The sequence below is a fragment of the Parambassis ranga genome, chromosome 13, assembly GCF_900634625.1.
Source record: "Parambassis ranga chromosome 13, fParRan2.1, whole genome shotgun sequence".
NCBI lineage: Eukaryota > Metazoa > Chordata > Actinopteri > Ambassidae > Parambassis > Parambassis ranga.
In genome coordinates this window covers 7,864,309-7,936,397 of record NC_041033.1, presented here as the reverse complement: position 1 = coordinate 7,936,397, position 72,089 = coordinate 7,864,309, and the positions used below count along the sequence as shown (strand labels likewise).

The window sequence follows — 72,089 nt, the reverse complement described above, 5'->3', positions numbered from 1 at the left end:
CTTGTTGGTTGGCGTATGCCAGAGCAAATATGCTAGCTAAGACAAGCCGTCAGTATAAAGTTAGCCAATACATTGTGTGTCTTTATCTGAATTCACAGTCCTAACCTTTGTGTCCGTTTATATTGTAAGTCTCTTTAGTACCGAGTTCGATTAAAAACAAACATGAGAATCCTTCTTTTAGCATTTAAAGTGACCATTAGGGACGCAGCACACTGCAGACTTGTCCGTTTGACTCGGGCCTAATTTTAGCTTTGTCGTGCGTCAGTCGACATGGGCTTACTGGAGGCGGTTAAAGTGGCACGAGCGGCAATCGGATGATCGGTTGAATTTCTGACATGTTTGATATTTTTGTTGCCCTTCGTAAGAGTAAAGCACTGTTTAAGTAGATATACGGCCCGAAGTCTCTTTTCCTTTATTGCGCATGCGTTGGCCGAATACGCGATGTCTCTGAGCCTCCATGAAGTTGCTACAGACGATAACACACATGGCGGCGCCCATACGTTGTTGGACAGAGCACAGCCATGGAGAGAGATATATTTATACTCTATCGCTTTAGGACAGAGGTGATGCAGCAGCATGCAACACAAATTCTGACTGACTTTTTCTTTGAAACAGCAACAGTACCGGGTTAGACATGTTTCATTTCGGGTTCAGTGTGATCACCTGAAGTCGCAGCCGACAATCGCACCATACAGCCGTACAGTGTGAGCACAGCAATCGTGACTGCAGTCAAGTGAGCCGTCATTTTCCAAAAGCCGCACCGAAGATTTAAGGTGCGCGACTACGTCCGTGAGTTTTGACTTGACATCGCATCGATTTATTCATACTGTGTGAGTTGGTATTAAACACAAACATCCTGTAGCGGGTGCTATTTGCCTCAGGTCGGGAAAAAGGGGAGGGTAAGTCGACCCGCATATATAGGGCTCCTTGTACGGGGGAACAAAGGTGTCGGGGTTTGGTTCCGCCCGGTGGAGTAAGGCAGGTGCACACCTTGCTCCACACTGGCGTGCAGGGAGGCCATACAGGTATGCGGGTTGGCTGTAGCCTACCTTTTTGTTTTAAAGTATTTGACGGGTGGTTGATTGACTTTGTTTTATACATTACAGATGGATGTTCAGGCAAAGAAGTAGACGGTATTCACAAGTAGTTTGGTCACGCAGATGCCATGTATTTTAAGGATTATTAATTATATTGCAGGTATTTTAAGCATGATTTAATAAAGTGTAAAGAGGTTTTAAAAGAAAGTATTTGTTTTGTTGCAGAGCGTCGGGTTGATGGGCATCGCTGCTCTTGCCATAGCATGCAAATTGTCGGTTTCTTTTCTTTGTCTAGTCCGCCCGGCAAGTGAGCCGGTGTGTGGCACAAAAGAACTGGGAGGTGCCTTTGGGGCGGACTAGTTTTTCTTTCTTTCTTAATTTGTTTATTGTTATTTCGTTTTTTTGTTTTCCCCTTAATCCGTACCTACCCTACTTCCATACGACCTGCCAGGCGTGTGCAGTGAAACACGGTTGCAGTGTCTAAATACTCACGTGTGCAGTGAAACACAATTGCAGTGCCTGACTCACGTGTGTGGTGGAATCACAGTTGCAGTGTTCATAAAGTGTGGGGTGGACTTTTCTTTCATTCCGGGCGGCCATTCTTTGGAAGTGGGGTAGTGGAGGTGGGCAAATTTATGTTGTTTGATTGCATTAATAAATTGATTTGATTAGTCCCACCTTCTCATCATTTCTTCAGCTGGTCTCATAGCCACATAACATTTGGCGTTGTTGGCAGGATCAGCTTGATAGTGGTGGTACATTTTGGGGGAACAGATTTTTTTTTGTGTGTTTGTGTGAAAGGCAAGAGCAGCGGTGGGCCAGGAGTAAGCGTCTGGGAGAGTCCCGAAGCTAGCGGCCTTTTCCCAAAATCTATTTGAGGCGTAACACTATTGTTTACTTTCTGTGGTTAATGCGTTAATGGTATGTAAATAAAATAATCAATCAAATAAACACTAACAACAAATTTTATTTAACGTTATCGTTAAATAGATTTTATTTGCGGGTCTCTGTGTCTTTAGAGGAGAATGAATCGCTGCCGTATGCATTTAAGTTAAAAGTGACTGCAAACAGACCGGCTTCTCTTAACAATAACAAATCAATAGGTTTCACTGCTGTGCGTTTGTACCGAATCACATGACGCATGACGACAACAGTGACGCGTCGAAAATATGGCAGCGCCCTATAGCCGAAGTACCAATTTTCATCTATTAGATTAGATTAAATTTTTTATGTTTACATATTTTTGGCATATGTTTCTTGGCAAATTATATATACAAAGTTAGACTGTTTCATTGCCTAAACATTTTATCTTTAATATTATTTTTATTATATAAATATTATAAATAATTATAAATAATATTGTATTATTATTATCCCCGAATTTCCCCTTGAGGATGAATAAAGTAATTTTGATTCTGATTCTAATTATTCTAGATCAGACTTGATGGATGAATTTGTCAAAACAAAATTAAATGAATGGCAGCTGGACACCCTGTTGGATACATTCAAAGGTAAGCTAATATTTAATATTTAGTTAACATTGCTAAAACGTCTATCAAGATGCAAGCACATGTTATGAGGGTTTTCATTGTAAATAGCCTTTCCTGAAGAGCTACACCAATACTACAGTAAACTAACTAACTTTTTAGATTTAAACAGAAGGTGTTTTTTTAATTTTTTCTTCAGCTGATGTGCTTGGTTTTATGACCAACTAAGCCGAAGTTGACTTCATTTATCTGTGGCATATTTTGTGTGTGGACTCAAAACTACAACTGTCTGTTTTTGTCTGTTTAATTTTCAGAGCAGGAAGTGGATGAGGAGAGTTTCCTTTTGCTGGATGATGCTGCCATGCAGCATCTTATTCCAAAAATTGGTCAACGTCTCAAATTTCAAAAACATCACAAGGAGCTTGTGAGTAAAGTGCTTTTGTTTTTGTAAGTTTGGTAAAGATTAAAGGTAAGTTCTCTAATGTCATTCACATGCTTTCGCTGCAGACAGGCAATCCCTGGTCATGCAAAAGGACTGTTTGTTCATTTAAGGGCAGTTCATGGTGTTAATACCGCTTCGTCCTTTTTTCAATGCTGCGAAGATGGCTGCAGACGGACATTCAGATATATTCGGTCATTCAGACGACATCTTCTTCAACATTCTGTCCAAGAAAGTGCCCAAAGTACTGGACAGCATTTAATTGGTACCACAACAATGTCTGTACAGTGTTTCTCAGGTCCCATTGATAGAGAGTTAGCAAATGCAGACACATCTGAGGCTCCTACACAACAGGGCAGAAACGAAGATGATTTCTGGGACGAGTTGCAGCCAGAGACTGTAACACAGCGGGTAGCTCTGTTTTTAGCAGCTCTTAAGGCCAAGGCAGCACAGACATATAGTACAGTCAATTTTGTTGTTGCACAGACATCCTGCTTGATTTCAGACATTGTGGGTTCACTTCAGAGAAAGTCTTTGTCTCTCTTTGCGAAATTCGGCCATCGGGATGACCCAGAGGTGCAAGAACTTGCCCGTGATTTTGATAAGGCAGTGTGCCCCTTTAAAGGTTTGGATTCAGACTTCAAACAAATGCAGTATTTTGCAAAGTCAGGATACTTTATCCAGCCTGTAGAGCAGGCTCTGCCTGGAGTCTCATATGTGCAGAGAAGGGACTCTGCTACTGGGACACTTAGACAGGTTGCTGTTCAGGATGTGTTTTTTCGTGTCCCACTGAAAACTCTGCTAACTCAACTGCTTGAGATCCCTGGCATTTTGGAGGCCATCTTCACCTGGCAGAAAAGAGAAAATGGAGTACTCATAGACTTCTATGATGGGAAGTATTGCAAGCAGCATTGTCTCTTTTCCAGCAATGTGTCTGTTCCACTTCTTTTGTACAACGATGACTGTGAAATAGTTAACCCACTAGGCTCAAAGGTTGTGGTACACAAGTTGGGGTTCCTTTACTTCACTATCAAGAGTCTGCCTCCAGAGTTTCTATCAAAACTCTCATCACACTTTCTCATAGCAGTTTACAGAACAGATGATGCAAAAACCTATGGGATTGATAGTGTTCTACAGTCAATTGTAGAGGAGCTGAAAGATCTTGAGATCACTGGCATCTCCCTCAACACACCTCTTTTCAAGGGTGAAATGAGGTTTTCTGTTGCACAGGTGTGTGGGGACAATCTTGGCCTAAATGCCATTCTAGGTTTTACTGAGAGCTTCTCAAGTAATTTCTTCTGTCGCATGTGCAAGGCACACAAGAACATCACAAGGACACAGACAAAAGAGGATCTTGCCATGATAAGAAATGAAACAAACCATGCTGAAGATGTTTGTCATGGTAATGTGTCTGAGACTGGTGTTAAAAGAGACAGCATCCTAAACAGTCTGTCCTACTTTCATGTCACAGACAACAAAGTTGCAGACATAATGCATGACTTGTTGGAAGGGGTGGGGCCATATGAGTTGAAGCTGGTAATCTCTTCACTGATTGAGGACAAACACTTGACCCTTGAAAAACTCAACTTCCGGATCACAAGTTTTGATTATGGCTTTCCTGATCTGAAGAATAAGCCATCCTTGATTGGGAAGAATGAACTTAAAAATCCCGAAGGAGCAATGCATCAGTCTGCAGCGCAAACATGGTGTCTCCTCAGATGGTTGCCATGTATGATTGGGGACCTCATTCCTGAAGAAAACAAGCACTGGGAGCTCTTGCTTCTCCTTCTGGAATGTATGGAGTTGATTTTCTCTTCTTCCATTACACCAGAGGCTGTAGTTTACTTGGCTGCACTGATTGATGAGCATCACTCTCTGTTCCTTGAGCTGTACCCCAGATTGCATCTTCGCCCGAAGCACCACCTCATGGTGCACTATCCAAATGCAATCCTACACTTGGGACCACTTGTTCAGTTCTGGTCGATGCGATTTGAAGCCAAACATGGTTTCTTTAAACGCATCAGCCATGTCACCTGTAACTTTAAGAATATTTGTAAGACTATGGCATTTCGGCATCAGATGATGCTATGCTACTCACTCCTCTCTGGTTCTGTGTTTAAAAATGAAACAGAGGTTGGTCCAGGCCAGAGTGTTTTGCTTGCCGTAATGGATGGCTTTTGTGATGTACAAAATGGTCTTGAGGATATTCCACCCTTTACAGAGATCTTTGTGCCAGCTTGGGTAAAAGTAAATGGTACACACTACAAACCTGGAACCACAGTATTTCTGTCTTACACTGCTGATGGCGAGCCCCAGTTTGGTAGAGTGAAAAGCCTTCTCATGTTGGGTGACAGAGTGAAGCTTGTCATCCAAAAATGGGATACAGTAGGATTTGAGAAGCATTTCTTTGCCTACGGTGTAACAGCAACCACTGATGTGTTTGCTGTTGATCAAGGTTCCCTCCTTGACTATCACACTCTCCATGCAGTGAAGTCCTTCAGGGATAATGATGACTGTTTATATGTTTCACTTAGATACAGAATCTTTTAAGACGCTGTTCATTTCATCTGACATTCACAATGTTATGATCAGGTGTTGAATTATATGTATTGTGTTAAATGTTTGTTTTAAGTGCATGATGAGTTTTTGAATCCCTCCTTACTATAGCTCCAAGCTGCCTGTTCGACAAAGGATCAATGTTTATCAGAAAAGAATGTTGAAACGGTGGCATCGACAACTCTGCTTACTGTGGTGCTTCATCCAGAATTTGTATGTTTGAATTTTCTAAGCACCTAGATAACAGTGCAATGCGTAAAAATCTTTAAGTAATTTGTTTATATCCAATATAGGCGATTCGCCAAATGTTGGGAGGTAGCCTTGAAGGGAGATCTATATTAAGCACTTTGGATGAGAAGCAATCAATTACATCCAAAGAGAGGAAGCTTCTTGTGAGACTTCTGGTATCCCACCTTATTGAAAAACATGGCGAAATGTAAGCAAGTTTTGCAAGGAGAAAAAATAAAATTTTAATGCAGTTGATTTATATAATGGCATCGTAACCTTTCTACCCATTTTTAAATGCTATCCTCTACAGGCCACCCTCAGACACTAAGATAGCACTTGCCATGGCGTTGATTTATGAATTTCCATGTCTTAAGGATGACACAGGCAGCAGCTATGTAAGTTCACCCAGATATTTAGTAATCAGTATATTTTATCCCACCAATAAAGTAAATGCATAAATTAAAAATGTGCGTTTTTGAACTGTTTACAAATGTGTTTAGTTGTACATCCTTACTCAAGGAAAAGGCTGTAATTGTTTCAGTTAAGAGTTGAGTGAGTTATGTAGATGTCACAAACTGTCAAATTATTTTGTTCTTAAAAAAAAATTGCGTGCCATGGAAGGACAGCAAGGAAGTGAAATGAGTAATAGTCAATTTGGCAATGTGGCAACTGTGTTCCATTAATGTGGTTTTTAACACAAACACATTTTTTGTTAATTGCTTCATTACCTATTATTGGGTTTACACTTAAAGCTGAATTGGATCTTATGTCACAGGGAGCATGGTACACACCTGGCCGAAAACACAGACCTGCTACAGGTTTTTTGGAGGAGCGCTTGAGAAATGTCAGAAAGCGTATGAGGAGCCTGATTCGCCCGCGCCAACAGGAACCACAAGAGGACCATGCTGTCCTTACACCAGGTAAGGTATCATATTTTCATTATTTGTTCATTTACATGATTTTTTTCCAGTATTTTTCTGTTGCAGGGTAGTTGTTTGAGGGACTATAGATACTGCTGAGGTTGTATGATACATTTAGCAGCCGTTCTTTAGCAATGGGATGGTAATTTTATACTCATGTTTTTGTTCTCTTGCCAATCAACATCTAATTGTGACAACCACTTTCACAAACAAGTTCACACTCTTTACTGCCTTTACTATTGTTCAACAGATTCACTTTCATCTCCCCAAAATATTCGAGAGATGGTTGCCTGGCTGAAAGCTAACAAATATCCAGTCTCTGAAGTGGAGGCCAAGATGAAGGAAACCTCCATACACAGAAGCAAATGGATTAGATGTAACGGCTCCAAAACCATCAGTGAAATCCTGAGGGAGTTTCCCAGGCTGACAGACAATCCTGGCATGGTAATTTAAAAAAGTTTGTTTTATTATGTACTTATTGAACTCTCAGTGCTATCGTAATTAATTTGTTCTTTTTTTTATTTATCAGATATCGCAAGACTTTCAGCAACTTCATCCTGAGGCAGCAGGACAAATGTTTGAGAAGTGGCCTGCAATTGCAGACAAAATCTTAAAATATGCCCAACGAGAGGGAAAAATAAATGTTGTGCCAGATGATGTCACACCTGGTAAGATATTTGTATTATCCATGTATCCATCTTGTGAAACATGTTCTTATTATAATTAATTATTATCCATATTCCATCCACAATATATTTTCCATAATTGATCATAATGGAAATCACAAACAGCACTAGTAAACGGGGCACTATGTATTGTGTATTTGATAAAGGTGAGAGAGCTTTAAAGGCCTTACCAAACCTGCTTCCCCCATCACTCTTCAAAAGAGGTGGAAAAATTGTGAGACCCACGACAGCGGAGTCTCAAAGGGCATTTGTTAACATGCAGCCTGTAAGTTTATCTTTCACATATTTCTTTTAATAAATGTGAGGATTTTTACTTCTTAAAATGCTTGACAGTAAGTATCAGAAACTACACATCTAATGATAAATATAAACTAAGTTGAACACTGATGATAACTAGAAAGGCTTTCACAACATTTATCCTATATATGATATCAATAACTCAATGTTGATATGAATATAAATTTCTGTTTTATTATGACACTAACCTTCTGATATGTTATTTAACAGGTTGGAACCAATATAGTGGAGTACCTGACAAATGTGGATAACACCTTTCCACACGTTCTGTCGCTGGGACATGAGAGAGTGTCTCAAACATTTCTGGTTGTGGAAGGCCATGCCATTGAGACTGACTCGCTGCTTGAAGCTGTGGACCTGTGCTTTAAGTCTTTTTATGTTTTTGACACGAATTACCCAAAGGAGTGCCAACCCACATGGGAGTTTTTGCAGCACTGCATTTATGAAATAAATGGACAAGAATCTTCAGCTGTCAAATTTTTGAGGACAGCCATTGCCCATACCTAGAGTGTGGATTATCTCTGAAGACTGTTTGGTTTGTTTGGTTTCCACTGACATTTACCTGTGTTTTGTTACATAGAAATGTGTTGTCAGAATCTGAATTTTGACTAATAAACAGTTCCAAAGTAAATTAATCTACTGTATCAAGTTAGGATGAGTACCCACTAGGTTGGAGCAAACAAATTGGTAATAGGTAACATTGATTTAGAAATATGGTTAATTTGACTGACTAGGTTGGGTCAAAAATAACCCACTCTATAGGTAACATTTACCCAGCAATATATTAAGTTGACCCATAAGGTTGGGTCAAAAAACAACCCACTCTATAGGTAAAATTTACCCAGCAATATATTAAGTTGACCCATAAGGTTGGGTCAAAAAACAACCCACTCTATAGGTAAAATTTACCCAGCAATATATTAAGTTGACCCATAAGGTTGGGTCAAAAAACAACCCAGATTATATGTAACATTGATCCAGCAATATGGTTAATTTGACTCACTAGATTGGGTCAAAAAATAACCCAGCAGTCTGGGTTAAAAAGGTAGAACCCAGCAGTTGGGCCAAAATAACCCAGCGTGTGTTCTGTCCCATAGTGACCCAGCAGTGGGGTTAAGGTTGGGTTATTTTTTAACCCAGCAGTTCTTTGAGTGTGTGATTTTAAAACTTCATTCAGACACAAAACTTTGGCTAGATTGTACTGTATTACAGAGCAGCAGCGCACACAGCTGATAAGGAGTTAAAAAAAAACATGATCCGTATAGGGGGCTGCGGAAGCCGACTAAAAGTGAAAAGGGAGCCTCCGGCGCAAGGAAATTACCAGCGCCCGCGTGACCTTTGAGCAAGGTAATCAATCAAGTGATCAACAGGGATATTTATCACCGCTTTGTCCAAGCAAACAAATAATTGATGTAAAGAGAGGATTAAAAAAGAGAAATAATAATATAATAAAAACAATAATAATAATATTTGGATCCCCGTTAAAACAAATATAGTGATATAATAATAATTTTCAGTACAACATAGGACCTGGTTTTGTCTGTAGTCCTTTAGATTTTAAAGAATGAGTAGAAACATAGTTAAGTCAATGCTTCATACAATTTATTTCGTCTATTAATCACACCTAATATCAGTTATTAGTACTTGATTTTTTTGCGTTTTGCTGCCGATTTCCTTGGTCCAGTGCGTGCTGCCCCTGTGTGGAGAATTATCGACTCAGTCAAGCGCAGTTTAGTTTCCAATGAACAATGCAATCAAATAATTTGCTGCCGGTGACATTAATACATCTCAACTGGTAAAGAGCTGATAATATCCATAGTTAAAGAAATGAAATAAAACGCATACTTTCAAGCAGATAATAGAAAACTACAGAATATGGGTTTTTGTCTGATTTTAAAGCCATATTGAACTTTTTATACGACACATTTTTATGTCGTGTTTTTTGACAGCACATAAATCAAAACTAAAGGCGGACTGCACGCTGGGGGCATTTCACTCTGTGCTTAAAACATAAGCTAAAATGACATCGGTAAAACTAAACCAGTAGGTTAAACATATATAGGCCTAATTATATTTTGGATTATGTACATTCAGACAACCTAAAAAAAAATAATCTGCTCCGGCCTGCCAGATTATTTAAAATCGTTTGGTACAGTTTTCTGTGCTGAATTGAATCTGGATGATTTATATCTTTATAATATAGCCTATTATATATTTATATTATTAAATGACATTGCTTTGATTAAATAGTTTTACATCACATTCAAAAAAATGTGAGATTATTAAATAAATAGTGTACATGATATGTTTTTAATATTTTTGTTTTAAACCAAAATGACGAGGATTTAATGAGTAATTGAATATGGTGCAAAATGGCTTTACTAAAAACCTCACAGCAATCACAAGTCAAATAAACACATTTTATCTGCATATTTCAGAAGAATAAAAATCATTCAAACACACAAAAAACACTTTGTACAAGAAGCTTGATCTCACATTTTATGACATGAGGCTCACATGACATGAAAACCGGCCGGACATGAAAATGGAAAATTCCAAATACTCTAACCCCCTCTAGTGGTCATCACCCAGTAGTGTCTGTGATATAGGGAAATCCGTCAGGCAGCATGCAAAAGTCAGTGCTGTCACAAAAAATATGTATGTGTGTGAGTATATAGGCCTATATGTATATAGGCCTACTTTGAAATATTTGGCTGTATGTAAAATATATTAAAATGTAGGAAACAATTCAAACAGGTTGGACGAAAGCTGGACCAAGCGAATGAGCTCTGTGGCAGTGGGTGAGAAGACAGATTAATGGGATGGCCTGGCATGTACTGAAGTAAAGTGCATTTTAACAACCGCTTCTGGACTCAGTATCCAGCATGGGAGACAGATTACGATGCGCTCCAGAGACAATTTGTGGAAGTAGTATTGATAGGGCTGGTGTTGACCGCAGACATATTTATCTCTGAGGACTGCTTGATGAGAGGCTCTTACCCACACACACACTCGACTCAAGATACGTGCTCATCCTATCAATTTTCAGCTGATGCTCCCCTAGCGCCAGTCACATCAACAGAGAGATTTGACAAGTAATCAATAGGACAGTCGATCTGGTTTATTTATTTCCATTTCCAGTAACAGCAGACAGTGAGATCCTTGTCAGGTTCCCGGTTGCCAGGCAATTAAAGGACCATGCCGATGGATGGGATGCTTAGGACACAACTTAATACCCTTTGAGTGCTCACAGAAAAGCTCATCTCACAAGTAGCAACACTAGATAAAAATAACTCATAGATAAATATTTTTAGTTTTGATTCTATACTATAGATTCCCTGGCTGACCAAAAGAATCTTATCACCACCTCTTCCATATATTCATGTGAACTCCTTTGTAGACATGACAGCATCATAACCCTTATCCCTCATTTGTCAGTCACAGTTGTGACAAGAAAACATACATATGTGAACAAGTGAACATGAGCACAGGTTTTGACCAAAATTTCTGACCAAATTTTGGCACTTCACATTTCCAACTTCATTCTGGACACATTCTTTCCAAGCCACGTATTTTCCAAACATTCTGGCACAAAAAAATGGGAATTGCTGGACAGACATCAGACTTTTGGCAGCACAGATATTCCAGCCTCTCAAAAACTATCTGCTGAAAACATGCAACACACAACCCAGCCTATTATCATCCATCCACACAATCTTTACAACTCCCACCCCACACCCTGAAGGCATAAGTGTGTGCCATATCATACATACAATTAGCACAGCTGTTAATAAATCATCTTTGTAGTAAAGCAGGTTTGCTATAGCTTTACCACCTTGTACCAAACTGGATCTTTGCACAACAGAATAATGTGTTAAAATTGTGGTTCTGATCCGAGTGTCTTGACAATCAGCATGGACACAGTACCACACTTTAATCATAATAAACGTTTTATCGGGCTCTAATCAGCCTGGATCTTTGCAGGTTTAGGCCTAATGAGTCTCTGATAGCAGATCTGGACAAATATCAACATTTCAATAGATCAGTATGCTGCAAGAATGCAGACTGAAGATTAGAGTAAAGTAAGGACAAGTAGGGAAACAATAACCATCATCATTCTAGTTGGAAAAGGACGGCTGATAACAGACATGATGGTTATATTCTATTTAGGAAAGTCCTTTTCATGCGCATGGCTGCTGAGTCAATAGGATACTGAATTAAGTTACATTAATAATGACACTTGCTTTCCTGCTTTGCAGGTTGATGCACTCAAAGCATGCACTCATTCATATTTGCTTCCTATAAACAATAATTACAACATCTGGTGATGAACTGAAAGCTTAAGCATGCTGACAGTTCAGAAATGAATTCTTCAAAATGATAGCCTGCACTAGAACATGCCTCCACGTCAAAACAAATGAATGTTTTTTCATAACCAAAGATCATTAGATAGCACCAATATGCACAGCCTTGTTCAAGACAATACACAGGCCTACCTGGGCAGGTGTGGTGGTTGTCTTTGCAGCAGTGTAGCTCCTCCATCTCCACAATAGACTACCGCAGATTAAATCTGTAGTGACCATTAGCGTCAAAGGATTTGGTCAATGTTTCCTGCAGCGCAGTCCGGCTAATAGTTGTTGCACACGTGCCCAAACTAGCATACATGTCCTGTTTTGACAGCTTCGGGTTAAAGTATTCATCTCGGGATAATTTCGCTCAACCTGTAGCTTATTATTGGTTAATGTACTAGTAAATGACACTGCTGTGTAATTTCAGTAGATTTTTGTTAGGTTTATATGACTTGCAGGCCTGTATTGGCAGTTTTGTACCAGCGGGCCGTTTTGCTAGCATAGCCTTCACGACGGAGCAAGTTAGCTGATCCGACCTGCGTTAGAAATGGTGGAGGGGAACTGGAGCCAAGTCAGGGAAGTAGCCGCCTTTAAAGCCTCTGTGGAGTCAAAGGTAAGTTTTTTTATGAGTCTTTAATAATTTGTTTCCTTTTGTAAAAGTGTTACACCAACACCTGGAAGTTTGTGTACAAAACAGAAAACAAAACAGAAAACATTTTATTTGGAAGAAGGCTAACTAGGTGCCATTCAGGATGTATTCTAAATGCACTCATACTCTGTATTTGGAGGTTTCAGCGCTAGTAACCATACAACACTTAACATGTTGCATAATGATAGTTCATGCACAACGTAATTACTAATGTATTTTATAGATACATTAACACGTAATGGAAACCACATGTATACATTTAGGCATACTGTTGTACTGCAATAAAACGTACACTGTACTGTTACTGATGCTGTTAAACACATGTGCATGTCACGACGACACTCAGTTCCCGTAGTGTAGTGGTTATCACGTTCGCCTAACACGCGAAAGGTCCTCGGTTCGAAACCGGGCGGGAACATAGGTACATATCACTTTTTTAAATTATTTGTTTTTTGCAAATGTACTAAGATCACAAAACTGAAATCAACTACATTATTCACGTAACATGATCGCGTTGTCCACGTATTGTAACATTAGTTTGATTGACGTACTCTGTAGTGTATGTACTCATGACATTATTGTCAGCTGTATGTAATTTCATTTATTTATGGGAGTTCAAAGTGGTGTTGCTGCAAACGTCACGTTAAAAAACAACAGGAATAGTGTGGCCTTGATATGTACAACAAATACCTGCAATGCAGTCCACACCGAGGAGACTGCACAAAAACAGACATGGTGTACTTCTATGACTTCTCCACAAGATGGCTGTGTGGAGCAATCTTTTGAACGATAATGTCCTGATCACAAACTCATATACTACCACTGTAATTTAACACAGTTTGTTACAAAAGGTTTTTTTTTTGTTAGAAATACTATTTGCCTTTAAATTAACATACCAATACAACTCAATACTATTCTGTTCTATTCTATTCTATGCTTTGTGTAGTGCAAGATTTCAGCCTTGGGTAGGAAATCTAATAGGGCAAATACTGATACATACACAACAGCATTAGTGATATTGCTGTGTAGCTATGTAAGCTGTAATATACTGCACAGTATTTTGGAATAACCCTCTAATCAATATCTAACTATATAAATCACCACATATTCCAGATATAGTGATTAAACTATATCATCCTTTGAATTTGTTTCTTAAAACTACATAAAGTCACAATGAGACTCAACAGCGCTCTGGGAAATTAAATCAGCAGTTTATTTTCAGGATGTATTTTCAACAAGTCAAAAGTTTGAGGTGCATAGTCATGAAGGGAGCATGAGCAACATGGTCACAAACACAGACAAACAGCAGAACATTCACAGGAAGGTTGATCCAGGATAACTGTGATTGCAGATTTGTTTTGCATGTGTGCGAGTTGAATAGACTGTGCTAATATAAGCAAAATATATGGATATTCCGCAAGATTTCAACTTACTATAAAATACTATAGACTAATTTGTATATCATCAGTGGCCTTAGGTTAATTAGGATAGAGTAAGCAAATATGAGTGTATTGGCTTGATTAAGATATGGGATTTACAGCCCCTGGGTGTGTAAAAACATTGTTGAGTTTAAAATGCAGGACCGCAGTCAGAAAATGTGAAAAGGTCAGTGTCAGCCTGTGTGCTTATTATTCAAACCTCTAGCTAGCTAGCCTTGTTCTATAGGATAATCTTTGCCACGAGTTATAAGAGGCAGTTTGTTAGGCCTGCGATATCATGTAGACAGACAGTAGATCACAATGCGCATCATAGTATGGCATAGCTACTGTAGTTTCAAAATTCTCACAATTGAAACAGGACACACTGCTCCTGTTTCAGTTCTTTTATTCTTTTAATTAGAATTGTAGTGAGCTTTCTGCCTGAACTAAACTTAGTTTATTAAATTAGTGGTTTGACCTTTTGATCTGTGTGGAAAAAATCATTTTCTTAATCAAATAAGTGTTCTATAAAACGTCCTAAAATAGTCAAAATCTTGTCCTTAAGAGTTGTATAAAGTAAGACAGTAAAATTGAACCATTTTGAGAAGATAGAACAACTGGAAATGTTGCAATTCTCCTTGAAATATATAAACGGATGGCAATTCTTTTTCTACCTTGACTTATTGTGTAGTTGACTAATCATTGCAGCTCTTTTGTGGAATGTGGGAGACAGAGAGAGCAGACGTCAGACTCTTGGCTTGGCAGTGTGAGTTTCAGCTGCTAGAAATACAGAAGGAGTACAGAGCAATATCATTTAGAATTTAGTATTTAAATGCCATTAGTACAGCAGTAGACGGTAATACGGCTGTTTGTTTGTGTACTGAGTTGTGTGTCATTGTAATAGTGTTGTAACAACAGCAGACATGAGACTCTTGGATTGGCAGTATGAGTTTCAGCTGCTCTGGCAGTAAGAGCAATACTAACTCTATGGAATCATAAGAATACTTGGTTATTGTAATGAACAATGTTACAATAATACTAACACTGTCACCTAATTAGTTTACTATAGCTGTTCACTATCAATCAAACATTTCTACAAATTGTTTCATATATTCTTTTGCTGCGACTTACTGTTCTGTACACATTATGGTACCTTATACTGCACATCACCTCTTACCAATTGTAATCATCCCTTTATTCGGGCAAAGGGAATAAAAATATGTATTTTTACAAATAATCCAACCCCTAGCATTATATAAAGCAGTTGCAGCTTTGTATATTGTGTGTAATTGTAGCAACATCATACAGTTACATCAAATTGTAATTTAGCATTAGATTTTAGTGGCTCTGCTTTTCCATTATGCAAGTCCAAATCAAACTGTAAGTTATTTTTGTCCACAGACTGTCTAATGTGTTAGGCATTCACCATTGGGTGGCGGTCACAATAAGCACAGTGCACACTCTGTACCGCAGCAATCGCTCTAAACAGCTGGCTGCCCTCAAGAGTCATGTGAGGTTCAGGACAGGAAGACAAGATACCAACACCAAAACTAAAATCATATCTTTAAAAGGGTTAATGTAATGGCATATGTAGTAAAACTAGGTTTGCACTAATGCATTAATTCATTTTTGCTTTCATTTATCAGTCCTACATTTAAACAGCACATCACTCTTCCCAATGCGAGAACAAGTAAGAGATACAGTAACCATTTCCTGGTGGGGCTTGGCTAAGAAAACATAGATATACAATTAGGGACTACAGAAAATGTGGACCAAACTAGAGAACTTCGGCCACAACCGTACAGTGTTGAGTTTTGCGTCACAATCCCTACATGAACCCATCGACTGTATTTGTAGTTCTGTGTCAGTTAAAGGTGTTGGGTAAGGAGCATAGACTAACAGACAGAGCAACTTTTAAAATATTGCTTTTTCCTACAGGAAGACTTTGGATGTATATCATGTACCCTCTTTGTTTAGACATAATACGTGTGGGTGTGTGTGTCTGTGTAGTGCTTCCCTATATCAACAACGTTCACAATCACAGCATAACAGGTGTAACTTTTAACACTGCACAGTAACAATGTTAAAAGTTATTACAGTACTTGTACATCACAAAACAACCATTGCTTTTTACATACTGTAGATCAGTTTTTATCCCATTTATACCCAGCAAACAATTCCATTTAAATTACCTGACATTTGAAACATTTTATGACCCAATTTACACAGTTGTTTCATGCCTCTGAAGTTTAAAGTAGAACTGTTATTTCTGAACTGATTGAAGGACCAGTTTGTGACACATCTATCTACGGTATAAGGCATCCCTCTTAGGTTATACAAGAGGAATTTATGAAAAGAGGACTTTACTTCTCTTACAAGTTGCTCTATAATTTTAGTCAGCTCCATTGCAACTGAATTAGTGTGTGAATGCAGCTTAGGAAAACACATCAAATTGGCACAAGATGCACTAAGCAAAGAAAATGCTAAAATTCCATTCATTGCAAACATGTGATCCTGCATTGTAGGAATTTCTTCACATAAACTCCAGGATAAACTGATAAGAATCTGGTGGTCACAGGTTACTGTCACCTCACACCACAGATTTTGGTCAATAATTAATGAAGTCACTTGCTAATTAGGATTAAATTTAATTATTAAACCCACATTATTTTTGCTGATATTGGCTTCATTACACCATGTGACAAATCAGCTAGGTGAAAATTAAATTACATTAATCAATAAGGTGATTAAAAGTACGCTTAACATCTGCATTATCATAGATCTTTGTCATTTCCTTAGCTTGTGTTTTCGGGGGCTGCAGAGTATTGTACTCTCAGGTCCACTCTACATTAGACCATTAATGTAAACTGTTACCTCATACCTTTTCCACTCCAGATAATATTAAATGAAACAACTCAGTGCAGCTGGGCCTCTGTGTCAGAGGTGTTTTTCAATAGCTCGGAGTGCAAGTTCTTCTTGATAAATCTTCCATCTGCTCAGGGAATTTTATGCCAAGTGTAAATGGGACCTAATATAGATCAATCCAATGCAGATAAATCTGTCTAATGTCGATATATGAGCCTTATGTCGATACATTAGACCAACTGAGATACATTTGTGTAGTGTCGATATACATACATTGGTACAACGATCAGTGCCGTGGACAGACAGAGTTTCCAGCCAGTCCAGACACATCTGTAAAGTGCCTTATAATAGGTTATTGCATAATCTGATGTCTGTCTTATTGCTTCCATTGAAAGCAAGAAGGAAAATGCACTCCAAAATCAGAGCGCAGCAAGCTGACAGAAATGAACTATTAGAAAAATAAACTCAAATCTTGTCATATAGCTCTGATCCAATATGATAACAATGCTCAAACCACTTTGACACAATGCTGTTGTCAAGTACTCAGTCAGGATGACAACATAAGGTGAAAATGTGTATTGTTTTTGGTTAACTTTGATAATATAAGTATTAAAAGTATGATGACTGTGAGGTCACTTCCGTGATTTCCTGTCTTATGAAGCCATTTTGAACAGGTTTAAAGTGCTGTATTGTTGTATGCAAGGCTAGTGTACTACTGCCTGGTATCACAGTACATGAGCACATGTGTGGGTGAAGACGTGTGAGTGTGCTTGTGTCTAAGCTTTCAGATGTTAAAGCTATTTGAGCTATCGAGGAGTGGCAGCCCATGTCTCCCAGCTTCACAGAAGTGACCTCTCATACTGTAAACTGCAAGGGAAGGGGGGGTAGTTTTAGCACTGAGCTTATGACAGAATGACGTAGAGATGTGATATCACAAAGACCTTTGTTGACATTTGCCACTGTGAAGGTTGTATCACTTTCCGACATTTACATCCAACACATTCTTGAATTTTAAAACTTCTTACAATCTTCAATGCCCAACATTTTAAATATACTTAACATTTTAAATATACTTACAGTAAGTGGCTGTTGGCTAATCTAAACTCTGGACTTAGTGAAATAGTTAATAGTTGTAGACCTACAAAGAATAATACCATTGGCCAACAAAAGACCTACTGGCTTTTGAGGGATATTCACACATTCATTTTATAATAACACAAATATTTTTTAGAATCATTTCGTAATGAATTAGATTTACTCTCTCCCTGACAGTCTTTACATTCTTTAGCAGTGATCTGTCCCACTGCTGTAATCCCTGCACTACTGAGGCCGTATCAATGGACTTGTTTGGCCTATGGCACAATTACAAATGTATTGTTAAGGTGTTTGCTTGAGGTTATCATTTCACTGAATATGTGAAAGTGAATTGGTATCCAGAGAACTTTTTTGCTCTTCTCGTTTACAATATTTCTTGCTGATGCGCCATGAAGCAAAGGGCCAACCTTTCAGACTCCTCTATATTTTGAACAAGTGTCAGTGACCCCTACATTCTCAATAAAACAGGCAGGCCAGTTTGATCTCCCTGACCTGGTTAAGGGGGTTAAACAAAATGTTGTTGGGAGGGGCACTGACAGAGCTTCTGACATTTCAGGCATATGTGAGAGGTTGAATGGGACCATACAAAGACACGCAAAAATGTTCCTGTACTATGGTGCAACATATTTGAAGTTATATAAAATGCGCACATGCTAAAAATGCATTGGTTATATTAGTCAGAAGCAGCATGATTAAGTTCATTCCTTTCTATAGGGAGCTGGGGATTGTCGTTGATGAGGGCTAGGGTTGTTTTGTTTTTTGATTTTTTTAAATACATTTTCTGTGTTTTTATCCTCCCACCAGCAGAGGGAGCAGAAGCAGAACAGGCACCTGTGTTTATCTAAAGCAAAACAATAAAACTGAACAGGATCTTTCAGTCACTCAATGAAAGCCCACTTATCAACCATTGTTAGCCAGCAGTTCAATTAAAGCCCATGTTGGTGGACGAAACAACCGGGCAGTGTGTCTAACCTGGAACCAGCAGTAAACATGAATGTTCAGGATGGTATGGCAGATTTTAGTGTTTAGGTCAGAAAAATATAGCTTGAAAGACCTCTAGTAAACGCATGACTTGTTACCCAATTCTATAATGTAAAGTTTTTATTTACAGCATATTTTACTTCTTATGAACAGACACCTGGTTACTTGTCCTAGGGTTTGTATTTACTGGTGGATTAGGTGTAATGTGAGAGTTAGAAGAGGCATCTATGCTGTGGGGCGTTTTTCCGTTGACATCAAGGCAGTTTATAAAATATGGCAATAAATAATGACATAGAAGTGTGTGCGTGTGTGTTCCCTCTGATAAGATTTGTTTGGGTCTTTCTTCCCTCATTTTCTGTAGCTCTTTTTGGTTTAAAAATAAGTTATGGAAACCACAAGTACTTGACTGTACATTAAAGTGTCAGTTTCAGTTTGATGCAGTGCAGAATTCATAAACATAGGCTGTGCATGGTGTAACAAATGGGCTGCCATGTAAGTGAGCGTGACCCAAGCCTTTGCACATTCACTCTTCCCAAATCTCAAGCATGATTTAAAATAGACATTTACAAGTTGTATTAGTTAGCCACTACAAAGATAAAACAGTCGACTGATAACAGCTTCTTCTCTGAGCGTGTACATTTGTCTAACATATATACAAACATACAGACATACTTTGCAATTTTGCTCAAGCCTTTGGTGTCCCTTTGTTGTCAGCTTTGGCTCCTGAAAGTCCATTTTCTGTGTTGTCATTCCCTGAGGAGCTCACCAGGCACTCTTTACTGAAAGGGGTGGAGAAATCAAAGGTTAAGATGTATGCCCATAGAGGGAGGAATGATAATCATATGATAAGAGCAATAATATATATTCCTGCAGGGGTTTTAACAAACATAACCCTTTAAGCTTCGAATAGTAATCTTGCATTGGACCCAAATTCAGAAAATGTAATTAAGATTCGATTCACATAAGTCAGAAAAGATCAGAGGTGAGAACATGCAGCTGCTTTCCAGAATTAGCATTCTGTGTGTGTGTGCCTGTCTACGCATGCACACACACATTGATAATAAGCTGCAGTCTACACTTAGTATGCAAATTAACATGTCATGCTGCTATGCAAGTTACAACTTCTCTCAAAATTACAGTTAACATGGACAACAATAGTTTTAATACAACTGCTATACCAGTTATATCCGATTCTGAATAGTCACAGTCAAATGTTGTTATAAGACATTTAAATTATTCTTCTATCACATCATTGCAGGTCTGATTTGCTGATCAGAGTGTAAAATCAGAGATTATTGCTCTTTGTAAGACATAAAAATGACCTTGACTGTTGATGCTCACTGCTGTTTGAGGTTATGCTCACCTTGTCATAAAACAAGCAACATTTACATCTATTCGTTAAAATGGAAAACTGCAAGTCACTGTGTGACAAAAATGAAAGTTAAGGCTTAATAGAGGGAGGAAAGAGATATAACCAAATATGAAATACATCATGCTGATGTTGTCCTCTGTCATTATCATCATCTATCAGTTTGGTTAATCTACCTAAAAAAGCATAATCACATCCACATTTTAGGGTAATGGCTCAAAGTTTAGTACCCAGCAAATCATAATATCTTTTGTCAACAAACCTGTCTACAATCAAGCGCAATCTTAATTTTCCCACAATGCCCTTATTATCATAGATCATGATCTACTCACTTCTTTTCATCACCCTTCAGCAGAAAGTGAACAACCAAGGCCTTTATCACCATGACAATGATAACTAATCCAATGACTCCGCCCAGAACGGAGACAATAATGATCGTTAAAGTATTGTCAACCTCCTTCACTGAAAAAGAAGACAGAGAGGGAAAGGCATTGATAGGGAGATTATAATACAAGAGAGCTAAGGTTCTGGCAGCAAATCTTGTAGCAATGTTGTCGATCTGAGGATATAAGAACTGTCATAAGACTGCAATAGTATTTTTGTGTCACTTACTCTGGTCCACCACTCTAAGAGTGAAGACAGCACTGTGGTTGCGGTTCTTCTCTTTTGGGTTTCTGGCGAAACAGATGTACTGTCCCTCATCTTCAAAGGTGATGTTCCACAGCAAGATGGAAATGTTGTTAGTCTTTGAGGAACCGACAAACTCCACTCGCTCATGGTACACACTGACCTTTGGCTCCACACCTTCCATAGGAATCTCTGCTTCACATAACTACACATATACACATCTACTTAGGTACACAACAGAGGTTTAGGTTGTCTGATGTACACAGATAATCATAATTATAATCATAATCATGGGTTGATGCATGCAACACATAAAAAGATCATAAAGACCTTTTTTGTGTATGGTATGTAGCTAATACTTGAAGTAGTGTGTACATGTCTGTACCTTAAAAAAGGTTCCATTGTCATTATATTGCCAGTTGAAGTAAAGGTTTTTGATGCCAATACAAGAGGAGTAGGTGCATGGCAGCAGGACTGTGGAGCCATTCATCGCTTCAATGGAAGACACTTTACCTGTTGAAACCTCCAGCCCGCCAACACTCCATACACCTGAACCAAAAGAGAGAAAAGGTTCATAAAATAAAAAGCACAGCTCAGTCAAACTTATAAAGTCAGCATCATAATGTAGCAGCTATAGCTGAAGACTGTCAATAAGGATCACTTGGCTCCCCTGGAGGTTTTCTTGAATGGGAAATTGTATTGGTCTGCAACCTGACAGGTGCCAAAAACTGCTGTTCCTTGTTTGCCCACTTGGTGGTACAAAAACTTTTATCTGTCATGTTCCAATTTATGCCTCAGTGGAAGCTGCCTGATTCAGCTTCAATCAAATACCACCTGCTTATTTTTCAGATTAGCCAGAAGTTCTGTAAAGTAACTGCCAAAATAGCAATGGATGGGGCCTTCACACTAAAAATGTGTGCTATGGGTGATGTTACAAAATGTTGGTTCATTCTTTATTTACTTTCTTTGTCCACTATGCATGTATGTATGTATGTATGTCCATAGATTTCAGATCCAGTATGTAAGTGCAAAACGTTTTCAACTGCTGTCAGTATTTCTCTGTACAACAAACAAGGTTGCCAAACTATGTGTAAGAATGAATCGTTAACTGGGAATGACAGACAAGCCAACAGACAACTCAAAACAGAAAACAAGAGCCAAGTTAAGTACAAATGATGTACTTCTGTGAGATGAATGCTCAAAACACAAAACATGCAATAACTTGTTTATTTCCAAAAGAGACAGATCATTTTGTATTAGCATTTAGCTCTTGATGGACAGCTTGTGTTGGTTTTGCAATGACAGCTGGTGTAATTCTCAGATTGTTGATCTGGTGTACCTCACACACTTTGAGCCTATTTATAGATGCTCCCCTCCACACTGACCTGCTCAGGATACTGTTTCACTTGGACATGGTGCAGACAGGGTTAGAGTACATGCATGTGTCTGTAAAAGCCTCACATGTGCTTGTATATAAGAATTTTGCACCAGCTGTCAAATGCTTTAAACATAATAACAATATAATGTGATCAGGACTATATACTTTTAAAACTGCAACCATTGCTAATCCAGTACTCAACTAAAGGATGAGTGATATTACTACTGTGGTTGAACAGATAGGTCATTAGTCATATTTCTGTGGAAAACAGAGCTTCCTATTGTTTCCAGTAAATTTAATGTCATATTCAGCATTAGACAATGGACGCCTTTGTCCCGCCTACTCATGGGTTTTGTAATATTCATACTGGCAGCGATTGTTGAGAAGGTTTGAGTTAGGGGAAAAATGCACACATGCTGTTGAGAACAAAAAATGTCACTGGGGGAATTGAGAAATTGTCCTCTGATATTTAAAGCCTTGCCATATTATTGACCTGTTGCTGAATTGGATCATTATTCTACATGAAAAAAGCATGGTGCAAAGACTACTGGAAAAAAAGAAAACCGGTCTATGAAGATTCTCAGTCATCGAGGTCATTTTCATTCAAAAGGTTAAAGCGAGGCAACGGGACTTTCACACAGACCCACCCACTGAGGTCCTCCACCATATATAAACCATGTTTACCAACCAAACAGAACTGATGAAGCTGCTTGTAAGAGCAGCAAAACGTCTTCAAGAAATCTCTACAAGTCCAGATGCCTCAGTTCAACTCTTTGTAAAAGAAAAAAAGCTTATTATACTATCAATTAGAAAATAGATACAGTGAGTAGATACAATTAGAAGGTCAACTAAATGAACTGACTGTCATGTACAGAACAGTTTGTGATGAACACATTTTATGACTATTAACAAGCCTTTAGTATCTGCAGTAAGGCTGACATTAATATGGAAATTATTACAATAAACATTCAAATGTCTGAAGGTTGCTTTAAAATCTCATGAGAAATGTAATTTTGGCTCTTCTTTTTTTGGTCCATTTTCTGCATTTGCTCAGTCTTACCCTCACTTCTTGTCTTCTTACACCTGATATTTTTATCCCTCCTCTGTTCTTAACTCGTCTCCTTTCAGCAGCAACTCGGGCCATTTGGGTTCTGCTTGTTCTTTTCTCTTTCTGGTTTTGCTCTCTTTTAATGGACTTATTACTATTCTTTCTTTCCAGCACTGAGCACTTTCTCTTACTCTTTTTTCCCTCAGTCTTTCTGTTATACATGGTCTCAGAACTGTGGGAGCCAGTCTGTGTGCATTTGTGTGTTTATTTTGGTGTGGGGCAGTGAAATAAACGGCTGTGTAGAAGTTTGAAACATCTGCCCTTTAAACACGGTTAACAGCTAAGTACAAAAATAAATGAATTTTTTTACCCTCTATCAATAATTAGTGGCACACTAAATAATTTTAGATACCAAATGGTTTAGAAGGATAAATGTTGTTAGGGAGAACCACCGAGAATCTCCCCTCTAAACAGCACACACAGTGTGCCTTCATCATCACTGGAAGCACGATGATAGTTTACATATCTGAGAGAAGTGTCCCCCCTCATGCCTAGAAATAGATCTCATGCCTCCCTCACTTTACACCTTTGCTTTCTACTATCATTTTTCTCTTCATCACCATACTGTTCACTATAGGCTTCTCTGTCTTTGTCAACACACACAGATTCACATACTGTGGCAAAGTGCTACTATATGTTAGTTATGGTCTGTATGCATGCTTGTCTTTGAATGTGTGGTTACATCCACATACGTGTTAGTGTGTGTGTGTGTGTGTGTGTGTGCACATGAGTAATAAGATGAAATGAATGATATTTTTAGCTTCACTATCAAATATCTTTCTATGTCCCAGTTGGGAAACATCAATATCTGAATCACTAATGGTAGGAAAAGCAGCTGTGTGTGTGTGTTTGAGCGAGAGAGAGAGAGAGAGAGCGTGTGAGTGTGTGTGTCCTTGCCTCGTAGTCAAGGTGAGATTTTTTTTAAGTAGGCCAGAGATTGAAGGGTTAATGTATTTCCGAGTGAACCCATAGAGAACTGACCGAGGACACTATTACCTCCATGAGAGAGAGAGGGAGTTGCTGGGAAAGGCGGGAGAGATGGGATAAGAGATGAACAAGGAAACAGGGGTAATGGAGGAGGTACAGTATGTAGGAAGTAATGGGAAAGGTCACATGGGAATAAAGGAGGAATGGGTAGGCAAAAGGAAAAGGGGAGGGAGATGTGACATGAATGAGTGACAGCAGGGCAGAGAATTACACCAGCAACTCAATTACCAGCTGCTGTTGTGTGTGGACATGGTGGATTCAGGTTTACACTTCATATAAACAAACAGCTACACGTTTACGTAATGTAATAGCCACGCAGACAACATGATGCAAACGACTGATATAATGCTGACTGCTTTGCATCTGCTGGCCTTGTGCTTATTGTTTCTCTTATGTTCACAGCCATCTTTTTATTTGGGATTGTGTTCTGATGAGAACTTTTCTTTATAAATTATGTGATTTAAAGATGACTAATACCGTAATATAATTGACTATACCATAAAAATTTACCTCCTGCATTTTTAAATACCAGGCTGTATGTGTATACTGTTCTAAAGTCAACAAGGCGTATGGGTAAAGACTGACACCCAGTTAACACAGGACATAATAATGGTCAAAGCGAAATTATTTGGATTACATCAAATAGGCACTTCTTATAATGTAGCCCCTGAGAGGAACCATCTTGAAAAGACTCAACACTTATGTATGGAGGACATATGACACAGAGGCTGAACATGCTTGAACAATCAAGGTGTGCTCTTGAATTTAAACATACTACCAGTGTGTGAAATCTGTGACTCATGCAAGTACAAAGAAGTATTCATCTCCATTAACATAGTAGCAAAGTATGCAATAAATGAAATGTTTTTAACTGATTGATAGCCCTGAGGAAATAAAAGTGCAAACAAAAGGGAAAAGAAATCTGGAAAGCACTGAACCACATATGACAAATCTTGAACACAATAGTTCACCTCAGGATGGTACTAAATTAATATTTTTCACATGCATTCTTCTTTATTCATGTGTTGCAGAGCTCCCCTAACTTTCAAAACAACTTAGAACTTGAAGGAAATTTTTGGGAGGGGAAGGTATGAGCAAAAAAGCATAGATCACCACTGCACCACTACGTCACTAGCAGTGATACTACAATCACACATACCTACACACATTTATGTGATCTGTATAATAACACCTTACATAACCCAAACTTTTTTCGTTATGTCATTTCCCTTTTTATGAATTGTCCCTTGAGAAAGTCACCTTGATAAGTGCATGCATACAGACAAATTCAGCCAATCAATCATCCAACCAAATGCTCAGATACCCAACATGTCCAAAATCAGATCAGCCAAAGGTTGGATGTTATTGACCTTGATACCCTCAGAACAGCAACAAGTAAACAGCACCTGTCACAGCATTACGCATTTATGCCTTGTGAAAAGAATCATTAATCAGAGATAACAGTAGTAGTAGCATAGAATAGATGATGGTATAGAATAACAATTTTTTTTAAAAAAGGTGTGGATTTATTGTGTCAGCAGCAAAACACCCACCCAGACTGGCATAAAAACACTAAAACAAAGGAGCTGACAAAGGAGCTGAGGAATGAGGTGTAGGGAGCATACAAACAAGTTTAAATTTGTAGATATTTAAAGGGATTACCCTAAATTAGATATAGATAGGAATGACAGAAGCATAATAATGTGCTGTAATCTGAACATAGAGTGGAATGACATGACATCTAAAGATATAAAGAGGAGTATAACTCACCAAGCAGCAGTGCAACTGCAACACCAGCATGAAGTAAATCCCCTGATCGCAGCCGACCAGAGACACTTGAACCGGTGCTGTCCGCTGACGCCATGACACCAACACCACCTGTCTGTCTATCTGTGGTCTTGTCCGCCTCTCTGTATTGTGCAGAATTGTGTGTGTCAGTCTGTCTTCTTGTCTGTCAGTGACTGTCTGTGTGACTTGTGTGCCTCTGGAGCAAGGTGGGACACTGAGCTGTGCAGCTGAAGGCAGAGTCTGAAGTACTGCTCTCAGTCCCTCCCTCTTCTTTCCTCCTCTGCACTCTGTCCCGGGAATGAACAGAGGGAGGATAAATATCTTTAGGGAGTGCTCTCCTGTCCAGTTGTTCCCTGCACTGGTCCCTGGCAGCAAAAGAAAGCAGAGGAGAAAGACAGGCTGAAGACTGCAGCAGTTGAATGAAGAGTGCAGGCTCTCCCTTCTAGCCTGTCCTCAGTTGCTGTCTCTGGCAGACTCAGCGCTGAGTATCCAGGCAAAGCAGAGTGTGAGGAGAAAGGCAGAGAGGAGAAGCGAGGCAGACCGGTAGTGGAGTAGCAGCGTAGTGTCAAATAGCTCCACTGCTCCAGCAGCAGAAGCAGCAGCAGCCAGGGAAGCAGGCTAGCCGACAAATCCCCATAGGGGGGAGACATAGGCTGGAAGGGGGAGGAGAACACACAAGAGGCACAGAGGGATGCTGGAGCAGAGCCAGCAGCCAAGCAGAAAAGCAGAAAGTGCGTGTCTCCCTGGCCGGCACAGGGAGGAATGAGCAAGAGAAACGTACTGCAGAGGCAGAGGTAAAGAGAGAGAGAGAGAGAGGGGATAGAATTGAACTGGGGAGCGAGTGGGTGTGAGTGTGGGTGGGGGTGGGGGTTGTCTGCTGCCACAGGGATGCACACACGCACATATGCACCCCACGCAGTAAGGCTGAGTCAGCCTTACTCAAGAAGGTCTCAGAGTCGGACACGGCTGGGTGCTTCACCCATACCACACATACTGCTGTCTTTACTCATCCTTTATGTCTGTCTCCTCTTTCATGCTTCTCCCATTTCATGGTTTTACTATACCAGTGTGCTGTCAGGCTAATGCATTGGCAAAATCTGATTTTGTTCCCTGGCAAGTTTTCTATCCCATGACTTATGTTTTATCTCATCCCCTTTCCCCGAGTGAATTAAAGTGAGTTACTTTAATTAAAGGATAAAATGTTATAATGTAACCCTAATTCTATCATCTTTAGATTTGTTGTATTTGATTTGATTTCTAATTGCTTTTGTAAACCACTAAGTCTCCATCAGTGTGCATGCCTGTAAGGCTTATGATTGGCATAATACTTTTTGTCTTTGTGTTTGGGCATCTAAAATCATAATCCTAGCGTCTGGCTAACAACTGACTAAAGCATAATAACTCCTGCTACAGATTGTTGTACTTACATTACAGATATGCAGTCCTTTAATCTGATAGCATCTGAATGAACTGGATTTTTGAATACTAGGACCTAGCAACTTAGCATCTGTATATGTCTGAGGACCTATGCATGACTTTTTTGAGCTGTAGACAGAACCATCAGGGAATATAAAGGAATGACGAGTGCATGAGAAGCTGTTAATGTGACAGTAAAATGTCTCACAACTCCTTTTCAATCAGGAGAGACTAAATGTTTAGATGAGAAAGTATTTATTGAAGTACAATGAATGAATGAATTGTGCTTTGGCATTCTAGACCCCGATGCGATGACCGAAATCCGAAGGGGGAAAGGACAGGAGATGAGGCCGCTTAGGCAGGAATCCCCCCGGGTCTAGACCTGGTGGTGGTGAAGGAGCAGAAGAGCAGGAGATAAGAGGCCTTGCCCTGATGAGGAACTGGTGGTGCTTGGGGTGGAGGAGGATTGCCGAAATCGATCTGAAAGACAGCTGGAGAGGAGACGGAGAAATTTTAAATGAATTGCTGAGCGGTGATTGGGCAGGAGAGGGACGGCTCAGCCGCTGATTGGTGGGGGAGTTGCTCTATATTAACCAGCTGATTAAGTGGGAGGCAGAGAGAGAGAAAGGGGCGAGGGAGAAGGTGAGATAAGTGTGAGCAGGATGATAAGGGAGAGGTGGTTGGAAGAAGTGATGAAAGAGTGAAGATAGTCTTCCTGATTGAACTTGCGCTAAGAGCTTCATTTCATACTTTTGCCCTTTGACTGAAGCTCAGTAAATGCAAGTAAACCAAAAAGTGACATAAACTACAAAAGACTTACACAACAGACTCAAGGCTGCAGTAACTATACTAAAACAAAAAGCCTTGTCTTAGCTGACATGCTTTAATCTGGTACATGCAAGTCACTGTTGGGGAAAAACCTTAGCTTAGGTAACCAGTCTGGTATAAAATTGTGTTGTTCAGGTCTCTGGAACTGTTAGAAACATGATAAGGATATTTCAGTAAGACAAATTGCTCTCTTTGCAGTCTCCCATAGCCCTTTGACATGCAGCAGGTCAATTCGACCTCACTAACGGGAAACAACTTTTGAACATATACACACTCATGTAATGATTCACTTTAAAAGACGCCCAGCTTTTGAGGGTTGGGGGACTGTTATCATATTTGACTAGAATACATGCTTGAATAAAGATCCCGCAAAGGCTGAACCTCTGCCTTCAGTGGAGTGATTTCCATCCAGCTTTTGCTTCAACAGCACCTAGAGACATCAATGTGTCCTTTACGCCATGTTACAAAACATGGACATTACACAATCACAGCATACCTTTCATCAATCTCAGCTGAGCCTTCAACACAGCCTGCTGGCAGTGAAGGATCACCAAAGTCCACAGTGAAAATTTGCAGCCTGACCTCACTCACAGGTTTCATAGCTTCCTCAGCAATCAACATAACACATGAATAGTGTCATCACAAGCGTCACAGCCTTGTCTGATGGGTTATAGCCTTCACCTTCTACAGTCACTTCCAGTGGGCAATGGTGGATAAACTTACTTTTCAGCAACACTGTAGACCTGTGCAGCAGTGTCAGAGTGACCTGCAAGCACTCCATGTATGCTTACATGTTAATTTCTCACACTTTGTATCTGCATTTGTACAATCACTGTTTAAAACTCACTGACTGTATAGCAACATACAGCCTCTACAATTAGGCGATCTGTACTGCATGGCTTGTCTTCACAGATACCTGTGATGTTTGGGCATCACTTTATCACATACTGTTTAAGTAGTACTTTCTTGTAGTTATTTTCCCATATTTTTGGAAGATTTTGAAATAATATATCTAATAATTCTGTTAAACCTTAGCATTTCTTCTGGTGTGTTCATTTCCTGCATATTCCCTCCTTTTCTCCATAACCATCCACAAAGACATGATGGATGCTTGACCTCCCCAGGTCTCACACATCCACACATGCATGTCCCCACACACGTCCACATGCTGTCAGGTGATCCGTCACTTGGAGTTTGATGTCATTCCCAAGTTCAAGTGTGCATGGGGGGCAATGATAGATTGAGTGAGACACTGTATGTGGTGTCCCTTAATGCACCAAGCTACATGTATATATTAGGGGTAAACGCACACATGCAAAGCATAAAGAGAGAAGGGGAGACTCATGCAGTTAGTGATACATGAGCACACGCGTCTTTGCATATGCACACCAACACACAGTCACATGTGAGCACATGCACACACACCTGCCTCTGGACAGGGTGACCTTGGATGCTGTGTATAAAAGGAAGGCGGAGCAACGAAGGATGTTACACTGATGAAGAGGAGAGGACAACATTAGGGACCAGGAGAGAAGGATACGGGTGAGAGGAAAGAGGAGTTCAAGGAGAGGAAAGATGGGACGGTTACAGAACGAAAGAAGGGCAAGTGTGGAGTGGACAGGGGAGCTGAAGGGGGGGGGTGACAGGAGCTAGGGGAGGAGAGATGACAGGAGGCAAAGGAGGGAGGTGAGATGAGAGGCGGAGAAAGGGAGGGAGTGGAGGATCTGTTTCTGGGACGGCCAAGCCAGTGAAATGCTGCAGTAAAGCCATACAGCTGAGCTGGTCCGAGCACAGCAGACAAAGACACATCCCCTTCCTCCACATTTCTATACCTCCATCTGCTCCCACCCACCACTTTCACCTCTCTTATTAACCTTCATCTCACCCCACACTTCGACCTGCTCTATCCTCCCTCCCCCTTCCCTTCTCCCTCCCTCCCTCACTCCATCCCTCCCTCCCTCCCCCCATTTCTTCCTTTGCACCAGCCGGTGAGTGAGCAGATTTCAGAACGCCTCTGAGTGGAGGAGGACAAGTGGGGTGGGCCTCGCTCTACCTCTCCTTTTCATCTGTCTGTCCTCTTTTTCTTTACCTGAGCAGGTCAATCTTTATTTGTTTCTCCAGTAACCAATCTGTTTTTTTTTACCTTCTTTTAGTTGTTTTTTCAAATGTTGCTGCATGCTTGATTCTGTTCTTTTGTCTGTTGTCGTCTTTGCGTTCCTTTCTTTTTCTCCTCTGAGTTTTGTACCTGCAGTTTGTGCTCCTGTTTTTATGTCTGTCCATCCATCTGTCTGTCGACGAGGAACAGCAACCATACAAAGGTGAGTCCAGTCTAAAGTTAAGAGCAAGTCTGCTGTTCACACATACACACACACACGTACATGCACACAACTACTTTGGAAGTTAGCGTTGAGTACCAGTTGTCATTGCAGTTTTGTAGTGAAACCTGTGTGGTATTTGAAGCTGGCCTTTTGTTCATTTGTTGTAGTGCAATATTTTTAGACAGAGAAGTACTTTAGTATGCCCATAAGATTTGCCTAGATTTAATCTAATGCAGGTTTTTAGAAAGAGTTGCACGGAGTGGAAAAGGTTGAATTGTGTGTGCGGTTGCAGTCACATATAGAATATCTTTTTTACCCTTCTTTAGTCTCTTTGCTCCTTTTTCTTTTGACTTATATCTGCACACTTTGTACTTTAATGGGTCTTATTTTGGCTGGGATTTTGATTGTTGCTAAATTCTGAAAGGATGAAAATGAACTGAAATTTATTTTAAAAGCATTTTCAGTTGTTCACATATTTGGCCTATTTTCATGTAGCACCTTTTCTGTTTTAAGTGCTACGTTTGTGTAACTGTGTAGTATTGCCCCCCCCCCCCCCAAAAAAAAAAAAAAAAAAACATCTGCAAACATACAGCTGGGGCTGTGCTTTTGCTTTGTATTCTGCGATAGTTCTCACAATTATTGCAGTAAAGGATAAAATTATTGTCACTTGATAACACCTCCAACTACTGAGCTGTAAAATCCTATTTCCATCCATTTTAAAGCGACATATATTGTTTTGATGTCTGATCAGCCTTTGTGCCTTTCCAGATTTATTACTCAAACTGACCCTTATGGGTCACGTTTCATTGTCTCATCTATATATCAAAACAATACGCCCCTGCCAACGTGGTGTTGCTTTGATCCAGGGTTGTTTATAGTTTGGGCTGCAGTTCAGAACCAAAAAGACTGAGAAAGCTGAAAATACATCCTCTATACTCACAAAGTCACCTCTGACTGATTCTCAGTGGAGCAGCTCCAGGTTGTCCTTCCTGATGAGATCAGAGTACAGCTCAGCTTTCAGGGTGTAAGACTGGCTACAGCTCACATACTTGAGCTGTCATGGTATCAGAGATAAAACACGTGCAGTCAAAAGGTACTATAGTGATATGAAAGTGACACAGTATATAGGAAAATATACTGGGGTTACACAATGTGAATGGATCTGCAGGATGGGCTCAAAACCATCATGTTAAGGAAACTGCTGTGTGTAAAGTTTACATGTTGCCTTGTGTCTTTACCAGTTTCAGGGTCAGGTCTAGAACATCTTACATAGTGTGGTGGGCCAAATTAAGGGATCCTTATGTAAAAATAAGTATTATCTAAGTAGTATCTAGATGCTCTGTTGCTGTCTCATCATAAACATAAAAAATAAAAAATCAGCTGCTGATACAAAAAAAGGAAACAAACACTGCTAGTTACCAAGGTAGTCTTATCATGTTCTGTTTGAACAGCTTATAAGTGTGACTCTGTGTCTGTTGGTCCCATGCAGCAAACAAGGAAGGAATAACAATAGGTATAGAATAAAAAGCACAACTTTGATATTCTTCTAAATCTTTATTTAAAATCCATCATGTAATGACAGCTGCTTTCTTCAGAGGCAGCACAGTGCAAGCATAAGTTTGGTGTCTAATAACATTTAAAGTGATGCAACAGCAACTATTCAGGGCAAATTCATACCTAGATGTGGCACAATAATGCACAATAGTGATACCTGTTTTATTGCCTATTATTGTGATATACAGTATTCCTAATATAGACCTTCCTGTTGAAAACTGTACTAAATTTGCCCCAAATATTAACCTGTCATCACTTTGTGGGTCTACAAACCCTGCAAATTAAACATGCATGATTACACACAGACAGCAGTGTCCCATGAAAGGTGACAGGATTAAGGGATTTTCTCAACCTCTGCAGTTGATTTAAAAAGAAAAAGAAAATGTCAGCCTTACTGATCGGTGACTGAATTTATTATTGTAATGCTAAAACTGTACCATGAGTACATCATTTACAAATAATAAAAAATAATAAAAACAAAAACAAACCAACATTGAAGGCCTAACCCATGCCATCAAATTTGGAAGCACTAACCTCCTTACAGGATTTCAGGTTTCAGAGAAACCTCTTGACAGCTGCCCTGTTGTCACGATATAAACACCATAAGACATTCAGAGATACAAAACAAAGCTTACATGCTGAGTGGACATTAAAGAGTGATCAAGTATTTTAATATGAAGAGACATTTTTTTTTTAACATTCAAGGTGCTCTGACTAAATAAAACATATACCACACATTCCAAAAGACCATCGTAGTATCTTTATAACTTCTGTATTTTATGTTTTCCTCATTCCTATTATATTCACATGCTCTCCACTGTGTATACATTAGACAGGTGTCAATGTGTTAATGTGCAAATTAATGCCACTATTGAGGTAAAGGCATTACTTTGGAGATTATATGCACACACATAAAGTGTACCGTATGTTTTGAGGAGTAATGGCCCAACTTAAAGAATGTTTTCTTCTCCCCTTATAAAACAGAGTTCCTGCTTGTTTTAGTGTTCATAACAATAAAGACATAGGGTAGATTATCATGAGGAAATGGATTGATATTTTACAGAAGCCAAATAAAATATAAATAAAATATGTCTAATGCCATAAGTGTATATTTAGTTTATTAAAATAAAAACATCCAGTAAAATGATTAACAGTATAACTACATAGCTGCTATGTTCTTATTTTAAAGGCGTTTACATATTGTGTTCAGCAGCTTAATGTCTTTTATCACAAACTGGGATAGTGTGTTAGTCTGATTTCAGTCTAACATAAGAGAGTGAAATAGCACTGTGTTAGATCACAAACAAAGGAAAAACATGTATGTGTTTTGGTTTGTTGTTTTGGTCGATCTGATGCTGTTGGTGACTGATATTTGGTTCATCCAATCACCCGAGAGAACCTGTCCTTTCCAAATTGTTTCCTGGGGTGACTTCCCATGTAGTGTCTCAGTTGTTTATTACACCTTTTATGTGTATACATACATGAGTCAACATAAAAAAATAAAAGTATTTTCATACATGGTGCCCACTATGCGCTACTATAAACCATATGGTTTTCTATGAAACATAAAATAACAGTTTCTTCTTTATTTTTTTTCTTTAAATGTGCAGTATAATACACTGTACACTTAAATTAAATTAATGTTTATTATTTATTTATTTATCATTAATTATTATTAATAGATTTTTGAAGTTTATCTTGTCCCATATCTTAGCATCTTATCATCTGTTGTCTGCTGGGACTCAGCTGTCATCAGGATGAACATTAGTGTTAAACTGTTGTCTGTGTGTAGGTCACTGTTTTTCGAAAGGCTGCCACTAACAGGAATTATATGATTGTGGGTGCAATATAAGTTTTTTCACGGATATGTTATGACTGACAGTAATCAACGATAATTCACTTTATCTAAACTTCTCGATGCTACTTATATTTGTGTTTGTATAGAGGAATTCTGAGTGGAAATCCTTTTTCTATAATGCTAATGATTGTACTGTTCTATATGCTCCACTAATACTCGCTTTAACCCTATAAATACCAAAAAAAAAAAAAACTGGACTGAAATCAGTGCCCGGCACTACAACCTCTGTGTTCAGGCACTCTCATGTCATTCCTTCATAAAGTGACGGGCTTGACGAACAAGAAGTCTTTCATTTGAGTGGACAGCATGACATACAGTAGAGATATAAAAACAAAAATGCACTATGTTGGTCATATTAGTATAGAATGTAACCTAAAAAGTGCTCTGAAATGTTTCTGATATTCACAGCCTGGTAACAAGTGCAGTGATCCAGTGATAAAAACAGTGAGGGGAAAAAACTAAGACAAAGGCAGATCGAAAATATTAACAGATAAAATGCTTCGCCATGTCACAGTAGAAAAAGTGTAATTAATCAAATTAAATATGGATAATATAAAGAAATATAATGTCATATCTTTAAAATGAGATATATCAGTGTATCTCATGTTTTTTCAGTTGTAGTGATTTTTAAGTTTTATAGACATAATCTTTTTATCAAAAAATTAAAACAGAAAACAGGAACATATAGATATAGAGAGAGAGGAAATACAGAGCTCTCTGCTTGTCATCGGGGGCATTGTAATGGAGCCATTCTTAATGTGCTTGTCTAACTGTGACAGATCAAAATGTTTACTCTGAAATAGGTTTACTGAATGAAGCACAAATACAATATGCAAATATATATATATATAGAATATTGAAAACTGAATTATACAAGGAGCCTTCATAGACACATAAACATCATTTAGCTAACAACTGTATCTACTGCGTCAACATTACGACACGGTGCCTTTAGTTAAAGACATGGCTTTAAGGCAAATGTAGACAAAATGCTGCATTCAACAAAACCAAAAAAACTAAATCTCAATAATAATGTGTGTGACAGTGGATCTGACAGCACAGCTGTCAAATACACAAACAACATCTGAACTGCAATTTCATAGTTTTAACTTCCGTCCAGCATGAATTTCAGTCTCCACAATGATTGTTAGTAGTCTTGTGTTAGTTGCAGGCATTTAATAGTTTTTCCCTCACAAAGCGTGGGACTGAAATTGAAATCTGTTAAAATTAAGAGAGGAAAATGTCACACTTTGATGCTGTGTTTTGTTTCAATTTTATATTCAAAATATACCATACTATAAATTTTTAGGTCATACCGCCCGGCCCCTAGCCTGTCCTATAGTGTTCTATGTAAATGGCAGTCTAATGCTATCAACATTGACCTGAAGCTATTGAGTAAAGTTTAGTGGTTAAGTCCCTGGCTTATTGCAAGAAAAAAAACACACACATTTCACACAGACATATAGAAATATATATATATACACACACACATTCAGGTAACTCACACACACTAATACACACACGCACACACATGCAAAAAGGATGGAAGTATCTGGACAATGATTCAAGCAGTGGTTACTATAGGTCTTCAGGGAAGGGTGTACATGTCTGAAAGAAAAGAGAGAGAGAGAGGGAGAGAATGACACAATATCTTTGGCTTAAACTCATGATGTGGTTTGTAGATGCCCCAGTAAATAAAGCTCCCAAGAGACGAAGCCAGGATGTTGAAAGATCTGGGGCACAACACACACACACACAGACACAATCATGTACACACATATGATATTACATGCTTATTTTTGCCACCTTTAAGGATATTGCACACTCTTTTGTTAGAGAGATGAGTTCCAACTCAGAGGCTTTGTTTCTTATAGAATATTGAAATGGTGTGGATGAATGAAACTGTTGAGTTTGAGTAACACTGGTATGGTAACAGTGCCTTAACTTTATCTAGTGTTGGCATTTATGATAGTTATATGTCATGGCTTTCATATGGTTCTCTGTGGGTGGATTAACAATGTTGACAATAGGAGTTCTACAGCAGTGAACAGTGATTCAATGAGTCACTGCATTCAATCATCTTGGATGACTGAAGCCACTTATTCGGATCATATTCAAATTAAGATTAAGATTAACTGTATTAATCCCTGTAGGGAAATTAGGTAATGAACCTTGTCAGCCATAGGATTTTGAACATTTTAGGCGACACACAGAGAATGGGTTCTAATAGTCAGCTTTGGCTTCATGGCAGACATTGTGTTATTATGGACTGTTTTTTTACCAGATGAGGTGTTGGAAATAGACCGCCACATGTCGCTGGTTCGTTGTCATGATCCAGCTATGGTTGTCTATAAATATGAGAGAAGAAAGAACACAGGTCAGCTTCAGATTCAGAACAGGGATTTGACCCATCACCAGTAAAGTGCTTAATCCATGGACACAGCTGTGTCTCCACTGTGTGGCTTCACTTTTATGAAAAAAAGCATTAGGTCTTACTTGGTTCCCTTGTCCGGTTCAGGCTCCAGTTTCCCCTCCTCCTCCATCTTTTCCTCTGAAATCAGTTCCTGTTTCTTATGTCGACGAAGACATTTCACCACTACCATGGAAAGGATCAGCAGAGCTAATGCTCCGCCCACTGACGCCCCAATTGCAACTGCAATGGTTGAATCCCTCGGAGGGGGAACTGAGGAAAGGAAAAGAGGGGGTTAACTATTTTGTAGACAAAGAATGAAGACAAGTGCAATGCAGGCTAAAAGCTCTACTGGGCTGATTAAACAGAGTGGAAAGAAAAAACCAAAGTGCTGAGTTAGCCTCTAACGTGTGTGAGTGTGAGTGCAAGAGAGATGCTGAGGGACTAAGTTCAACCTTTTGTTGGACATTAATAAGTAAAAAGCTGACTCCTCACCAGTAGATCCACAAGCTCTAAGAAACACACAGGAAGCATGTCATTTATCCTTATCTAACTGTCTGAGTAGAAGTTTTTTACTTGTATTTGATTTACAACAATGCAAACGGTCACTTATACAAACGTGCATATACTGCTTATATGTAGACATTTTTAGGTGCACACATAAACATTGATAAGACACAGCTGCCATTTGTTAGTTGTTTTTAAATAGTCATGACTCAGCAGAAGTTACATTGCTTATAGCTAACTTTTTTGCAGGAGTGTAACGTCAGTGTCTTACGTTCTGTGACAACATTGAGACGTATGACACCGTGTCCCTGGATGCGGTCTGGGGGGTTTCTCACATAGCAGTTGTAAATCCCCTCATCCTCCAGCTGAACATCGGACAGAGTGATTGACAGGTCGTTCTTCTCCAGGTTCCCAGCAAACATGACCCTCTCTCCAAACCGGTCAGAGCGCAAAGGCACCATTCCTTTTTTCTTGTAGTACGTCATAAACTATAAAAAGAAATCTAGTGTTTATTCCCTGTAAGACTTAACAAGTGCATATGTTTGCAGGATGGCTGTTTTACCATCTCCTCTGTATCGTTGAGTGTTTCTTGGTAGGTCCAGTTCATCGCAAACTTGGTGATGTCCATCTTGTAGCAGGAGGTGAATGTGCAGGAGATTTTGACAGTAGTTCCATTTAGTGCATTAATGTTACTGGCCACCAGCACATCCATGCATGAACAACCTGAGGATAAAACATTAGTGTAAAGCATGCTAGTATATAAAAATATGTCAAATATGTCACCATTTTGTTTTTGTAAAAAATGTTAACACTATAAATTATTAATGTGCATGCAACATTTACATAAAGAGAGAAAAGATGATTATAAGGTAAGGCTTTAAAAGGCAAAGAAATTAAACATGATTTGTAATGGCGTTTTGTTTTTTCTAGTAATGTTCATATGTAACAGTAAATTTGCTTGTTAGATAGTTTGGTTGGGAACACTGATGTTAATGTAGCAATTCTTTCTTAGTTTGTCAGATTTGTTACTCTGATTAGGTGGTGCACTGTAAGCATATCATCTTCAGTCCTCTGAACACCAATGTTCAGATATCCTCCGCAGCTTCTTGTGTTTCCCGCTTTGATCTTAGTGGGTATTGATCTGGTATTTGGTGACTGATAGATGGTTTATCCAATCACAGGCTATGTATTCTTTTGAGAGTACCTGTCGCTTTCAAATGGGGCAACTTCCCATGTAGTACCACACTTTTTGTGTGCCTGTATGTATAAGGTTCATATTGTTGATGTATAGGGTTCACCAATCAAGTAAGTAAAAATCAGGGGAACTTTATAAGTTGTAGCATGGACATATTTTTCCATGTAGCTGCTAAATCCTGGACTCCCTCAGGAAAAGCTGCACTTCAGGCTGACAGTTGCTTGATGTGAATTTTTAACAGAACAGGTTTAAAGTGGTACCTGTTATATACTTAACATTTCCAGCCTATTCACATAGAAAGTGTTCATGTCAGCATGTTTGTTTTATCTATTTAAATGCATGCCTTACTAAGGAAGGAAAGATTTTGTGTGTTCGGGTAGTTGCATTTAAAAGCTTAGTAGTGCTTCTTTTCATCTAGGATCTCATGGCCATGATGTCTGTCTGACAAACCCTTTTATACAAGTATCTAGAACCGGAACAGTATCTGTGCATGTAATACTCCACTTTGAGTTTAATGTTCTAGAATGAAAGTCAAATGCATATAGCTGTACCTAATACAACTTGAAATGAAATTAAAGTATCATTTAGTTTCCTCAAGTTTCCTCCTCCCATCCAACATTATGTCTCAGCATGGGCTTACACTCCCCAGACAGAATCTCTGCCTCTCTCACAGTAGGTGTGTGTGTGTGTGTGTGTGATGGGACTCTGCACCATTCTCTCCTCTGCAGTCGAGTGTTTCTGGCTCCCTTCCCACTGCTGCTGCACCACTCCACAGGCCTGCCTCTCTGCATCACACACACAAACACACACACACATACACTCCCATGCACTTTCTACTCTCCACCCACTGCCCATATATATAATTTACAAACATACACACAGTTTTTCTATGTGCACAGTCCATAACAGTCAGGTGTCTTGTGATGCAGCACTGCACATGCTTCACGTTCTCTAATAAACACATGCACCCATACACACACCCTCCTGCGAGGTGTGCGTTGTCAGCAGAGAGCTAACCCTGCTAGCAATGCTATGTCAATGTCATCCCTGCACATTGACCTATCTGCACACACGACTCACAGATTCATGCAGACACCGCTGTCACTGACACACACGCAGACACGTCATACACATATTGTATGTGCCTTTAGTTGTGCTCTGATATAGTGTGAGAAACAGTTTGATACAGGCTCCTGCTCCTGCTGACTCAGCAGTCCTGTGGATAGTGAGAAAGAGAGGCAGATGCAGACTTGCTAACAGATGAAATACTGCAGTGAAGCACCCTCGTGTGACTCCTCCCTCTCTCAGCCCCTCCCTCTTTCCTCTTCCATCTTTGTCCACCTCTTTTGCCTCCTCTCATGCCTATTTCCTTGTACCTCTTCTTTTCAACCCCTACGCCACTCTCTCTCTCTCTCTCTATCTTTATGTTTCTGTACTTAATTACCCTCTTGTATTCTATTACATGCATTTCTCTCTATTACTCCTTTCTGTTTTCTCAATTGTTCTCTTGAATCACAAGGTCAGTGCAGTGGAAAAAACTGAGGCAGGTCTGTTACATCATCTTTCATTACCCATTCCCACTATTCAACTCTGTGAGCAACTTTTCATCAGGTTTGACACAATAACATCTGTTTACAGCTTCAATGTTTGGTGGTAAAAGAATTCATTTTGATGTAATGGAAGAGAAGTGGTGTTAGGACATGAAGTCTGCACTATCACTTATAAGGTGCAGTCAATTAGATTATACTAACATTTGTTACACATTCGTGTATAGCACAGACACTGTAATGTCAGCCATTTGTTTTATGTCATCATTAGGTATCCACACCCTAAACCATACCCTAGTTATCATCTGTTTCACCCTAAATTTGATAGTGAATTGTGTTTGTATTCTGGACTAAACTCTCCCAGATCTCAGGACAGTTTGTGGAATTGGACTCAGCATGAAAATCCAATGAAAACCAGCTTGACAAAAACACAGACAGTATCCTTTCAAGGTCTTCTCAACAAGTGATTTAAAGCTGCTTAAAGGGCACAAAGGGCTGCAGCTAATATTCAGAGGATGTTCCAAAAAAATCTGACTTATTTTCATTTACAAGGAGTCAGTGTTGCAGTTTCTATAAGTAACACCACTCATTTCACATAAGCTTAAATTTAATCTGAAAACTTTTCGTTCTTTTTGACTTTTTTGACCTTCTCCTCCTTCTGAGCCTGTCAAGTCCATCACAAAACATCTTTAACTGACTTAGATTGGGTTTAAAATTTCAAATGTCCTATGGCAATATTAGCTGTCCTACTAGTTGCTACCAGTTCTGATAGACCAAAAATATCACAATGTATTATATTTGCAAACTTGACTGCAACAAGGAAAAAGGGGAAAGTAGGCGTGTAGGTCTTTGTGGATAACATTATATCCCAAACTGGCTGTCCCTAAATTTTTGCCTCTTAAATCAGTTATGGTCTGGTATTGCCTGTGGCACCCCATGCTTTAGCGAAGGCCGCGCTGCATTTTGCACACAGCAGCAGCCTGAACATAGCCCTCTGCAGAAATATAGGCATTCCCGGGGGACATGTCCTTTGGGATGGAGAACATTTTGTCTGATTATGTCATAGCAAGAATAGGGCAGGGTCACTGTTTTAATTCTATAACATTAACACATAAACACTGTGTCCTGTTTACTGACCATATTTAATTATAACACTGTATAATGTCTGCACAGTTTTTCAGAACTGAATATCAAACATGGAAAATATTGACCAGCTGTTTGAGCAGAGATGGTTCCATTCCATTCCATGACCTCCTCTCCCCTCTACTCTCTCACTATTATGCATTATTGACAACCATGTCTACTTATAGTTAAAGTCACAAAGTCTGCTTGTTTAAGCCTTTTTGGACAGTAGATTTTAATGACAGTCAGTAAACTCTACAGAAGGTTTAGATAATAAAATTTCATTAAAAATAAAAATAAATTAATCTGTTTCTTAAAGACTTTTTATAGTTCTGAGAAACTATTTTTAACAGAGCCAGAGGCATACAAACTAACAAACTTACATCTGAGCAAATCTCCCAGGTGTTCCCTTTATTATGACACCAAAAGTATTCAAATACACCTTGTGGTTGCTGAAATATACTCTATTCATTTTGGGCATGCCATTTTCAAGCTGATGCCTTAAAAATAGGCTGGGGTGGAAGGGGTTAATTCTGGTAATCCAAACAATAATTCTGCTAGAGGTGCCATATAAACAAATAATTAAAAAAAATATCAAGTACATAGTTATGTAGTTTTCCAGCAGAATTATTGTGGAACTGAGCACACACTGTCATGATTATATTATGTAATAATCAGTATCTATCATACAGGTAAGGTGCTATCTTTGTAAAGTTCTGCATCGTAATATTGATGGAAGAGTGTGCACGATGCTAATTGCATGTTTCGTTGTACTACACGTAGTGTGCAATGCTTGACAACCAATCAGTCTGTTATCTAGCGTTATAGTAATATAATGCTCCCCTGAAAAATCAAAGTATATGTGCTTATTTGGTGTTTTTTCAATGACTGTAAATATTTATGTGTCATGAAAAGGCACTGCTGGGATTCGAACCCAGGATCTCCTGTTTACTAGACAGGCGCTTTAACCAACTAAGCCACAGCGCCTGTGAAGTTGGATCTCATTGGCAGAATCTTTCTGCTGACCCAAAGGGTACATCTACTGTTGGATAAAAGTAGATAGTAGTTAAAACAAGACAAAAAGAGTTTACCGCTGTTACATTGACTGTGTAACTGTGCTGGTTTAATTTGATGCTTCTCTTCCAACATGAGTAGCTGCACCTTGCCCTGCTTTATGACCACTCCAATGTATTTATGATACCTGCATATCATCCTCATGCACTACTGCCCTCTGGTGCCTCTTTGTGGGAATGGCAACTGAGGATGCTGAGCAAAGGTAAAAACACTGGCGGGCAGAGGGGGGTCAATATGTGCTGCAGAAATGCGGCTTCGGCAGATTTACTGTTGACATTCTCCTAAAGACAGACAACAGCATAACAAAAATGATATAAATTATAATATAATAATAATAATATAAACTTGTGTTTTTACAAAACACTGTAGTACTTCTCATCCTAACAAAATAAAGTATACACAAAGAAGCACCAAAGAGCGTTTGTGGGAGGAAGCAAAATAATTAATACTATCCTGTCTCCCATGTGTGCAATACTAGCTGTACTGTGTCTCTGTTGTTTTCATGAGTACGTTTAAGGTGTGGTTAAACATGCAGTATGCAGTCATATTACAGTGTCTTAACTGTGTAATATATTTAAATTGTGGATAAATATTTCTGGCTGCTCAGTTTGTCTTATAATCAATCATAGATTTCAATAATCAATAATAGATTTTTAATATGGTATATTTTTTGTGTTTGTGCACAAAACCTTATGTGATATTTTTATTATTTATTTAATATTAAAAAGCAAAACAAACAAACTAGGGAAATATACCATAGTAAAATATGGTACCTTTGTTTTTGTATTTATCACAGGCCGTGTGCCATTGAAATTCAAAACAAATGAGCAGCAGTAGTTTAGTAGTGTTGCTGTGCAACAAGTTCCCCAGCAACAGTGTGTTGGAATAGATGAACAAGCGAAGGATGCTTACGCCCTCTAAAAATACACTGGCACTGGTTTTTCCTATGTCTTTTAAAAAACAAATGAATATTTTTATTTTATATAATGTCTTCTCTTACAAAGAATTATTTCATCTCATTACTGATGCAGCCAGAGCACATTTGGAAGTCAAAATCCATCCACAATGCACCAGACAGAGCTGTGCATGATATGCACTAGTACGATGACATGATGACCCTGGTTTTTCATGTAAACATGATGAAAATGTCCTTATTATGGCTTTAGTTTAGTAACCACTGACTGACCCCTCCCTGCATGATCCTGCCTGATGCACAGCTTGATAACTCAACCTTGGATGCCTCATGGGATAAGTGGCAAACAAATAAATGCATAATTAACAAAGATAGGGGGGGGGGGAATCTATATCACTGCATTTAAAAAAAGCTGTGATAATCCTCTCACTGATGCAACAAGCTGATGCACCTTTGTCACGGCTGACAAGTGTTATTGTTCTGGCTTACTGCTAACAGTGGGTTGTGAGCTTATATATATGGGGAACATTGTGTGACATAATACTAACATAGTCCAATGGTAGCTCTGTCTTTCTTCCATGCAGCTGCAGCTCTCAGCTTGACCAGAATTGTGGTTTTTAGCTGTATTAGTGGAAAGACACTATATATATGTGTCTCCATCCAGTAAACAGCAGGCAAATGAAGGCCCCTCTGTGGTCTCCTGGAAGGAGCCTGACATATATTTAATTCTGCTGGGGAGCACTGGCTTCATGTTTGGGCCTATTTGATTGTTCTGTTTGTCCATTGCATTAGAAGAGGGTTACACTGTGTGCTTACATCTGGTGGTTTGGTTTGATACTCATTGTGTGTTCATATAACATGAAGGTTTATGTTTGCTATACTGAATACAAGGATTATGAATATCTACAGCACCTTATTATTAAAGGCTTATTTCCTCCCATCACTCACAGCACTCATACACACACAACCACACTGAATACTATCATTAGGTGCCAACACTATGCCAATATTTATTTTTATATTGTGCATCACAATTCCCTTTATAGGCTGTGATCCACCAGGACACTAATTTAGCTGCCAAAGAGGATAAACAAAGACGTAGAAAGGGAGAAAATCAGTCTTTCCCAAAATGATCACATCGATCAGAAATCAGTAAAAAGCTCCAACAAAGCCACAACAACCTCATCTGAAGTAATGGCCTTGTCAGAATAGGAATGCTGGTTTATAACCCGATATTATCTCAAATTACAACCATTTACACCCACCACTCCCCCTCTTCTCCCGTCTCTTCCGTGACACTGTAAAAAGCCTACACGTCTGTTTAGGTATAAAAAGGGAGATCTCATCCCATCGGACATTTAATGGATGTATTAATGTATCAGTTCATCGATCGTTTGGGTGGTTTTGTTTCTTACCAGAGAGCGAGAGCAGCAGCAGCAGCAGCAGCGGCGCGCTCACAAGCTGAACGCCAGAGCTCCTCTCTTGCGCGGGGGTAGACATCTTCTCGGCTTATTCTTAAAAATCACGTCTAAATCTTTAGAAAAAATAGAATCATATAGAAAAAAAGAGCAGCAAGCGTGCTCCTAGTGTGTGCGTTTAAATGGTAAAAACTGTATTTTTTTGTTTTAGAGGCAGGACATGGCTGGCAGTGTCTGTAGCCTTATGACGGTTGATCTTATGGTTGTCGGTCTTATTGGCTGTGGAGGAAGAAGAGCAGAGAGCGTGCACAGAGAGTGAGAAAACACTACAATTAAGATGGAGGGCACTTAAACAGTTTGTATTCAATGTATTATTATACACATCTTCAACTGATTTTCATGGAAAAAAAGATTAATTTCATGTAGGCTACGATAATATGTTCTTCTTCCTTTCATAATAATGAAAAATATTTTTTTTGCTGCAATTTCCTCTTTTTACTTCCAATAATTTTGGATCAGTTACAAGATGACAAAATGTTTTATTTTATTTTATTTTTAAAAACAATAATTTAAACAACAGCAGGAAAAAAACAAACAATATGTTTCCTGAGGCTGCGTGCAGACAAACAAAAAATTAAGCAGAGACCATCCCTCTCAACCTATTCCTCTATCCATCCTTCCTTCCTGGGTGGGAGGCAGGAGGAGAGGATACTGGGAAATCAAAGAAACCAATACTAGCCAGGCTAACACGCAGGTGTACAGAGAGAGAGAGAGAGAGACTGAGAGAGTAGGTATGGGTTGTATGAGGCAGAAGGAAGCTAGTAATTCTTATGAGAGACAATCTCAGCTTCTAGAAAATATTGGTGGTGTCAGGAAAAAAGAAAGAGGAGTGAGGGGGTTAGGAGCTTTTATGTTCGGACAGGAAGAAGGCCAGAGGAGAGTGGTTTCAAGACATTAGGCCATTAGAGTAGGGTGGAGGAGGGTAGGGGTGGTGCCAATGTGGTTAGTATAACAACACTGCTGACTAATGAGGAACTGTTTTCAAATTCACTGTGAGAGCAGCAGAGGGTTTTAAACCATAAACACGGTGCACTTAAAGATTATGTTAGGCTAACACAGGGGATGCTGATGCCAGCTCTTTAGTCTTTTAGCTCGAAGATGCTTCAGCTGAATCTACTGTCAGCCTGTTAGTATTAATGTGGTGCTTTGCTTCAGATACCTTTAAAAAATGTCATGCTAATTAATATGCAAGCAAAGTTTGATTATTTTATGTAAAATTAACGAGTTGCATGGCAAATTGTGCACTGGATCTTTTGCATGAGAATACAGTGAAACATATTTACTGCAGCTGTAAAGGTTGCTAGGTAACGGGGGGGGGGGGGGGGGGGGGGGGTTGTGCTTCGTTGCCTAGTGACAGAAATAGGAAATCCTCCGGTTCAACCATCGCAGTCTCCAAGGTCAAAACTCTTCCTTTGAATAATTCTATACCTAATTTGCTTGTGTACAGTTTCCTTTTGAAACAATTTACACTTTAAACTCCCTGATATGCCGGAAGCTGCAAATAAATAAACCGCTGGGGCTAAAATGGTACATCAAGCCATGGACCGCTGGTAATACTGTCCCAGCAGTATGTATGTTTTCTTTTGGGTGTGTTATATCTTGTTAAAGGTAGGGCAGGAGATTTCGTTCTGATGTACTATTTCTTAAATTAGTGTAACTTCTCTTTACAAACCGATAGCAACCAATTAGTTCGGCAGTTTTGCATTAAAACAATAATTATTAATCATCTGTGGAAGCTATAAAATGCTAAAAACATCAGCCAATCCTCCGGGACGACCCTGCGTGGAGTATTGGCTGGTTGTCACTCTCTTCCTGCTCTGCGCGCACCAGAGGTACGTGCATGATGGCCGAAGTCACAGACCGCAGCTCGTCTTCAGGTAATGCGCGTCCATGTGATTGGGAGGCGTGGCTTCAGGGTGAGCTCTGAGAGAAAGGGGCGTGTGTTTACTTTCAAAATCTGGCTGACTCTCACTGAGTTTTCAATACTTCCTACCCTACCTTTAATTGACTTGCTGCACTACTAATTCCGCAGTGGGTCAAACTTGTAAAAGCTATCTAATCATGTCACGACACATTTTTTGTGCACATTAACTTGAGAAGAATTTGTCATGCAGGACTTTAACTTGTTGAATTTGTTCTTTTACTAAAGCAAAAGTTCTGATTATGTCTTCCACCATTTTTTAGACAGCACGCCACAACACCAAACAACACATACAAACACTTATATAGCAGCCTATTTTGAATGGAGAGACACACTTTTTTTCCAGTGCTACAAAAACAACTTTTAAAGCTATAGTAATTGGATACATTATCCTCTCTTTCTCTCTTTCTACAGGAAGAAACATGGAGATGGAATGTCACCAAAATGTGAAGCCGTTTGTTGCTAGGCAGATGTAGAGGGCATCTGATTTTTCTTTTTTTTTTATCACAAGTAACAATATAAAAGGTTTCCAGGTAAGAATTAAACAATGGTGATTTTTGCCATCTAAATAGAAATATAAAACATAACAAAAAAGACATATAAAACACAACATCTGAGTTATACAGACAATAATCATACAGTTCGAGACAATAACCTCTTTGCGGTCAGTGGGGTAAACATGAGATCATTGAGTTCTTCTGCTTGCAGAATTACTAGTTCAGAGCTCCAAATTTTCTCTGAGTTGGATGAACAGGGTATAGTGGCATTCTTCAGCAAGCACCGCACCACAATGTGTTAAATGACACCACAATGTGTGGGAATATTGTGTTATTGTGTGATGTGACCTCATGTGCTGCTCACAACCAAGTAGTGTGCATGTAGTTCTCTCTGGATCCAGACGAGGGTGCTGTGACTTCATGGGTCACATTTTGGAATGTTTTGGAATATATCTCTCATCATTTAAACATGATTAATTTGACTTCTTTCTGAGGAAACTTACTCTACAAATTTTCTTGAGCTTATTAAGCACCAGTATCAGAACTCACACCAAAGATAAAATGCTGCTTAAAAAATGAAAGAAGACAGTTACTGAGTTAGTTAGTTAATGAATGAATTAAATGTGGTCTGGGCTGGTTTATCTTAATGAATGTATTTTTCATTTAACTTTACATTAGATAGGACTTGCAGACAAACATAATTAGGTTGTCATGTGACTTAGCAATAAAATATCTGTTCTGACACACAGACAGCATTTGTGATCATTTCTTCATTAATCCCTCACATGTAAACATAAAGAAAACACTGATGATCCTCCAGGAAAACTCTGAAGTCCACATAGTTCATGGGCCAGAGGAGATGTAGGTACGCCTCAAGGTGGCAACGGTTGCTTATACTTTTCTAAAAGCTACATGTCTATAGTCAAGATTTTGGTATGATAACCCCTTTGAAGTTACAGCTAAATTATTGTTATCAGCTGTTAAAGTTGCCCTCCCCCAATGAAAATAAAATGCATTTTTGACACTGGTGCATATCTTGGTATTGGTCCTTGTTAAGGACATACTTCAATAATTATGTTTAGTATAATTTTAAAGGTGACACACTGAGCTTTCATTCAAGCTCTTGTATAAATACTTTTGACAAGTAGAGGACACTGGAGCTCTTTAAACTTTTAATCACACACATTTTCCTGCCATTTCTGCCTAAATCATCTTTTGTCTTTTAGTCCTGTGGCATCAGGAAGCACGAGAGATAGAGATTAGAGTTAGGAGGGTCTCAGAGTTGTGGTTCCAAGTTTAATGCATTCGGCCCACTGAGACCATTACGGAAATGTCTCACTTGTGGCTCTACGCCTCACAACAGCCGAGAATCTAACCCTAGCTTTGCGTTAGGGTTACAACAAGGTTTAGGTTTAAGGCCAAAACGGTAAGGGTTAGAGTTAGGAAGGTCACAGAGTTGTGGTTCAATGTTTATTGTATTCGTCTCACTCAGACCATTACAGAAATATCTCACTTGAGGCTCCAGTGTCCTCTGTACTTGTCGAAAGTATATACAAAAAAGTTTGAATGAAAACTCAGAATGTCCCCTTTAAAATCATACTAAACATAACATAAATCTTTAAAATATGTCAACAAAGGCCAATATCACCAGTTTAAAAATGCTGACTTCAATGAGGTTATCATACCAAAATGTTGACTACAGACTTGTGTCTTTTTAAAAAGTATAAGCAACCTTTGCCACCTCGAGTGGTACCGACATCTCGTCTGGCCCATGGACTAACAGGTGCGCCACTGTGCTTACAGACACCACTGAGTATGATAGGATGTTTGATTGACAGCTCTGTTCCCTGCCTTCTTTTCTCATCTTGTCTTCTACACACGTCCAACTTGTCCCCCGCTTCTGACACCCCACACTCTTTGATCACGCTGCATGTTTGTACTGCAGCGCCGAGAACTACTGAAGACTACAGCGATAGGAGAGAAAGAGCGGGAACGGCGAGGATATAGAGAAAACATTCTATCTCTTTGTTTTTCTCTCTGTGGTGTCTTGCCTTGTGGGAGTGAAGCTCTTTGAGGGGAATTTGAGAGCTTAACACTAGTGGGTGTGATTGAATTTGTGAGTGTGTGTGTATGCAAGGAGAACCCAGGAGATGGTGACAGTCTCTCTCTTGTTGACTTCTAAAAGTCCTCCAGTGGCCTGAGACATGAGGCCCACGCCACAACGTCCTCAAATAACCAGAAGGATACGAGGACAGAGAAGAAAGCAAAAAAGAAAGAGAAGCACAGGAAAGAAAAACCTAAAGTCAGCCAGGGAGAAAAAAAAAGTACAAGAAAGAATTCATTAGAACTGGAAAAGAATACAAGATAGGGATATAAAGACTCGGAACAGAGGTAAAGGGGGATGGGAAACAAACAGAGGAATGATAAAAGTCAAGAGGATAACAAGGAGACATGTCATTCATCTGTCAAGGTGACAAGAAGTACAGCTGCTGGTTTCCTTCTGTGAACATGTCACTGCTGATTTACTGACTTTGTGTCTACCTGAGTTCAAACTGCGGTTAACAATGTGCACTACCTTCACTAATGTCTCCACCATAGCCGACCCGGAAGTTATTTATTGACTTGGGACGAAGGAGTACTTTAAAACAGGTAAGACGCTGCAGCTCAGAAATTAAGATTCGTAAATGTAAAAGACACAGATGCGGAGATGTCTGTGATCAATGAGTGTGCTCTCTTCTGTGAGCATAGCATGTCACTGTTTTCTCTGTTTGTCATCATCATCGTTCCAAGCATGCCGTGTCAGGCCAGGCTGCTGCCTGTGAACGTTCCACAGTATCCTGCAGTTATCCAGTATCCAGCAAAACATTTATCTTCTCCTACTGTGATGCGTTTGTTTTTCAGGAAATAAAAAGTTGCTGTCTTTCACACAGTACACAGATCAAGATTGCCTTCTGGATCACAGAAGCACACAGAAAACATGCAGTTTTATTTTTTTTGTATCACATCATTGAACAAATCAGCAGTGATGTACCAAGGGCACCATTGTTGGGAACTATACCAGGACCCAGTCAGTAACTGTGTGTGTGCATGCAAATACTCAAGTGACATAAGTTTAATATTAGATTTTAATACTAATATTAGACTTATGTCACCTCATGCATAATTCTTCATTTTACAGCTCTGTTTGTAGTTGTATTTCTTTTCCTGATTAACAATGGCTCTTCTCTGTGATGCTGTGTAGAGCAAATCATAGAGGCAGTAATCAAATATGAAGCTCACCCTCCTTGTGCTCTGCTCTTTTAAATCTGGCCCCAAAGTGCAGGGATCTAATTACTTCTCTGCTGTGTTGTAGAGGGTAAAACCAGGACTTCACAGCAAGCAGGAACGTTTTCTACACTTTTTAACAGCTGAAATAAAGCTTAATCTTATTAGTAGTGGGATTCCAGTAAATCCAATTTACTGTATTGTAAAACATCAAGGTAATCCAATGAGTCTTTAAAAGATACAAGACAGATTACACAATAAGAACTCCAACATACAGATAATGAGGACTGCCTAGGAAACGCACAATAAACTGAGTTGTTACAAAGCTGCACGCAGGATACATTGAAAACAGCACACTGGCCTATGTCTGTACTGTACTGTGTATGTAAGCGTCCACACAATGGCTGAAAAATAGACTCTCGCACACAGTTGAATACAAATAGATGCACAAAATGGCCACAGTCTTTGTGAAGAGATTTGCAAATGAACCAAACTCCCTCTTGGAAAAAACTCTGCCTCTATCAAAGAGGCCTCAGCAGGAGTTGGCCGGCGCTCGTCTCTTCATCTCTTTCTTTGCCTGCATCGTCCTTCTTTACTCTTCTCCGGGGATTTTTTTTTTCCAACAGAAATTCAAAGTGAAAGGATTTTAGAGGCTAACATTCACAGCTTTGTTTGGAGATTAGTCAAGTAGACTAAAGACACACTGTGTGTGTGTGTGTGTGAACTAGTATTCCGTGTCCCTTTGTTGACAGCTGATGCAGAGTTAATGTGATAATGACAAACTGAGATGCAATTTGTTTCCTATGGAGCTGTGTCATTCAGCCGTTGTGGGGGGTTAAAAGGTCCTCAGCAAGGTAACATTAGCACACTGTACTGTCAGCGTTTGATATTTAAAGCTAACATTCACCATAAATTAGATCACACACCTCCGCTGCCGTGTCCCCCTTTACTCCTTAGTGTTAAAAGGGAGTTTTTCCTTGCCTGGGGGTTTCTGTAAAGCAACTGGAGACAATGTTGATTGTAAAAGGTGATATATAAATAAAATTGAATTAAATAATGTTAACCCCTCTGTCACTTATACTGTCATGTTCAAATCAGGCTTTTCCTAAAGGACTACTCTCCCAAGCATCTATTGTTTGAATATCAAATAGTCACTTCCTGCAGGCTTCAAAGGAGGCTCTGAAAATAAATTGCTGTTTTGTGGTAGATAGCAGCCGGGACTCACAGCAGCTACAATGAATTCCAGAGGTGATGGGGAAAAAAAAAACAAGTGTCCTCACCTGCAGCATAAACATAAACTCTCTGTTATTGCCTCTCAGAAACAGTTTAATAGGCTGCTTCTGGTGGCGCTGCAAAGCCACAAGGAGGCAATAGAGTTACTTAAAGTAATGCATTTCCACATTATTGTGTAGTCACAAATATTTTCACCCTCAGAAATAGTCACAGTCCTAAACTCCTCCAGACTGAATGATAGCACGGTGGATGGCAGTGGAAATAATTTGATGGGATTGTAAAACCATTTATGTGAGAGGTGTGCTTATGTGCATGGAGGGGATAGTGTGTGTTATTAAAACGAACCAAAGGCACTCAATGATCTCAGACTCAGGGTGTGCTACAGCCCTGGAATAGGAAGGTGTTGATAACATTCTTTCGCGACTTCCTTACTTGAACATGAAGTAAACATACTATACTATAAAATCCTTTGCACACAGTGATGTTTTTTTTAATACTTGAATCTTAATAAAATGGCAATGTGTAGTGATAAGTGTGCGGTGTTCTTGTTTTTCCAATGTGATGTACTCCTTCCTTCTCTGTTCCTGTATGCTACATGCCACTGCCAAAGGACTCAGTGACAGACATCTGTCTCATCCAGGCGTCATCTTTCTTCTTCAGAGCAGCTTCAGTAGCTGATGCATGATGGGAGTTTGTCTCCTTTTGATAATGGAACACACATTCACCCCATGCAGAGATTAAATATTGACCTTTTAGTATAAGAATCAGCTTTACACTGAAAAAGATGGATAGAAGTCTGGAAGACTAGAGATAAGAAATAATATTACCAAACTGATTTCTGAGCCTCATATACCTAGATTAAAAAATCTGTCTAGTTTTGGTTTTAATAAGAACAGATTGTGCTTTTTCACCCCTAATGCTAGGGGATTGATCAACTCCAGTATATGGAGCGGAATTTTAATTTTGTGACCAACTGTCCACACTGTAGGAATTGTTTAGCTGGGAGGAACAGTCTCTGTTTCTGTTACAGTTGGCCCTCATATTTTCCTCTGGCTTTCAGTTTTATCAGCATATTTATTTATTTTTTCTCACCCTGTTAACAAGACTAAGTACGTGTGATTGTATCTTTGGCTCAAGATCTGATAAACAGAGCTCCCTTCAGCTTGTTTGTATTCTCGTCTGTCTCTAACAACACTGATAACGCGGACCAGCGTGTACGGGATGCCACAACGCTCCCTAGGAACGGCGAGTGTGCTCCACTTAGTGTTCCACCAGAGCAACTCTGACAGTATGTTAATGCTAGAGAGGCGACGACTGCCAATACTCTACCCCGTATTAAGGTTTTCCACTAGAGCAGATGCCATATGTTCTTCTCCGCCACAGCCACATGTCTCCTTCTCTTTCAGCTGCGCCTTAAAGGGACCCTGTGTAAATGAGGGAGGAAAAAAAAACATCTTTCTGTTGCTAATGCAAGTCTGTGTTCAGAAGCCAGTGCAGTCAGAGAAAGAACAGTCTTAACTTAAATAAATAAATAAACTGAAACAGCACCATCCCTGTTTATTTATTTATTTATTTTTTTTACTTTATTCTTTCACAGGAAAAGCACAATCTTTACATTCATATTTTTGTTTCAAGGAACAGATTTCCATATGGCAGATGATCTTTGGCATATATCAAAATCCTTACTTATACTGAAGGGCTAAAAACTTTTTTTCTGTTGGAATGTGGTTTTTGTGTGTGTGTTAATAAAAAAGAAGATCTCGCACAAAATGTGCACTTTAAATAGTTTATTTTTCTTTTGGATGAAGGTTTATGTGTGAAAGTATGACTCAAAAACTTAGTTTTTCACCAGTGTAGTGGTGACTAAATTAAAATATGTTTAAATGTCAACAATATTCCTTTCAAAGTAATTGAAAGACTAAGCAACACCCACCTAATCTGCACTGATGTCCAGTCAGTGCAGATTATATCTCCAGCTTTATTTAGACCTGTGCGATACATGCGTGACGCATCTATCAGTGACCTAGTTTCCTTCAGTTTATTTGCATCCTAATGGTCTCCATTAGTTGCTGGTGGTTTTAGCATTGTATTGAATATTGTCCTGTAAATCTCTTTTTCTACCAGAGGTAAATATTTATCATGGCATATTAGTTTTCTTCACTCTACTTGATTTTATTGCCTCTTTTTATTGCTCTTGTACAGTATCTGTTGTAAATTCAGCGGTTTCTTGTTGTCTTGTTTTTTTTATTTTTTTTTTCTCTTGCTCCTTTTTACTTGTGCCCATATTTACCCAACATTATCCCCATCTGAACTAAACTGACTTGTTTTGGATTCCATTTTGTACGACAAGATTTTTCCTGGCACCTCATAATGAAGAGAGGGATGAGTTTGTTTACTCAATTTACCAACTTATCCATCAGACTCAGTTTGGATTAGTCTTTATTTTGGGGATGGATTTGCTTTTCCTATCAATCTTGGTCCTGCTCCCTCCAACTCACATGTGTGTCTATGTCTTTCTGACTCACTGTTTAGTCTTCATGTTTGTATTAGGTGGAATGTTCAGCTATGAATACTACCAATAAATCTCTTAACATTTTTATATCTACAGTATCAACGACTAAAAGAAGGACTCCGTTCTCATCTACTTTTATCATAACAGGTCCTTTATCATGCTTTTGCATGTAAATGCATTCTATGACATGGGGCCTCATTTATCAACTGCAAGTGTGGATTACTTCTATCCTACATGCACACATTTCAGTGTGTCCATGTAGCGCACTGCGTACATTATGTACACACTGTGTAGCATATGAATTTTGATAGGACAACTCCATTGAAAGTGTAATGCTAGCTCTTCATTTTGCTAAATAAACCTAATAAACACACAAATCATTTGTGTTATACACAATCCATGGACATACTTTACTGTTTCAGCTGCAACAATTGTGGGACAGAGCGCACCCAAAATGACAGAATGGTCAACAATGCAAAGCATTAATTATTCATAAAGTTTGTCTTAATGTTTTGGAAACCCATCATGAGTAGGTCATCTCTCTCTGAATTCAGTGCCTTATTCTCCAGCTGTATCAATACATTAACTTTGCCTCCTACATCATCCAGTGGGTATTACCATGTGTATATTTATGACTGTTTATTTTTGTTGTTTCCCTCTCTCTGCCTGGGCAAGCCCAGACTGTAAACCTTATCAAACATTCTGTCTGATCAAAACCTATGAATTATAAATAGAGGAACAAATAAGGGTGTGTAAATGTGTGTGTGTGTGTGTTCACAGAAGAGACAAACAGACAGTAAAAAAAAGAAAAGAAAAAAAGAGTGTGGGATTGAGTCTGATCGTGATTAATGAGTTATGATAATGAGAACAAACAATTGTTTGATAGCAGACGAGGAAACCCTGCAGATATTTTCAGTTGAGCATTTGAGAGACACAGAAGTCAAGTGTTCTCTGTGCTTATTTTGCTCTAAGCTAAGTTGTATGATCCTGCTGTGCTGTTTGTATGTGTATGTTTGCAGTACAGCTGTCTTGAAACACACTTACTGTAAGCAAGTGTGTATTTACATAAGACATATTTTTCACATTAGTCTTTTGTGAGATAAAACAAAAAAAAATCACCAAAATAACACACATGCATGTTTTTCAGACGACCTGTAGGCTTACTAAGATTTCCTTACACATAATTAGTCAATAATTTGCCGTTTCGGTGCGACCATAACTGTGTTCTGCTCCAGATCACACTTTGAGCATGCTAGGCTGATAGTCCTACAGAGGTTAGACAAGCTGTACTTCTCATCTGCACTGGTATTGTATGTTTGTGTATATCGGAGTGTCCTCTTTGAAATCTGTGCCCATCCTATCTGTCTGCCAAGCCTTACTTCCTCCCACACAACTGGATGGCCACCTGGTCCATCCACCAGGAGCATTACAGCGGATTACACACATACACACGCTCACCAGCTCAAAACTCTCTTTGACGGTTGATGTGTGTGTAACATCATGAGCTGTGCTGTTCACTTAGAAGAGGAATAGACCAGCCTTCTGTTCAGGTTAGGTATTGATTCCTCTCTTTTTCTCCCTCTACACATCTCCCTCTCTCCTTTGAGCCTGGCCTCCAAAATGTTGTAATTTGTTGCATGGGCAGTTTTGGATTCCTTTGTGAAAACCAATCATGGGAATAAGGCTAAGGTAGAAACTGAGTTTTTAATCTTCCTGGTCACCTAAAATACAGGGTTGTGGCTCCAAATAATAATAATAAACACATGTGATAGGACAGCCTGATAAAAGTAATAGAGACATGTGATTTTTATGGTTAGAGTAGCAAAATAGTTGAGTACATTTTGCATGGTGTCCCCTTTGAGGCCTGATGTGAATTACCTCTTTGAGGTAAAGGTGATAAAGTTGGTGTCCTGTAACAGGACACCAACTTTATTATCATTATCATTAGCTAGAACCTGCATGTGCCTTTCATGTATTTGGCCCAGTGCCACACAGCATGCAACCAGTTTCCAGCTCAGTCTTGAAAACGACTTAAACGAGAACCAAGATGTCGGTTTCAGCAAATAAAGCCCTGAGGGAGGAGATTAGCAAAAAAGCAAGGAAGTCAGTTGGGAGAAAGAAAAGAAGTGAAAATAGCTCTTCGGTGAAGACTGACTAAACAAAATTTCAGACACTTTGGAGAACAAAGAATGCAAACAAGAAGCAATTTAACATCAAACACAGGTAGCAGGAGATAAATCACGTTAAATAAAAGAAAATCCTTTCCCGGTAGGGAAACTCATCTTACTTAGAGAAAAGGACAAACAACTGCTCGGAACTGTCTGGAAATAGGACGGCGACAAGATCAGAAAACAATCTGGTAACAATCAAGCATAATTGCAAGAAACAACTACAAGGGAAAGTCCTGGTCGGCGTCCTCTCTGTGTGCAGAGATTTTATGGTTAAGGAAAATACCTACAATTCATTATATAGTATTGTGAATAGTCAGAGTGGAAACACAAATGTGGAAAGGGACAATTTGATCCAACTGTGCACTATCCTGCAGTGAAAAAAATCCACTCATGATCTCAGCACGGTCTTAATGATGTTTTTGCTTCTTTGTTGGGTTTTTTGTTGTTGTTGATATGTGAACGTGGATCTTTACTACATTAACATTTTGTTACCATGTGACCTCTTGGTTACTATTGCAACTCTGCTGACAGACAACTGCAATAACAGCACAGAACGTCCCAACCATGGCTGGGCTATATTGCATATTGATCTATAATGCATGCTGCTGGCAGGACGAAAGCAGAATTGGATTCCCCAGAAAGAGGAGTGATGATAGAACTGGCAACACCCTGGCTCTTGATCCTCCTGTTTTGTGTGTCAGTCACTGATTGAGAACAACATGCTCATGGTAAATGAACTTAAAAGTGAACAATTACATAGGGAAAATGGTTGCTTGAATTGATTCTTTGAAATATTGATAGATAAAAGCACCGCTGGTATAATTGAACTACAATAAGGGAAGCTAAAGATGTAACCTGGTTAATGCAACATATACGCATCCCCCATCACCCATATAGGCATCACCCATACCCAAGTTGTGTAATGACATGCAGTGACTACTTCCCAGTAACAAATTACTGACTGCAACCTGATTCCAGGAATTTAAAACCACATTTTTAAAACAAACGGCTGCAGATTTCTTCCAGAGATTTAAATATGGTGTGTTGTTATTTGTTTAACCTTCATACCTTTGATAAATAATCTAGGATGTTTGAAAAACTTTTATTTGAACCAAAGTTAATTTTCTGCTCAGATGCCTTTATTGTGAAAAAAAAAGTTCCAGTCATTGCTAAGCAGTAATAAAACCAGACAAAGAGGCAGAGAAAGAGGGCTCTGACTTTGTTTTGGCTACTGCTGTGTTTGTCCATGAGCACTGGGTCATAGAGGTCGTGGTTGAATAATTGTTGAACTGTGATGTTTTAACTCTAAGAGAAGCTGTTCTAATGTGAAGGAGAGGATGTGCACTGCAATAATAAACTTTAGCAATGATACATTTCCATAGAGCTGACTGCTCCACAGTCTAATGCCATTCACTAATGTAGCTCTCAGCGTAAGTTCAATCAGGAAGACTCTATTTCCCATCATTCACCATTTATCCCTATCCGCTTCCTAATCTTTCTCCCTCTATCCCTCACTCCTCTGCTCCCCCTCTCTTCCGCTCTCTTAGTCAGGTGCTTAATAGAAAGCACCTCCCTCACCAATCAGCTGTCACTTTCCATCCCTTACCAATCACAGCTTAGCACGAAATTTAAAAGTCTTCGTCTCTTCTCCAGCTGTCTTCTGATCGAACCCGGCAACCCTCCTCCACCCCAAGCACCACCAGATCCACGCCAGTAAGGCCTCCTATTTCCTGCCCTCCAGCTCTCCACCACCACCAGGTCTAGACCCCGGGGGGCTCTTATGATCCAGCAGCCTCTCCTCTTGCGTTTTCCCCCCTTTCCGGATGTGGTCTTCACGATGGGGTCTAGGACGCCAATGCACATTCAAACTTTGTACTTAATAAATCTTTCTCATTCAGTTCGCTGAGTCTCTCATGATTGAAATGCCATTATATGTGAAAATGGTTATGTAATTATTTTGTGCACATCCCCACATAAATCTGTGATGATTCTTTTCATGTACATACACAATCAGCCATTTACATTTAGAAAGTTGTCTGTGTTAGCCTTCAGGAAGGCTCTAACTCACAATGGATCACCCAGTAGTCCCAGGTTCACAGCCATCCTATGTCACTGCTGCTTTATTTTGGGGAAGTCCTACATAGCTGTTCCATTTCTTTTTCCACTTGTGGTTGGGGTTAAGCACACATTTCATTAAGGTTGGCCATTAAAAACAGGGTAAAGCTGTTGATTTTCATGCTGCTGTCAATCTACCTGGAACAATACATTGAATTGCTTAATTTCTAGGAGAAAAAATATGCTAAAGACAAGAAAAAACAATTCATGTCATTGTGCATGAATCAATTCAAAATGATGTTGTTTCACATTTATGGGATGAGACTGGGTGGGACTGCAGCACGGGGACACCTAGTTTTGCCCTCATGCCAGCACAGAGTATTCTGTTTCACATTTGTTTTTTGTTTTTTTTTATCAATTTCTGAACAAGCGTTGTTCTGTTTTAAGCCTCCTCTTTGAACTCTCAGGCTGTTTCAACCTGTACCAGTAACTACAGAGAAGGTGTTCCCCACCATTCTTCTGCATACCATTAACCTCTAGTTCAGAGCACTCAACAGTGTGACTCATTTAACACAGCCTGTATCTTTTGAAGCGTTCAGTGCTGCACAGTGCATCCATGTTATTGTGCTGTTGGCTTCTCTGTGTTACTCAAAGCTTCTCTAAATGATATAAATATGGCCAAATTTATATATATATTTTTTTTATCAGAAAGAACTGGAAGTAAAAGATTTGGCACACAGAGAGAAGAATCTGATCTGACAGTAAGCCTCGTGTATAAATACCTTCTAAGATTTGTGCCTATTGTTTCATTGAGTGATTTTTATCAAACATGTAAACCAGGAATGGTGGAGTAAGCACTGGTGTGTGGGATGCAGCTAGATAAGAAAAAACTGTTTTTTTGACAGACAGCAGTAGGGAATACTCTAAAAGAAAAATATTTTAGGGCAGGAAAAAGTGGGTAAAATTCAAGTGGCCTGTTTTGTAGCACAGCAAAAGCATAAAACTGATGCAAGGCCTTGTAACATGGGTTTCCCAGCACATGCACGCAAACCCACATGTGAAAATTATTTATTTATGACCATATCTTCGGCAAAACATCAAGCTTAAAGATCACAGAAGAAAATGTTTACAAAACGCTGCAGCTTTGCAAGAGGGCTAGTGACACATGTCAATATCAGGTCAATGCCTCTAAACACACCACACAGTATACTGCCACTGCCTCAGCAGTTCCACCATCAGTCCTTTCTCCCCATCCCACACAGATGCCAATAATAATTGATGACAAACAATATGTGACAAACAGGTGCCCAGGCCTTAGAGCACTGAGGTTTAGAGGCTCTGTCATGTCAGTTTAAACCAGTGGCTTTCAAACCATATCAAATGCATATCTGACCACTACTAAAAGAACAAAAAACCTACCTTGAGGGATAAACAGGAAGCTGGTTGTATCATTTAAATCATGTTTTCAGTTCTTTAGAAATCAAATAGGCGCAATAGTAGTAAATAGTTTGATGTAATCTGGCTTTGGTGATGACATACACAGGAATAGCTAAAGTCAGACAAACAAAAGTGGATGAGTGGATGTTGGCAATAATATTTGTCCAAACTCTAACCCAGGAGGATAGGTGTCATGTGATGATGCTCATTTATGTATGTGCTTCATTATGTGTCATTAATATCGTAAGCAGCAGGAAAACGTAACATCATCTCTACCAGTTCATGGGGGGCTGAGATGGAAGCTGAAAATTTTAACCTAACCCTTACCCTGTTTTTGATGGATAACTTTTTTTTATGCTAAATTAAAGCCTAACACAGGGTGACAACAAAACTGCCTGCGGTGTCTATAGGACTCCGACCCTGGATTCCTGAGTGCAGATCTGCTACATTGCATGTACCACCACTATAGCCACTGACTGTTGCAGCTGTATCTGTCCAGTCAATTCGTCCATATGTTTCCAGTAGCATAAACTTGCATTTGCCATATTTGTTGGGTGTATTATTAACTAAATGTGCTGTTTTTTGTGAGGATGGTATTGATCATCATCAAACATACTTGGAAAAACTGAATAAATCTGGAATAAATGTCAATAGCAATACTAGCATTGAGTTGCAGCTAACTTAGTTTACAGCTAAAAAAAAAAAAACATGGTCTGCCACTTTAAATACATGAACGTGTTTTCAGACTGTACATAAAAGCTTTGCAGGTCATTTAGGTATAGTGTGTATAAAATAACGGTTATATCCAGATTTGACTTGAGAGAAAAAGTCAGACTGTGGGTGTTCTCTGTTTACTAAAAGCTCCAATTAAAACTCCTTCATATGAAATAGAGAGATGAAAACAGAGGAGAGGCAACCATGAAGGCAAATGTCACACACTGTCTAGGAAAATCTACTCAAGCTAGAGATGTGGTCTAATAAACTCTTAAAAGATATCCAAATACCATGCTCTAATTATGCTATCAACATATGCCTCTAACATCAAAGTCAGCTTTTCATTAAAAAGCACAATCATGCCCTTTTGCCTGTCTCTTTTTCAAGAGTGGTCTAATCAAACACCTCTTATGAATAAGCTGCCCCTCTGAAAAGTTGGGGCACGCCTGCAAACTTTACCCGTGTTGAGTCTGAACATTTGCACATAAAACACAAGGATACCCAACATCTTCTCTTTTTACACTTGAAAAATGAATATTATCACACAGTTTAAAGTCTTAAGAAAGCATCATTTAGGCCCTTTCTTTCATGCAGAGTAACAGCCTCTTTGTCTTCGCCATAAATTGTCAATGCCAAGTTTAAGTATATGCTAACTGCATCAGTAATGGTTGCGGTTTTCCAGCACTTCTTACTCATGACTCCTTAAAGGGAGCTATTTGCATCAATCTGTCACAAGTCTGTCGCAGGCAGCTCAACCAAAGCCAAATTTTCTCTCTAGAATTGTTTCATTTGAATAATGTCTAAGGCTATAACAGTCGAATTACTGTGTTAAAAAAACTTGAAAAACAAACAATATTTTGTGAAGCGGAAAATATGTTTTTCTCCATCCCATCACATTAATCATTTTGGTTCCATGTGCTTCAAACCTCTGGGAGTGTCCTCACCTCCAGGTGGAAGAAAATCTGCTTTTGTGCCAATGCTGAGTAAAAACAACTTCCAGAATATTGATATAAGTTCTATTGATCATCATGTGCCTTGTGGGCTTCAATAACATCAACTTTTGTGAAATCTTTTTGGAAATATGTGTGTTCTTCACATTAATACTGTTATTGATGCTTGATCAACTAACAAAACTTACATAACAATCTTCCATCAAGTTTCCTCCTCTGTCAGACTTGGCCTTTGATATTTAATGTCCCTTGTCCTCCTGCCTGCATACATCTAAATGAGAAGACCTCTTTGTGTTGTGCTTAAGAATGAGACGTTTATGCATTTATGTGGGTTTGTTATGCGTGAGACCATGAGAGACGGTGAGATGCTTCCTGACAGGTGGACAGCGGCTGTGACAGTGACAAAGTGCAATGTCTTCAAGCATTCAGCTTTCAGTCTATAGTGTCAGGGCTGGGTGAAAGGAATCCTTCCACCTGTGGCCTGTAGAGGTCCCTGTTGCACTGTGACATTGGTCAGATGAAATATTTAGTAGGGAGGAGCAGTGCTCTGGGCTGCTGTGACAGTCTGACTGCTGGTTTCTCTGGCTACCATGACACAGCTCATAAATGTTGAGAAAGATAAATGGTAAATAAAGTCAAACACATGGAGAGTATAAAGGTCCAGATTAGGCCTCTCTTGGTATATGTTTAGGCTGCTGAGTTATGGTTGGTGGTTTATATTCTCCAGTTATCAATTTCTTAGCCGTGTTTCTTAGAAAATGTATTAGCAGTGTATACTCCTGCATTATACTGTACATGTATTCATTCTTTGAGTAAAGCTTAATAACAGTTATCTACCTCTGAAAGGTTTAACCAAGCCCCTTAAGTTTGGAAGGACCCAAATTCACAAAAAAATATGTATGGTCCCCTTTTCTCCAACATAATACTTCAAAAGGTTGAGGTAAAAAGAGGTTAAGAGTGAAACAAGTAAAATATTTTCTGTAAGAACAACCTCTTGTTTTACTTAATTTATTTTACCAGTCAAGCCTCCACAAATAAGTGTGTGTGAGAAAAAACAGTAAACTTTGATGTCAAGTGGGGAGCTACAAAATATCAACCCACGGGCCGCAATTTTGAGACCCCTAAATTAGAGGAACCACCAGCTGCCACGAACATGTTTCAGGCAGCCCGTCTTCACCATGAAAACTTTTATTAGCAAGTATTTTTTGAGCATCTGTCTTTCCCAATCAAATTCCATTGATGACTGTCTAGTCAAGTGTTTGCTTTGTCTTTAGCCCAGCAGAGTCCTGTTTTATCTGGAAGTTTGCCTCAGTATTATAGATCTTGTCTGAACTTCCGCAGTTCCCCTTGACTGCCATTTCTTAATGATATTTCATTCAGCAGAAATTGCAAGCTGCAAGTGCTTTGATATCTTTTTATAGCCCTTTCCTGCTTTGTAGGCACCAATTTGCTTGATTTTCAGATCCTCAGTTAGTTACCCCATAGAATCCATGGTTGCTGAGCGTCACCATAATGTTCAGGAGGCCGAGAAAACATCAAGCTCTTCAGCAGGTCCTAACGTGAATCTAGGCCTAACATTCAGGATATGTTCATGATAAATTAATGTCTAACTAATATGTAGGATTTAACCTTTTTCTTTCTTCATTTCAAAAACAACTTATGATATTACACTAATGCATGTGTATGTCTGTCTCTATTAACAGCGGCCTTTGTGAACCTGTGAATGCACTTCCTTAGACAGAGTGCATAAGGTTTTTAGAGATAAATAAATTATAGCTTAACAGTGCTTTTGATGCTCTCCCGCTGATGACGACTGTTAGTTTGTCCCAATCTCCTGGTGACTTCAAACCCTGTGTTTGTGCAAGACCTGATAATGTACGACGTGCTGACCTGGACTAGCTGGCAAGACAGGCAAGGAGAGAGAAGTGAAGAGAGAGGGACAGGGAATGACAGGAAGATGGAGTCCGATTAGAGTGAGGACCAGATAAGTGCTTTGGAAGTAACTGAAGAAGGAAGGAGAGAGAGCAGGGACGTGGTGACAGGTATGTAAATGACAGAGAGAGAGGAACGCCGAGAGTGGATGCTCGGGACGGCCGAGGTGGAAATGTCTATCTGGTGACATATGCATTAGCATCTCGTCAGAAGGAGAAGGCCATGACATTGAGTGGAGGTGACAATGTGTGATGTGTAGTAGCCAAGTAAACCACTATATGTTCCTCTCCAGTCTCCCCTCATTTCCTTCATATAGACTGTTAGTCTTACTCTCGCTATGTCCCCTCATTCAATTTTAGTGTCTCCGTGTCTACGATCACTATATTTTATTTTTCTCTCTCACTCTCAAAGGAATAAGTACCAGTCCATTAGCCCGGAGCCACATCATCTTTTATAAGATTATTCTCAGTTCAGTCTGCAAAAACAAGTTTTTGCCTCTTTTGCTTAACCTCAAACTCTTTTATGTGTCTTTTGCACTCTTGTAGTATCTGTGCTTCTTTAATAAAAAGAATCCTTGTTAATAAAGGAGTAGCATAAGTACTTGATATGATCACTGTCACTTTTAAACCTTACTACTGTTTAAATTAGGAATGCAGTGTGATTAACAACAAATAGTTTTAGCTTTCTTAACTTCTCTGGGGTTCAGCTTCCAAATGTGTTGTTCTTCCCAGAATCAATGTTTCTTAGAAGAACTAGGAAAAAGGCAGCTGCAGTGACACTAAAATAGGTTACAGCAGGTGGAGACCATCCAGAAAGGGAGCTGCTGAGAGCGAACTGTGGATCACCCAGTCACTCACTATTACCTAGTCAATGTGTGAGGAGTCTGTCTGTTGGCTCATATAGAAATGAAAAACACTTTCAGACAGTTCTCAGATCATTTTCTCAATGCTGTTAATCACATTATTGCTGTCACGCAATTATAATGTGCCAGACTGTCGGGGGGTGGCTGGACTAAACCATGGTCAATTTGCTGGCTTTATGTGGCTTTACGTTTGATATGAAGCCGTACATTGGACATGTCAAAGTTACGGGTACCAACTCTGACTGATGGACGTGTTACAAAATACAATTTATAATGTTTTGACACAATTAAACGGAAGTTCATTGCTGTAAAACAATAGGAACATTTTGTGTAGTGCCATTAGATAATGTGCTGTGTAGCATAGTGAAACAACATCTAAAAGTGGCACATAATGATTTTGTGTGTGTGTGAGTGAGTGAGTGTCTCAAGTACAGGATGGAGAAGGCTCCAGCACAGACCGAGCAACAGATGCCTGGGCAGCCTGTGCTTGGCCTCTCCTTCTCGCCCACAAACAGGCACCATATTGACAGCCTAAATTCAGCATGACAATATTCAGAATGATGGAATTGTAAATAGCACTTCACAGAGCAATATGCATTTGCCACACGTGAACGTAAGGGGAGTAAATTTTTGTTTTTAAAACAGTGCAATGTTGAAATCACTTCAACTAAGTGCAGTATTTTTGTAATACAACATGAAAGGTCATGTAGAGCTCAGGGAGAAATTAAGACAGCACACACTCAGAAAGAGAGACAAATACACAGAAGAGGTGAGTTTGGTGTGGGGATGGTAGATGGATTGCAGTCATTTCTTTTCCTCCCATACCCCCTATTCCCCTCACCACAGCTGGAGAAGCAAATGTCAGTGAGGTGTTAATTGCTGCCGCCTCGGCTCTGAAGGCCCCGATCCACTAAAAGCACAGACTGTCTGACTGTGAGAATGTAACAGACAGAGATGAGAACTTAGAACTGAGTCTTCTGTTAAGTAAGTAAAGGCAATATGATTGCCTGAGGCATGAATATGAGGCATTAAATGGGGTCAATGCTTGTGGAAAAGATTTTATATTATTCTACTGTCACATGTTTCTTCCTTGTTGAGCCTCACTTTTTTCATGTTGCTTTCATCTCCTTTCCTTTCCTCTCCTCAATTCTCCTCTCCTCTCCTCTCCTCTCCTCTCCTCTCCTCTCCTCTCCTCTCACTCTCCTTTCACTCCCCTTCTCTGCTCTTCACAGAGGCCCACTGTGCTCTTTTTTCATCTGACCCTGTCCGACATCAGCATAACACTGTTAGATGATTACTTGCCGAGGGAGAGAGGTGTAAGCGGTTACAGAATATCATGCAGCACTGCCTGATTAACAAGCAGTCTGAGACGTGTTTTGCGGCTGCTTTCCACCAGCGGTTTTAGCTGCTGCTTCTGAGGACAGCAAGGGGACAACGACTGGGGTCCAAGAGTGCTAATGGAATCAGAGATTGTGTGTGTGTGTGTGTGTGGATGTGAAAGGGAGCAGTGGGAAGACCACTACACTCAATATTGCTCTAAGACTGACAACGAATGAGTAAGAAGCTGGAAAATCCAAGTCATTAATCAAGGCAATTACAATGCTAGGCGATGTATACAGACTTTATGTTCTTTACTGACTCCATTAAAAAGAAAGGCAAAGTACTGGTGTAGTATTAGCATGGCTGAATATCTGTGTCTACATGCTCCTCCACATGTAAGAGGGTTAACATAGACAAAGTTGCAGAAAAAGAGGACAAAAGTGTTTTTTGTTCCTGCTTTAAATGAAGTGGCACACTTCATGTCTTCACTGCCTACATCCACAAGCTCTGACTCTGCTGGGGACATTTTTTTAACCAACTTGTCTCAATTGGATGAAACAGATGAAACTGATCCTATTTGTTGGCGTAGTGCTATTTTCATGTCAGCACTTCTTGTTCTGTTTTCTCTGGGTTTGTGTTGTTTTTGTTTTGTCGACGAGATGGGGAACTTCACCCCCTCCGGAACTGTTCTAGTTCCATATTCCCAGCTCACTCATCAGTGTGTGTGTGTGTGGGTGTGTATACTTGTGCATACAAATTTGTGTCTATGTGGGCACCTATAATATTTTAATAAATTGCACATATCAAAATGGACAGATGAATGTAAGACAGGGACACGGAGTGGACAGGAAAGTCATGAAGCATTGAGCTGCATGCTTGTGCGGTACAACTTCGAACAAGTTATGGTAATTGTGTATATAAATGTAAAATATCAAGCTGAGCTTCATTGTACTTTGGGAAAGCTTGACTTTAAAGAGTTGTGTGAATGCAGTTTATCAAGGCCCAGATGTCAGGTGCTGACCTACAACTTCACAAAGTTTGGATGTTTTTGTAGGAAGTGTGGTTCAGAAATGTAACTGCTATTACTGCTTGGTCATGACATCAAAAATGTTAGATGAATTCAGGTTTGTTTTGCCAAAGCAGTAATCTCCAGGGCTGAGAGATGAAGCCCATGTGAAAAATACTGCAGTTTCCCCTGCAAACTCTTGGGGGCTGTCAACAATGAGTCAATCCCTTTTGACTCGTATGTTAAAATATCCATTTCTACAGCAGAAATAAACATATTTACAGGTTAGCACAACTAACTCACTTGTTTTACTTATATTTAGACTTAAAATGTTGCATAATTCAGGGTGACATGCAGGGCCTGACTCACATCCCAAGCTTCCTGCTTGTGTAGCTGCCTGTCTGGGTCAGGTCCACCTCCTCTCGACCTTACATGGACACAGTACAGCTCTACAGAACCTATGGGTCAGGTCATGAACTCCACAAAAACATTATGATGGATCAACCAGGGGGCTTCAGCGTCTACTTGCTGTTTGATCGCAGTAAATAGAAATCCTTGTATTTGCTTTCCTGCAGTTTGAAATTAGTTCTTTGATTGCATAACAGTTAAAAAAAGAGAGTTTCAAAGACTGTGTGCAATTTGTTATTCATATTGTCAGATATATCCTCAGCCTGGATTGTGCCGGGTGTCACGGACATGTGGATCACAATCGTGTTGCTGGAAAAAAAAAGAAAAGAAAACATTGGCAGAAGGAGGCAGAAGTTTTAGAGAGAAGTTTGAAGACACGCACCCACAAGCTTAGTCATCATGGTTATGTAAAACATAACAAATATGATGCAATGACAACAACAAAACTGGTTAACAATGTGAAGGCAGAGCAGTGGCGACTATGACTGATGCAACTCTGGATGAGACTACATGCTGTAATTGGTAAAACAAAGATGACTGGAAGTGACACTGATGACAACATGGTAGTATATGTGTGGTTGTTATCAAAATAGGGACAAGAAAATAAATGTAAATGCAAATTTATGTTCATCTACCAATACTTAAATTAGCCTGAAGTGTCAGTCTTACTGCTATGATCTCTAAATTAACACTGGGCCGATAATCAAAGGTCACATTGGGCCACAGCAAACAATTGACATTTTAGGGACAACACATCATAAAATATATATTTTATTATTTCATTATATATTTTTTTCTGTTATATTTTGCCCAGCTGTCACCAGCTGTGGGGCAGTCTAAACAGTGACCTGTTCAAGAAAAAGTGAAAAGCTCCAGTTAGTTTGGAGAGTTAAAAAAAGGTCTCATTTAGCTCAGCTGTTTTTTTTTTTTGACAGGGAAGCCACCACCTTGCTGGAAGGTCCAATTTGCCAAACCTTGGCTATTAAATGCATGATGCAAACAAACAAACAATAAGAACATAGGTTGATTACTGTAGAAGAAAGCGTCAGAATGACCAAAAAAAGAGCAATTAAAATACTGGAAGTGTTTAAATACCAACTTCTTGGCTACTTGTCTACATTTTTATACGATTGAAATGAAAGCAGTGTAATCAGTTACCTCACTTCTGACATTTCACTGAGCTGTAATTGATTCATACACCCACGGCCCTCCCAGCAATCCAATTGTCATCAGGAAACCTGCAACAGCCCAGTCATGTGTGTCTGAGTAAGTGTTTGCGTGGGTGTGCGTATTTATCTGTTTGTGTATATGTGAGTGTGCTTACATTGTTAAGGTCCACATGTTTACTTGTGTCTGGCTGTATGTGTGCTGAGTCTCCGTCTGCACACACGTTTATTGTCTCCATTGTCATCAATGTACTTCACCCCAAGGGTGAAGTGTATCTAAATCGAGAAGTGCTACAGTTGAAAGATTGATTGCTCTGCTTCTAACATACAGGGTTAATCTTTGCTTTTGTGTGTATGTCTGTGAGTGTTTATGGATAGACTGTCCATTAAGATCACCGATTCAATCACCGGGCACAATAAGTTTGTGTTACAAATGATTCCCCCTGCAGATAGACAAGGTTTCAAGCACTGTCTCTTACTTCCAATGGTGAAACATTGTGTAGAGAGTACCCAGTTTCTATTAAATACCAAATTACATACAGTATTGGTAATCAATAATAATTTCTTTGCAATAATATAAGGCTTTGATGTGTCAGACCTGTAACCGGTAAAACCATGTATTTTGTCTTGTTTGTTGATCAGTTACACATTTGTGTCAATATAAAAAAAAAAAACACATTTCATCCTCAGGAAATAAGGAATGCATCATCTTGCTTTTTGTGTTGTGCATCTAATAAATATTACTTTCTGCTCTTGGTATCTGGAAACAAAACATGAGTAACCAAATCTCTGAATCCAGGCTACTGAATGTTGATCTATCTTCCCACTTCATATACTGAGAAAGTTCAATAGAAAATTATAGTGACGAGGCCTATGGTGTTTTTTGCTCAGAGTAAAAATCTGCATGCTTATTTACAGCACAAAATCCATACCTGGCTAAGAGAAACTGCATGAAAGCCAAGACTGCTGATGTGTTTTTTTTTTGGCTGGCGTGTCCAAGGCTTTTGATAGAATGTATCATGCTGAATGCATTGACACTACAATCGAGCCTGAGCCACTACAGCTTCAGGCACTGAGAATTTTATTTAGAGACTTGTAAGTCTAAAGTCCTTAAAGCCACCTAAAATCCTGTTTCATTACTTCCTAATGACCTTGATGTAAAAATTTAACTTGCTGCCTTCCTTCTTGTCTTGAAGACAGATGCATGGACACCACCCTGAAATGTGACAGTTCTGCCCCTACCCGAAACAAAGCAAAGCCACTTATTCTCCCAAATCAGCTGCTACAATTGTGCAATAACACTCACAGAGCTGCTAGCTTAAGAACACTGTATCTTATCTCACAGATAGTTGGGTCTGTGTTCCATTCACTAACATGGAAGAGACGTGTTTTATGACCTATACCCTATACTGCAACGTGCCACCAGGAGACAACTCTCAGTTTGGCCTCATTTTTTAGAGAGGTGTCATGTTGTCCATCTTTATAAACAGTCTATGCATTAGAATCATTGTGTTTGCACTTAAAAACAGTGCACGGCAGCAGGAATGTGATTTACAGTTGGTAACATGTTGCACTGTAACATTACAAAATATGTGATAAAAGAATAGCACTTGTGTGTATGTCTTCAAGGGTAATATGCCTCATTTATCATCCTTGAAACTATCCTTGAAGTTTAGTATTGTTGCCATCATAACGTTTAACAATGCTGTTCCACAAACTTCTATCAGGGTTTTCATCACTATTAAATGAGGGAAGACTGCAACATCATATAAACAGCTAATCAACACATCGAGCAAAATAATGCTCAATACATTTACACATGAAACTAAAAGAATTTTAACTCCTGTACCACTTGTAATTTGATTTTCCTCATACACACACAGGTTACCCAGATTGGAGATTTGGACATAGCTGTAAATAGATGGAAAATCTTTAGCAAAGTAAAACAGATTTTGTTTGTTTTAGTGTGTTTGTGTGTGAGAGAGATTTTCTAGCATGCATTCACTAAAGCAGATGAGTGTTATCTCAGCATTATTTTTTCCAAATATAGATCAGTGAGCTAAAAAGGGGGCAGCAGTGGTTGTATTCCACCTCATACATTGCAACACAATCTCAATTACCCGCACTAGTGGGCATAATATGAATGGAGAATTTATGCAAACATTTTAATGCACGATTACTATTATTATCACTGCTCTGTTTATACAGTAGGTGTGCATTTGCACATGTTTATGTGTTGTTGCTTGTTGTTGAAAAGTTTGTGGAAGATTCTTCTTTTCTTGCATCAAGGTTGAATTACAATGAGATTTGCTGTGAGGGTAGAATGTGTATCTTGTCTCCCTTGATGTGCAGCTGAGCAGACCACTGAATCTTCTGAGGAGAAATTCAATGTCAAAACAAAAAACAAAAGACAGCCACGTTTTTTTTCTTTCTTTTTTTATGTCAGAGCAAACAAGAGCCCAGAATGAATGAGACAAAAAAAGAGAAGAATAAACACAGAAGGAGCTCGTGGACCCCCATCCTCTCGAGTCGTTTAATCCTTCTGCCTTTCTGTAGAACAAAAGACAAACCGGGGTGAGAAGTTTGTCTAAATGCTTTCTCTGAAGATTAGCCAATCTAACGAGAGAAAAAAAAGATTCAGAAAAAAATGACACAGCTGGAGGCACCCCCTTGAATAATGACCTGGTTATATCTGCTCTTGAGATATGGAGGAAGTGCTTGGCACTATCAAAATCTCTGTCTAGTCAAAAGGTGGCACTAGCACCACACCTTGGCCTTTTGATTAACAGCCAGAGAGAAGTAGAGGAAAAAAAGGGGGGGAAACTGAAGCAAATGATGGGGGAGAAGCTAAGAGATGGAGAGAGAGAGAGAAAGAAGGAGAGAGAGAGAATAAGGGGAAGGAACAAAGAATAGAATGCTGCATGAGGGAACAAAAAAAGAAAGCTGTGTGCTGTTGTGTAACAGCCTGATTTAGCAGGTAGTATAACTGATTTAGCATAGCAAAGAGAGAGCCTGAACCTGGGCCCATTTTTAAGGTAGGGGGCAGGAACTAATCTTCTTCTGCCGTTGGGGAGAGAGGGATCCTTTTACATTGTCGCTCACTCCTTGGACTCCTTTCTAAAAACCTGACTCCTCTTATAGAGTACAGCCAAAGCAATGGTACAAGGAAACACTTTCCTGCTGGGCACCATCGCTGTCACAATCAGTTGTGTTTGCCACTGTTGGAGGACAGTAAGTGGAGGAGGAGATGCTCAGTCTGACAGATGGACTCCCTGATTGTTTTCATTTAACATATTGGATAGACTGACAAGAATAACAGTGCAGAATTTCATCCATCCTCCTTAAAGTGGCCGAATACTTACACTTGGGTTAAAGTTTTTGTTTATAGTCTATACAAGATTCGAAAAGGTTTAATACTTAGTAGATTTATGTGATTCAAAATCAACTTTTGAAACCATTAACCTAGATTGGCACTCGTGCATTCACCATAGTCAAAGTAAAATAAAAGCTTTATCTGATAATTTTGAACTCCATTTTTTTCATATAACTATCAAACCAAATATCTTTATCTAATGAAACAAGTACCAGAGTATATTGATCTGAAGCAGCAGTAGAAAGGATAGCCTCATTATCTGGGATAAGGTTAGCATTACTGCAAAAAAGTACATCTTGCTTAATTAATCACTGATTTGTAATCAGGTATGTCATGTGCAGCATCCTGTGATCCAAATCAAACAGAGTGTGGACGGAAGAGAAGCAGACTAAGGACTCAATGCACAATGGAAACAATACAGCACACCAGCATGTGTGTGTATATGGTGACACTTTTTGTCTTCATGCAGAAAATCTACACCGGAAATGGATCTTTGAAGTCCACTGTGGAAGTGTGTATATACAAACCAAGATTTCTGGTGTGGAACAGTGAGAAGTGCTTCTTATGGCTGCAGCTTATAGCTCCTAAATCCATGCTGTGTTAGTAGGTTGTTGCCCAAGCCTTTGCTCACACAGCACAAAGCTCTCGAGAGGCTCTTGATGGCCTCTCAAGAGCTGCCCAGCCCAGAGCCTGCACAGGCCTCTGCCTCCAAATACATCGACTTAGGCTTCCTTTCAGACATGTAGACAAGCCAGATTTGTTTCCTAAAGCCTTTCTGCAGTAT

The 72,089-nt window shown here is 39.3% G+C and overlaps 3 protein-coding genes and 2 non-coding genes across 9 annotated transcripts in view; 2 read left to right on the top strand and 3 right to left on the bottom strand.

The window, feature by feature from the left end:
• The window catches only part of LOC114444869 (uncharacterized), an 8,608-nt gene extending 327 nt beyond the window's left edge, over positions 1 to 8,281 (top strand). Inside the window, exons 1-12 of one of the 4 annotated variants that reach the window (XM_028419738.1) lie at positions 514 to 1,025; positions 1,107 to 1,197; positions 2,472 to 2,548; positions 2,839 to 2,948; positions 5,631 to 5,732; positions 5,813 to 5,955; positions 6,058 to 6,142; positions 6,523 to 6,667; positions 6,918 to 7,111; positions 7,197 to 7,335; positions 7,500 to 7,618; positions 7,861 to 8,281. In XM_028419738.1, the coding sequence (XP_028275539.1) occupies positions 2,482 to 2,548; positions 2,839 to 2,948; positions 5,631 to 5,732; positions 5,813 to 5,955; positions 6,058 to 6,142; positions 6,523 to 6,667; positions 6,918 to 7,111; positions 7,197 to 7,335; positions 7,500 to 7,618; positions 7,861 to 8,157 (1,401 nt within the window). In that variant the 5' untranslated portion in view covers positions 514 to 1,025; positions 1,107 to 1,197; positions 2,472 to 2,481 and the 3' untranslated portion in view covers positions 8,158 to 8,281. Of the gene's footprint in view, positions 1 to 368; positions 1,026 to 1,106; positions 1,198 to 2,471; positions 2,549 to 2,838; positions 2,949 to 5,630; positions 5,733 to 5,812; positions 5,956 to 6,057; positions 6,143 to 6,522; positions 6,668 to 6,917; positions 7,112 to 7,196; positions 7,336 to 7,499; positions 7,619 to 7,860 lie in introns of those variants that run through there. The other 3 variants (XM_028419739.1, XM_028419742.1, XM_028419740.1) reach the window with 3 other exon arrangements.
• Positions 8,282 to 12,993: 4,712 nt separating this feature from the next.
• trnav-aac (transfer RNA valine (anticodon AAC)) lies at positions 12,994 to 13,066 on the top strand. The gene has a single exon. It is a non-coding gene; the product is annotated as a tRNA-Val (tRNA).
• A 774-nt stretch (positions 13,067 to 13,840) lies between these two features.
• On the bottom strand, positions 13,841 to 27,049 carry scn4ba (sodium channel, voltage-gated, type IV, beta a). Its single transcript, XM_028420146.1, has 5 exons — positions 26,247 to 27,049; positions 21,389 to 21,552; positions 20,989 to 21,208; positions 20,709 to 20,838; positions 13,841 to 19,786 (listed from the first exon to the last, which is right to left on the bottom strand). The coding sequence occupies exons 1-5, from the start codon at positions 26,338 to 26,340 to the stop codon at positions 19,693 to 19,695; spliced, it is 702 nt and encodes a 233-aa protein (XP_028275947.1). The 5' UTR covers positions 26,341 to 27,049; the 3' UTR covers positions 13,841 to 19,692.
• A 5,418-nt stretch (positions 27,050 to 32,467) lies between these two features.
• On the bottom strand, positions 32,468 to 44,662 carry scn2b (sodium channel, voltage-gated, type II, beta). Of its 2 annotated transcripts, XM_028419659.1 has the most exons (6): positions 44,422 to 44,662; positions 37,718 to 37,878; positions 37,427 to 37,643; positions 36,735 to 36,921; positions 36,520 to 36,586; positions 32,468 to 35,846 (listed from the first exon to the last, which is right to left on the bottom strand). In XM_028419659.1, exons 1-5 carry the CDS (start codon positions 44,504 to 44,506, stop codon positions 36,577 to 36,579), a joined length of 660 nt encoding a protein of 219 aa, XP_028275460.1. In that variant the 5' UTR covers positions 44,507 to 44,662; the 3' UTR covers positions 32,468 to 35,846; positions 36,520 to 36,576. The 2 variants fall into 2 exon arrangements, with proteins under 2 accessions (XP_028275460.1, XP_028275461.1); XM_028419660.1 differs by lacking the exons at positions 32,468 to 35,846; positions 36,520 to 36,586 and having other exon boundaries at positions 36,731 to 36,921.
• trnat-agu (transfer RNA threonine (anticodon AGU)) lies at positions 41,933 to 42,006 on the bottom strand. The gene has a single exon. It is a non-coding gene; the product is annotated as a tRNA-Thr (tRNA).
• Positions 44,663 to 72,089: the final 27,427 nt, after the last annotated feature.

Coding starts and splice junctions, on each gene's coding strand:
- scn2b (XM_028419659.1), bottom strand. CDS start 44,506: ATGTCTACCCCCGCGCAAGAGAGGAGCTCTGGCGTTCAGCTTGTGAGC. Junction 37,879..44,421: donor GCTGCTGCTCTCGCTCTCTG/GTAAGAAACAAA, acceptor TTTTATCCTCAG/GTTGTTCATGCATGGATGTG. Junction 36,922..37,426: donor TCTCAATGTTGTCACAGAAC/GTAAGACACTGA, acceptor TCCTTTCCTCAG/TTCCCCCTCCGAGGGATTCA.
- scn4ba (XM_028420146.1), bottom strand. CDS start 26,340: ATGGCGTCAGCGGACAGCACCGGTTCAAGTGTCTCTGGTCGGCTGCGA. Junction 21,553..26,246: donor TGCAGTTGCACTGCTGCTTG/GTGAGTTATACT, acceptor CTTTTGGTTCAG/GTGTATGGAGTGTTGGCGGG. Junction 21,209..21,388: donor ACAATGGAACCTTTTTTAAG/GTACAGACATGT, acceptor GTATATGTGTAG/TTATGTGAAGCAGAGATTCC.